The following is a 72089-nucleotide window of genomic DNA, read 5'->3' on the forward strand; positions in this document are numbered from 1 at the left end:
ATCCTCTGTCTCTGCAAATCCCGCTCAGCTGTGAAATTGGAATTGCAAACAGAAATATTACATTTCCACTCAGCAGTCGCTGGCGGAAAAGTGCTTCTTTGACCTGCGGGGAAAAACACAGTGACAGGAGAAGCTTCTGCTGCTCGTTACAGCTGCAGCAGTGCTGCCCCAAAACTGGGGGGCTAACCCGCAGGGCCATCTTAAGAACGTTTGGGGACCGGGGCATGGACACCTTTGGGGCTTCCCTCCACCGAACCAAATGAATTAAGGGATTCAAAATATCTCGTTGCGCCCTCCCGGTCCTCATCATGATTACAACCCATAGGTTGATATGCTGCCTCACAGAATTCAAAATAAGCACGGCTGCTCCCTTTTAGTCCCCTTACTCTCTGCATTCTTGCTGTAATCGGAATCATAAACATGCAATGTTTCAAGGGCAACATTCGCAGTCCACCAAAAGGGGACCTGTGTTCTAGTATAGGTACAGGACACTTCATCCATAGCAGCCAGGAGGAAGGAACACCGACCATAGTATACAGGTCACAGGTCACATGATCCAGGATAGGCAGATGGCTCAGAGCTCAGATTGGCTGCCTCACAGAATGCAAAAGTACTCAAGCATGGACCCAGGAGACCCATCGGAAGCAAGAAGAAAGCATAGGTGTAAGATGAACATTAGAAGATACCAGGGAGGTGCCCGTATCCTGACAGGCAGAGTGGAAGAGGCACAAGGTTTTCAAGTAGTGTTGCCATTAGAGAGCAAAGGAACAATTGGCTGTGATTTGCAATTTATCAATGCTCGCTAATATTACAGAGGAAGCAACACTGTATCCAGTGAAGCCATGAATGAGGCTTTTTGAAGATCATACCCTGAAAATGAAATCCCTCTTAAGGGTGAACACTATGAAAGGTTTAAGCACTGGCAATTATGAGAAGTTAGGTAATACAAGATTAAATTAGATGCCCAGAATGACACATTGGTCAAAAGGGGGCACAGGGATGTGCACCCACTGTGCAATTTCTGTACTTTACAACTTTCTTGTCGAGTTCGTGCCATCCTATTTATTTATAGAACTGATCTGGAAATTACACAAATAATGTAACCCACTGTGGCAATTTTAAAAACAAAATGTTATAGAAGCGTGTTGTGCAAAGTTGGAAGAAGCTTCCATCATCAAGGGAAGTATATAAGTAACAGCATACTAGTTGCCATGCTCTTAATAGGTTTATCTGGATTTCTCTTTTGTACTTTAAAGCTTTAAATATGCCTCAAACACAGGCTTGTGAAATTGTTATTTATAAACGTGGCGAAAAATATCTGAAAAAAGCAGTTTTTTTTTCAAATGAGTAGACCTTAAAATATGTTTGCCAGAGGCCTACTATATCTGTCCCGCTTCCATCTGTCTGGAACCCCTTCAACTCAAATGACCTACGTAATAAGAAAGATCAAGTAATGGCCTAACCGATGCAACCAGCATGCGAGAAGGCAAACAGTCACAGAAGACAGCACAGTCATGCCAGTGACATGATGATTTGTCCAGGATCACTTTATCGTCTTCTGGCAAAACCATGATACAAGTATGAAGGCTTTGGTTCCACTGTCTGGAATTTGGATACTAATCAACTTTATGGACTAACAATTTATGCTCATCATTGGAGGTGAATGCCTAGGTTTTGCGCTGTGTGTTACAGTGTGCTGTGATGCACACTGTATGAGGGTTTGATTGAGCTTGGAGTTACAGGTGGAGAAGTTTCTACGTGGGAACTCTGTCTACTCTTTCCACTACTACTGACTGAAGCCCGCCTTCAAAACCCCTTACTATCCATGAGCATGCGGTGTGCGCTGTGTGTTACAGTGTACTGCGCTACCAGAGGGTTTGATTGAGCTTGGAGCTACTGCTGGAGAGTTGCTACGTGGGAACTCTAGCTACACTTTCCACTACCACTGACTGAAGCCCACCTTCAAAACCTCTTACTATTGCAAAGCACACGGTGTGCGCTGTGTGTTACAGTGTGCTGTGCTGCCAGATGGTTTGATTGAGCTTGGAGCTACTGGTGGAGAAGCTGCTACGTGGGAAGCCTGTCTACGCTTTCCACTTCTACTGACTGAAGCCCGCCTTCAAAACCTCTCAGAGGTCGGCGTGCGAGGTGTGCGCTGTGATTTACAGTGTTTCAGTGGGACAGTTGACAGCTGAAAGTTGCCATTCTGAACCACATACGTGAGTAACAGGTGTCTTTTAGACTTGGCATTTATTGGTAGTTGGATGCCTGTGGGTGGTAAACCTTTGAATTCTTACTCTGACTGCAGAAGCGCAAATATTATAGGAAAGTGATTGTGGGCCTAGTGCCTTTGAACCTCCCAGTGGAAGAGTGGGATCATTGTTTGCACTCAATCTTGTATGGAGCGACGTGGGCACCAGGCGCCTGTCAAAACTGATATTAAGTGACTTTGGTGGCGGTGAGCCTCTTATCCCTTGTCCTGCCAGTATACTAGCACTAATAAAACAGGAAGGCAACTGTGGGCCTAGTGCCTTTGAGCCTTCCTGTTGAAGAGCAAGACCCTCTTTGTACCCGAATTTGAAATTGACACACTTGGGCAGCAGGCGTCATTTGGAATTGAGATTCACTGACATTTGGCTCTCTCCTTTTAAAACCTTCTGATTTCATTGTATTACAACCTCAAATATGCAGAGTTCTTGTTTTTTTCTTCAGTGTTGATTTTACTGAAAGCTACCTCACAAACAATCATACAAGTGTCATATTTCATGATTATTAAATGTATCTGAGGAGAGGGGCAAAAATTGCTCTAAAACTATTATCCATTGAACTGGATGCGCCAGCAGAATTTACCTATGCCATGGAATTGCCATTACCTGATTCACCCACGCATGCGTCTCTTGGGTCGGCTTTGGCTTTGCCTCAACCTCATTTGGGGTTGCAGGTTGTGGGGGATGGGGTCCTCGGAGTCACACTAAAAAATAAAATCAAGGTTTTAAACTCTATAAAATCATATTTCTCTACATTACAAAAGAACAATGGATTGGTCTCTCAGATTCCATCTACATCAGTGGTTAAGAGAGAACAAATCACTACGTCTTCAGACTTGGGTCAACAGACTGAACCTGTGAATGATATTGTCCTCTTGAGTATTAAGGAGGTAGAGGATGAGGAACAGGAAACGGGCAGAGATTTTTTCCTGAATACCCCATTATATTTTCAGAAGCGCCTGAGACAGATATGGATCCTGAATCCTCAATAATGTCTTACGAGTCTACCGGCACGAGCAAAAAACAAAGAAGGCTTTCCTCGTCTATTAAAACTATAGAACACTCTGCATTGGGGATGTCAGACCCCATTCTGTTGGAATTAAACCATGTCCTGAGCCCATTATTAACATTGTTTGAGAACGGGATTTCAAATCTCACGCTGCCTTGCTCGATCTAATATGGGGTAAACTGCAACATATTTGTGTGGCAATACTACAAAAAAGGCCCCTTTAGGAGGACTTGAGTTGGCTTCTGACAAGCTACCAACGGTCCTCGATAATACTGTTGGTAAAGCTGATGCCCAATAATGACAGCCCAAGAAGTATATATAGTGGAGTCAAGGAAGGTTGATGCATGAGTGTGTCCAGTGATGATACAGCCCCCTTTTAAACGTGTGGTTAAAATAAGGGGAAAACACCTAAAACAACCTAAGAACCTTGAGCCACTTTAGAACCATAATTCCAGTGCAAAGGCTTTCTTTAAGTCTGTGACTGTCCCAACGGGGAAGCCACATACTAGAATACCTGATGGAAAACATGTTAGTATCTCGACCCAAATGGGGGAGGTTCAGTCCAAATAGATACCCCAGTCATTAACAAAAACCACAGATATTAAGCCTGTTCTGGTTAACAGCGTAAGGGTGAGCTATATGGACTCAGCAGTGCAAACCTCCTCCCAAATGGAGACACAAATACAGTGTGATCTACCACCTATTTCGTTTATTAGATTGTAATTTGGCAGAGAGTCTGCGAGACCTAATCAAAAGCCCTTGGCGGGACTTATAGGAACTGTCCCCGGTACTCCAAACCTAAATAATATCCACCTATGTGAAGGTTCGGAGGGAGAGGGATGTGGTAAAGGAAAGTAGTATAGTTCACAGGGGCTAGGGTGGCATGATAGATATAACCATCTAGAATCTTTAGCTACTCGATTGGGGCATTCCTTGTATCACCCTTCTGACTCTTCTATTAACCTTGGGGCAGGGGAGGTGATAGAAACTGCTCCTCTCGATCTTCCCCATGGTGCCCTTCGAAGCAGTCTGAGAGGAGAGTTTGAGATGATGGGTCCACCTCCTCCCCGGCTCATTCATATAATCAGCAAGAAGGGGAGAAAAACATTGTCAGAAATGTATTGATTATAATAACTGGACAAGTATTAAGTTCAAAGTGGCATATATATATCACGATAAAAGATTTGTTGTACTGAGTCACATGGGAATTCTGAAGTTGCTTTCACAGGTTCTGAGCCTGCGGGCTATATCCTCTAAAGACATCAAAAGAGTTGAATTTCCCTTCTAGAGTGAGAACTGATGTAGCACTGATTACTATTGTCTCTAAAATAGTCTTCAATCTAATAATGAGTGAAATGGGCCCCTTGCGCCATTTGGGTTTTGCTTTTCTCCAAGATGATCCCTACAAAAGGAATATTCCCGAAAGAGTATGTGGTCATTATGGGTCAATTGGTATGAATGACAGAGCTCCCCTTAGGGCAGAGAAAAATGGATACTAAGCTCACCCAGACCCAAGGAAGAGGGGCCCCCTCAAAGTTCACTGAGAGGAATGAACGAACTTGGGTACCTGAAGCTGGTACTGAATGTCAATGCTCGAGGCATTGGTAAACCTACAAGTAAACTAATTATTTTATCTTGAAATAGCTGTGGCCACACTCATCTCTACACTAATCCGAATTTGGGGAAACTTTTACATGAAAATGTCATAATATTTATTCAGGAAACTTGGTTAACAGAGGCACCGGTAGCGGATGGGTATGTAACAATGTTTTCTGCTCTGAGGAAAGGTCCTAAGGGCAGACCATTGGGAGGTCTTGTAACCCTGATAAATGAAAGCTCTCGGGTGGTGATATATCACCAAGTTACAGTAAATGAGAGCCTCCTTGGAGTCCAGAAAACTAGCATGATGGGAGAGGGGGAGAAAACAAAAGATATTTTTGTTGAATATTTACTGGCATAGTGTAGTCAGTCTGCCATATAGAACCTATTTTAGATGAGGTGGTGGAACTCATCTCTAATTGGTTCTAAAGCTGGACGAGGGTTTCGTAACTTTGGGAGGAAATCTAAATGAATTTTGTTTTTCTACTGTGACCTCTTGTATAGGGGTTAAACAGACCCCCTCAGGGCATAACCTCAAAAATGGTAAGAGATTGCGGAGAAAGCCTTAAATCCCTTGGTCTCTCCCGATTTAATATGTCTGTCCGGCGTGATCTGCTGTGCCACAATACCTGCGCAAGAGGACTGAGTCAACCAATACTTGAGTACATCTTTGTGGATGGGGGCCTCTTTCCTATGTGCTCATGCTTTAAAGTGCTCCCGTGTGAGTGGAGTGATCATAAGATGATCACCGCTGAGTTTGATGTGCCCTTAGATAGGGGTTCAGGGTGCCCATTCCAGCAGTTACTGTAAACCAAGGGTTAACTAGAATAACATGGAACCATCATGAGACCTCTTCGGTTATTAGGATGGTGGGGGAGTTATTGGTTTCTACTTCCTTGGATTGGAAGATAGATACTTTTAACACAAATCATTTGACTCTTTCTTGAGGAAACTCCTTGACAAGGTGGAATGTAAAAGGAAGACCAGTACTGTGAAACATCTCCATCAGTTTGACTGTATACTGTGGGGGAAAAAAGAGAGTTGAATGAAAGTATCGAATTAGTTAAGAGTAAACATCATGATGATCTAATGACTCAGATGAAGGAGGATAAAAGGGCAAAACAGACCTATTGTAGGTGGTATAGATCGTACAAAGGACAACTTTTGCAAAAGGATGCAGAATGCATGATGAATTATTTGTGCCAATCCAATACCACCACATTCTGGCATCTCATTAATCACCTGGGAAGAAACCAGGATGACCTACAGTTAAATTCTATAAGGGAAGATCAGTGGATATCCTACTATGAGGCTACGTTCGGGTGGAATCCTTTGCTGGATGTTCCTTCGCTCAAACTTGTAGATAGTGTAGGGGACAACTGGAGTTTGTCGATGAATTTGAGGAAGTGCTGAGCATTATAAAAGCCATTAGTAATTCTAGGGCTCCTGGCCAGATAGGCTCTCCGATCTGCTATTTAAGAATAACCCTGTATTATGGTCAATTATATTGACCATATATTTTTGACAAATCCTAAAAGAACAACTTCTTTCTATAAGTTGGCAAACCACCCTTATCTTACCGATTTTCAAGAGAGGGGACTGGAATAATCCTTGTAATTACAGGCCAATCTCTGTCCTCGACTCAGACAGCAACGTTTTTGTGTCTGTGCTCTTGAAACATCTGGCGGCCTGGTTGGTTCAATCGACGCGCATCAAAACATGGCAGATAGGTTTCCGGAAAAACTATAGCTCTAACCCCAACGGTCTGCTGTTAAAATATGTGCACAGTTTTACTCTTAAAGGTAAAGTCAATACCACCTATGTGGCAAGTATAGATTTGACATCAGAATTCGATACAATGAATAGAACACTTTTTTGAAAAGCTTGCAAGCAGGAACATACCAACCGGATTGCTAAGACTTCTAATAGCACTTCATGATAGCTCTAAGATCAGAGTCAGACTGAATATGATGGGTGAAACAACCGCCCCTACTCATACTATTTCCGCAGTCAGACAGGGATGCATTCTGGCTCCCCGTCTTTTCAATTTATATATGTCTGATGTGGGAGAGAGTCTGGAGAAAAGTGCTTTTGCACAATTAAGTTTGAATAGCCAGCGGCTAACGTGGATTTCATATGCGGACGATTTTCTATTTTTTCGATTTAACTCCACGCGGTGTGCAGACATTGATAGATGCATTTGCCACTTATGCTAAGTCTAATGACCAGGTTATTAATTCCACTAAAACAAAGGTCATTGTATTCACAGGGAAAAGGAAGGAAATCCTAAATTCTTGGTAGGTAGATGATAAAAAAGTGGAGACAGTAGACTCTCTTGTTTACCTTGGATTTTATATTGAGGCCAAACCCACAAAGGCAGATTTCAGGGCATATTTAGCCCAGAAAACCATTGTCCTATTAAACTAACTTAAAATGGTTGATGGTAAATACGGGACATTTTCAATATAGCCTGCATTGAAGTTCTACCAAAGCAAAATTATTCCCAAACTACTTTATTTATTATTTTAATGTTTTTACTTTTTTTTAAAAACATCTTTTTATTGGCATTTGTTAAACATCGTAACAATCGTTTGAAATCACATTACCTGCGCCTGCATGGCTATGAGAAGTTTTCTTTAAGCGCGTAGCGAGTTTGAGTTCGGATGAGTCCTTCATTCTTTGCACATTGCCCGTTCTGTGATCTCCTCCCTCTACCCTTCCTTCCGAATTGATCCCATTACCCCCGTCCTTTCAACCTCAGTAACAACTTTCCCCAACATACTGACCCTCCCCCTAGCTGAGTTGCTTTCATGGTGTACTAGTAAGTCCGCCATGTTATAGTGTTGAAGGTCGAAATGCAAGTGCTCATGCGACTAAGCGGGTATACCCCCTCCGTGGTCAATGCCTTCACATGCTGCTGATGTTGCCCTCACCCGCCCTTCCTCTTCTAGATATATGGTTCTGCTAGCTCCCTAAATTTCAAAGCCCTCGTAGGGTTGTGTGTCTGAAATTGTGCTAAGGCCGCTGTTTCCATTCTGCAGGTTTGGGCGAAAAAGTGCGGAACATGCTGCCGGGGGTGGGGAGTCTTCACTTTCCAGTGGGTGATAAGGAGCTTGCGTGCTGTGAACAGTATTATGTTTATGAGTTTGCGTGTGAGCCCCTCCTCGTGTAGTTCATTGGCACCGGCCCTGAGAAGCATCACTTCGGTTGTGAATACGACTGTGGCCCCTGCAATGTCATTCAGCTGTTTATGTACTCCAATATGGGGTGACCTTAGGGCAGTGCCAAAGTATGTGACCGAAAGTGCCTGTGGCGCCACATTCCCACCAGAATTTGTCTGTGTGGTTTTTCCCCATTCGGTGTAATCTGGTGGGGGTGAGATACAGACTCTGTAATATTTTATACTGGACCTCCCTATTCCTTTGGTTTATCGAGACTAGTGGTATGCCTGCGAAGTATTCCATGAGATCCGCTTTATTGATATGGGTTCCTAGGTCATCGGACCAGATGCGTGCCAGCGTGTGCTTTCTGTCTTGATTTTGTGGGGCTGCCATTAGGTAGACTGTGCGGAGGTGTGGGAAAGTTCCAACGTGTCTCCCCATCTCAGTCTCACAAGGAGCTGGTGGGGTGAGTGAGTGGGGTTTAGTCGCGTGTTGCTGTATTGTGGCACAAATCGTGTGATAGGTTAGCCAGTCGCCTTCGCTCAGGCCACGTATTGTGCGCATGTCTTGAAACACCTGCGTTATTCCCCCTTCGCATATATCCATGACTCTTATGTGGGCCCAAAGGTGGTCCTGGTTTTGGTGGATTTTATGTTTAGTGCCATAGGACAGTACCGCCTGGATGCTGGCCCAGGGTGGTGTGTACTTGGTGTGGATCCCTTGCGGTGATCTGAGCTTGTGCCATTGAGCGATTGTGGGCCCTAGTCTGGGGTGTTTCTTAATACTACCTGGGAGCATGCCGGGGGGAGTGGCCATGATCTCAATTAGGTTGAGAGGTTGCATCAGGTCGATCTCCATTGCTCTCCAGCTGGATTCGTTGGTTGTGTCCAACCATCATTTGATCCAACACTGCTGAGCCGCTTGGTGGTAAGCCTTAAGAGAGGGGGCTGCCAGGCCCCCATTTGCCTTAGAGGCCTGAAGGACTGATAGGCGGATTTTGGCTTTCTTCCCCTTCCAGATAAACTTGAAGATTGCTTTATCCAGGTCTTTCATGGACTCAGATGTGGGGCTGGTTGGGATCATCATGGCGACATATGTAAACTTGGGGAACGCATTCATCTTCAGGGCATGAATGCGCCCGGTGAGTGATAGGATTTAGTTGTCCCATCTTTTTAGGTCCTGGCAGATACCCACTATCATATGAGGGTAATTGAGGTCTCTGATGTTGTCTAGCGAGGTGCTGATGTTAATGCCTAGGTATTTTGTGTGATGCGTTGGCAGGTGGAATGGCGCTACCCCACCCGGGTCCCACGGGATACCTGGGCGCAGTGGCATAACCTCGGACTTGCTCCAGTTTATAATGTACCCCGCCATCGGGTCTGTATCAAGTAAGAGTGCCCGAATGTGCGGTAGAGCTGTGGGGCCATTGCTAATGTAAAGGAGCATGTAGTCGGCATAGAGGCATACCTGGTGCTCCCCCCCACCTGCATGATGCCTGCCCACCCCTTATCTGCCTGAAGCTTGACCGCTATTGGTTCGATGGAGAGGGCATTTAATAGTGGTGAGTGCGGGCACCCTTGAGGCGTGCCTGATTGAAGCTCAAACGCTGGGGAGGTGGTGCCGTTGGTTAGTATGGCCGCGGTGGGGCCCGTATAGAGTAGTTCAATTAGTTGGACTAGGTATGGGGCGAAGCCATATCTTGGGAGGACTTTGAATATAAATTCCCATTTTACCTTGTCAAATGCCTTTCCGGCGTCAATTGCTAGTATTAGATCCTCCGGTTCCCTGTCCCCTGCTACAATATGAAGAAGCCTTCTGATGTTATCATTAGAGTGTCTGTTCCGAATGAAGCCTGTTTGGTCTTTGTGGATAATGCTCGGTAGGCTGTTTTCGATTCGTTTGGCCAGGCATTTAGCTAGGATTTTTGCATCTGCATTTATTAACGATATGGGCCTGTAGGAGTCGCACAATTCTGTGTCCCTCCCTGCCTTATGGAAGACTATTATATTTGCACTGAGCATGGATTGGAGTAGTCGTCCGCCTGATGCTGCCTCTTTAAACACCTCATCTAGTCGTGGTGCTATTCCCTCTTCTAGCTCTTTATACTGGATTGGGAGCCCATCGGGTCCTGCCGCTTTCCCCGCTGACAGTACAGCTGTAGCGTTTGATATTTCTGCGGCAGTGATTTGGGCCTCTAGGGCGGCCCTATGATCAGGGGGGATTTTGGGGATCTATATGGAGTTAAGGAACTGCTCGATGTCTTGGGTTGTGGAGGTGTCTGATGCTGTGTACAGTTCTTTATAAAATTCTGCGAATCGTGCGTTAATGTGGGTGTCCCCCTCCAAGATCTCCCCATTTTTGTTTTTGATGGAGGTTATTGTCTGCGCCGCTTGCCTTTGGTTCAGGGCCAGGGCCATTGGCTGAGGGGTTTGTCATTTTCTGTATATTATGTTTGGGATCAGCTAGTGTATGATTTCTGGGCTCTGACAGCTGTCAGTTGGCCGATTTTGGCACGCAGTCTATTCAATTGCGGTCAGAGAAGTTTGTTTCTGGATTTTTTATGAGCTTTCTCTACCTTTTCCAGTTCAGTCGTTAAGCGTGCGGCTTCTTCCCCCCATGTTTTGTGTTTGTGCGCCCAACATGAAATGCATTGTCCCCTCATAAAGGCCTTGAATGAGTCCCAGCACCTATGGGCTGTATAGTCTTGGCCTAAGATTTCCTCCCAAAAACGATGTGAGTCCTCTACAAGGTGTTCCACCAGGTCGGGGGTAGTGGAGCATCCACAAGTTTAGTCTCCGGGGGGGGGCTTGCGTGCTGTGTCAGGGAGGCTAATACGCAAATGGACTGGGGGCGTGATCGGAGAGGGTGGATGGGAGTATGGCACAATCGGCCACTAGGTACCGGAAGTTGGCATAAATTAACCAGTAATCTTGCCGGGAATAGCTGTCGTGGGGATGTGCGTAGAACGTGAAGTCCTGTTTTTGTCCATGCGTTACGCACCAAACGTCGATCAGTCGAATGTCATGTATTATTGATTGGAGCGCTGCCTGTTTGTTTAGTGTGTTGGGCCCATCTATTGTGTTGCCTTGGTGGTCTAGTGTCGGGTCAAAGTTCATGTTGTGGTCCCCCCTCGATGAGCACAATGTTACTCATATACTGCATGCAGTTAGTGAACATGTTGGTGAAGAAGGAGGGAGCCTCAGATGTTTGGGTGTACACGTTGATGAGCGTGATTGGATGCTGGCGTATTAGGCCTTGTGCGAGAATAAATCTGCCCTCTTTGTCTGTGATTGTATGTTTCACCTGGAATGGGACCCTTTTGTTGATAAGAATGGATACTCCCCTCTTCCCATGCTGCAGGGAGTGGAATGCAGTTCCCACCCAGCCCCGTTGTAGTTTCCCGGATTCTTTAATATCTAGGTGTGCTTCCTGGAGCAATTTGATGTCCCCTTGAGCATCGCGCATGCTGTTAAGCATTCTTCTGCGAATGATGGGGTGGCCGAGGCCTTGGATGTTAAGTGTTATTAAGTTGAGCGTGTGGGCCATTTCCGCTGTGTGGGTGTGTGTGTGAGCATGCTACCATTCCCTAGTTGTGGCTGCCATGGGGCTGTATTGAGTGGGCCCAATTTTAGACATGGGCATCGTTGCCTTCCCCGATGAGCTTGTCACTCAACTTTAAATTGGCTCCAAACTGAGCCTGTAATAACTCTAAATCGAACTGCATGAATTGAACGTTGGGAGGGGCTAACCCTTTGCCCACTCCCAACAAATGGCACTTGTGCTGAGGCATTCGGGCAGGGGGGGTGGTGCCGTCCAGTTCCCCCATCCCTTAATGCCACACCCGACTTCGGGTGTTGTGTGTCCACCTGGTGCTCCTGCCCTGGTAGCGACTGCCACAGGCGATCAGGGACGTCTTCATGTGCCTAATAGCCGTGTCATCCAGTTGCGTCGAGTATGAAGTATATGAGGTGTTAGACGCATTGACTGCATGGATCCAGAAGTAGATGTAAGTCCGGCCCATTTTAGGGCTCAGGTGAGTATTTGCTGCTCTGTTGTTTGCGTGGTCGGTTGTTGTGTCTGGGGCTTTCCGCACATGGGTTCCCAGTCTTTTGGGCATCAACTATTTTTTTGCAATTTCCACTGATGTGGGGCTTGTCTTGGTTGGGATGGGAGCGGTGTTCTGGGTGTTGGGTTTCTGAGGTGGGTCGCGCGTATTCAGTGGTGACTATTTCATGCTGTTGTAGGAAGTGCCATGCTGCTTCTGGGTCTTCGAAATTGTGCCATTGTTTTTCGTGTTGGACGCACCATGTTGCTGGATATTTTAGGCAGTGGTGCATGTCCTGGTCCTTCAATGCTTCGAATATCGGGTTGTACTCCCTGCGTCTCTTTGATACTTCCACTGAGTAGTCGTTATAGATGCGGATGTTCGTTGTACCTATTTTGATGGGACTCACTGCCCTGTGTGCCTTGAGTATCGTCATTTTGTGTTGAGGAGGTGCTTGTTTATGATCCTCGGGCGTTGTTCTGTAGGTGGTTTTGGGATTGGGGCTCTGTGCACTCTCTATGGTAAGTTCCCGGGGATTTTCGATTTTGGGGGCGTCACGCAAGAAGTCTTGGATATATGATTCTAGGTTTGCCCCTTTGGCATTCTTGGGGAGGCCCACCACTCATAGGTTGTTCCGGTGAGAGCAATTTTCTTGATCATCTATCTTTTCCCCTAGTCTCTGGACCTCCCTAATGACCCCATCCAGTTCAGTAGTTGTCTGGTTGTCTTCCACTGCACTTATCTGCTGCTCATTGTCGGTTTTGTGCCTCCTGGAGATCCCTCTTGATGTCGAGTACTGCATTGTACTTTTCTTCGGTCCTTTGTCCGATAATCCGCATCTCCGCCAGGATGGTTTGTAGCTGCATTTGTACATCCATCTCCGCCTTGTTCTGATTTGATCTCCTTGGTTGGCTAGGTGTGGCGGGTGCAGAGTGCTCTTCTGCTGTTGGGGCTAGGGTTCCTTTTTGCATGCCCTACCGACGCGTTTTGCCTTGGCCTCCTCCTGGCTTTCATTGGGTTGGCTGGTCTCGTCGTTTTGAGTCTGTGTGTAGTGTTGTTGCCCCACCCTTTTTGGGCCTTCTGGTGTGCTTTCACGCATCCGGGACACTTGTCTTGGGGCGGGGGCCTTCGAGGTCCAAACCGCATTTGTTGGCTCCTTATAGCGCTTGATGGGTCTCTCCCCGGGTGTTCCCTTTACCTTCGCGTTTCTTTTGGTCCTGAGGACGTAGCCCTTGGGGGGTCAGTGGCCCTGAGTGTGCACTCAGGGTTGCAGAATAGCTGGGTTATCGCTCCCTGGGAGGGTCTTCATTCCCTGATGGTTGAGGTGATGTGGGTTCAATGCCTGGCACGTCATGGGCCAGGGGCTATGTGTGGTGAGCAGGCCCTCTTGTCTGTTATCTTGTCGGCCTCGGTCGGTTTGCCTGCTGATTATTGGTGCCCTTGCTGGTGGGAGCTGTGGTCGGGCTCCCACCCTTAAGTTAGGGCCCACTTCGCCTGCTTGCCATGTGAGAGCGGAGGGCCCTCTCACATGTATTGGGTTATAGCCCCTGCAGCGTGGAGGCGGTTGGGGTGACCAGATAGTTGGGTGTCCCTTCATCAGGGTCTGTGTGTTTCAAGCTGGTGTGGGCACTGCGGTTGTGTCCCTTACTGAGTGCTGCACGAGTGGGGGGGAAGCCAGACCCTCAAGTGCCTGTCCGTGGTATGGGTTTATGAGGAGCCTTATCCCCCCACCTCCTTACTTGTGTAGCGGTCCGTCGGCTCCGCTCAGTTTCACTGTTTCCACCAATTCTGGATGCGGCGGCTCACTTTGCAACCAAGGGTCTCTGCTCACCCCGGCTGCCACGCCTGTTCTGGCTCATAATAGTGTTGTCTGTAGGCGGGGGGGCTGGGGCCATTGGTGGCGAGCAGCAGTGCCTGCCCGTGACCGCCACTCCTGGATCAGCGCTGCTGCAGGGTGTTGTCAGCAGTGGCTGCGACGCTTGCCCCCTTCTCCGCTGGGTGAGCGCCAGTAATGGTGATGTTGTAGGTGGGGGGGGGGGCAGGAGCGGAGCCCGTAGTGGTGGGCTGTGATTTGTGTCCCACCCAGATCGGTTTGTGGGTCGGGTCGGGGGATGCTTTGTTGCTGAGCTTGTCTGCTGGGTGCGCTGCTGTGCATGCTCTATGCCTGGAGACTGGGTGCCCGCGTCCGTTGGGGGATTATATTTTGGCAGGCTTTTGCCCGAGCTGCTGCTCCGGGGCGGACACCTCGCTGCCTCTTGGGTTTTCTTGCGCTCCAGCACTTGCGACAGAGTTCTTCTGGATCTTGATATATTCTTCTTAGTTTCCCTTGATGTTTGCCGTTGTTTCTGTCTTTTGACACTCAGTTATCCGTGCCTCCGTCCCCAACTGTTCTGGAGCTCCTCTAGTCCATGGCAATCTTATGTCACGCCACCTGGTGGATCCCCAAACTACTTTATGACATAGAAATTCGGGATTTCTCAATTCTAAATTTGCTCCCTCAGATATAGGAGTCAAAATTGAGAAAGTTGTTTAGGATCCCCAACTCCCTTCACGGGGTGTTGTTCAGGTATGAACTAGGAATACAATCGATTCGATCTAGGGGAATGTGGAATTTCCTGAATCTATACCAGAAAATGTTGATTGTAAGAGGGAAAACACACCAAAGGTCAATTTCGATTTGGCAAAGAGTGTGAAGCCCTTTTATTAGAAATTGGCTATAATCAATAGGAGCTACAACAAAGACCACAGCACACAAGAATCGCCTGAGATGATGGGACTGGATTTATACTATGGAATCATTACATGATCATTCATCTTTATCTCATTTAAGGCTTGCGCACAAGAAACAGGGGGTGGTAGCACCTTTTTTTAACTATTTATCCCAGTTGATCTGTTAGAAATGATTTTCTTCGGTTTCGTTGTAACCTTAATTTGACAAAAGAAATCCCTCTTAGACACAATATGGTTGAACAAACAGACTCGAAATGCAGGTTCTGTTGCGATGAGAAAGTGGTTGAAACTATCGGACACATCATTATGGAGTGCCCCACCCTGCAGTCTCTGCGTTTAAGGTCCTTTAACAGGTTCCTGGTTTCTGGGGATTCAATGGATGTGGAACATATCTGGAGAAGATATCTGGTGGGTTTTGTAACCTCTGATCTGATTGCCTTTGTAGAGCATGCCTTTTAAGATCACTGGCTTTGAGCTGAATTTTAGAGATATGAAATCCTGGGAGGTGACGGTTTTACAATTTAGATTTAGTAAGAGATGCATATTGTTTTACCTTGCCGCATGTATCTTTATTTGACTAGGTAACTATAATCATGAACTGTATTTAGTGATGTGTTTTATCGGGTCTTAGCATAAAATACTGTTCTTATTAAACAGTAGGTCGTTTTTTGTGTTTTAATTTTATGTTTTGTGATTTTGATTAATGGATTGTATAGTTAAAGGCTGTTTGTCAGCCGTGTAACTAAATGAAATAAAATAAAAAAAGAATGCCTAGGTTTTACAAATCCTCATCTGAACAAACCAATTTCTAGACCTTCACCACATTGATGCTATGTTTATTTGTATAGCAACCGCTAACTAGTGCAGGTATAATTGATTATAATCGCGCCAGTTGTGCCACAAAACAAAGTACGTATATATGCAGGTGTACAAACGTCAGATGTAGGAAAAGCTGAGTCGGCCTTGCTGGAATTTTGTATTGTAATATTGCATACGAAGACAGATCTCGGCAATGAGTGCTTAACAAAGTGAGCTTTCTTCTGAACCATTGCTGCATAAAATGTATCAATATGCATTTCAGTTTTGGCTACTGCACATGATCAATGTAATCCCCACAGAAAGGTGAGAATGTTACAGGAGTTGTGCCGTAGTGAACACACAAACTATGCATACCACTGTGAACACAAAATGCAATGTAGAATGAATTGATCAGAGCAGAATGTACTTGTCAACAATAGACAGGCAAAAGGTATACAGTCTCAGCAGCACACCATAATATATCCCGACGTGTGCTATGTAAGTTTGGTGAACAATGGAACTGTCTTCTTTAGCTTAGGCAGCCTTGTGGGCCCCCCTCCAAGGTGGTGCTCCGGGGCAGGGGCAGGGGCTCCTTTTGCCCTCCCATAAAGACTCCTCTGTTAAACCCCAATCACAACTTCAACATGTGCAGTTGCCCCACCTGTCTTCTTTATTGCAGCCAGGGGTGAACTAGGAACCAAAAGAGACCATGGAAATAGTTTTCAAAGTGGCTGCATATTTTACATTTTCTGCAAGCCCATTTCTTTTCCTATGAGAAAATGAGCAAATAACATAGGTTACCAGACAAAAGAGTCCCAGGGTGCACATGCCTACCAGGAACTCTCCAGAGTTCCCTATAGGTCAGTCCAGCCCTGATTGCAGCCACTCTCGGTTTTAATCAGTGTAACTATTTCACAACTCCCTCCGCTCCTTTTCTCTCTCCTCTGCTCCTCCTTTCTTCCACAGACCCCAGTCTGGGCACCCAGGCCATGGTCGCAATACGCCAGGGGAAAGCTTTTAGTGCCGTAAGACCACTAAAATGGTGATGGGTGCAGTATGGATTGTTTTTAACATAACATGCCATAACGATGCAACTGTGACATTTTTTCTTTTGGGTGAATCCCCTGTCCCCCGCTCCCATTAGAGAGTCAACCGTCGAAAATAGAAATAGTTGTTAAAAACGATGGACCAGGAAGAGGATATGGATCTCTGCGAAGTTTAAAGTTAGCCAACTTTTATTATCCTCCCAAATCACACATATTAAAATGTAATAAGTGTAGTGCAAGAAAACACGAAAAGGCATTTGTTTTAAGAAAAGTGGAACAGTGCCAAGATATAGCTAGTTTGAATTTTTTGGGCCAATAGCAGCTGCATGGGCCTCATTACAGAACATGTGCACCAACGCAATAGACACATTGCCTAGTGCAAACAATATGTTTTTGCACGAGGGTAATGTTTTTCGTAATGCTAAAAGGGCACAATATTGCCAATTACACCAGGGCAAACATTGCCCTGGTATAAAAATGCTTTGAATGAATCAGTATTTGCACTATAGCTATTTGTGAACTTGTGCTAATACTGTGCAAAATCGAACTTGCACTTGTACAATGTTTCTTCCATCCGGTCCAACAGAGACTCGGATGACACTTTTCATCCCTCTACCTTGTTCTTGTGATGGCCTACAATTTTAAAGTGAAGAATATTAAGGGTACACTTGGAAGGACGTGGAAAGCGAGGACGCGGGGTTAGGTATACAGGCCAGGGAGGGAAATGCAAACCCAGTCTCGTTTCATTTGTTGGTGTGCTCCCGCTGGATCTCTATTCCTGTGGGTTTCACATGGTCTGACCTTCTGAATTGCACTGTTGATCATCCATTTTCTTTGCTATGCGAGAGGGAGCAACGTCTGTCCCCTTTCACTCCTCCGCCAGGACACTCCAAAAGTCACAAGTCAAAAATCCACTCTACCTACATTTATCCTTCTTTTTTCTATCTCAATACCCCCGAGAAGCCCCCAAAGGCGGACAGTCATTAAGCAGCTCCCCCCTCATATTCCCACCTTACTCTATGTGGGGTTTACCTGCTTCAGAAAACAGTTCAGAATCCACACCTCTGATTATTGTCACTTACCTTGATTTTCAATCTCTTTTGGGGCGGACATACACATCTTTCATTGAAGCACCTACCGCTCCACAGTTGTGTTTGAAATGCAACAAAAACAGTTGAAACACCCATGCGAAAATGCACGCCCCAGAGAGGCTTCATAACATGAGAACGGACTCCCTACATCTGATAAGGCCACATCTGCTTTAGCATTCTTGTAAGTCTTGCACTCGTATTTCCTAGTCACCATTGCCTTGGGATAACCATCTGTCACCCCACTCAGTCTACACAATTTTATCTTCAGTCTGGTCGGTCACAATAGCAACCTAAAGACCTTGAAAGCTGTGCATTAAGTTTTGCATGTGCCAGACTTCCTGAATGATTTTGTATGCTGCTCACAAAAAAATACTTTGTTCACGCCCATTGTCAACAAGGACATTCAATCACAATGATGGAGGAATTGAAACTTTTACTGAGTGATACCTGGATGCTGGTCCCTATCCAGCAGCTAAGTCTGTAGTCCTTACACGGGCCTCTTCTGCATCTTTGCAAGTTTCAAACTCACAGTAGGGACTCCGTTTTTATATTTTCTGAGGGTGATAAATTCAGTAACTTTAAATGGGATGATATGATGTAAGCTCTTGCTATGGTGCTTAAAAGCGGTAGGAATCAGGAATGAATTGCTCTGCTGCAACTTATTTTTTTATTATTTGTTTATGAAAAGCTGAACAAACCTGAACTGCATTCGGTTCCATTAATTATTATTACATGTAGATTATTACTGACCGCTTCTTAGCCAATCGTTATGCTTAGAGTGCAAGCAATAACTACAGGTATTGACTGCATTCTGAACATTCTTTCTTCAAAGGCAGACAGGGAAACAGCAATGCAATTTCCAGGCAAGATTTCTCTCAAGAAGACACTTCCTCCCTGGAAAGGCCGTTTTTTTGCTGTGGCGTTCTGTTCAACACATGAAAGAGAAAGCTAAACATGGGAAAATCCTCTCACTTTCTTATGGAGAAACTGTTCACTTGTACATCACACCTAAAGCATGCTGAACATGTATCAGTTGAACCAAGCTTGCAATTAAAATGCTTAATTTATGAAGACAATCATGCTTCTTAAATACTACAAAAAATGCACCTCTAACTCAGTTTATTTGCTACTAAAGTAAACATTTTTATTTCACCACCAAAACCACAAAACATGTATTGTTCTACGACTATGGGCCTTAGGCTATTGGGTGGGGAGAATGACTTTTATCCAACTTATGGAAGTAGAAAAGAAGCAATTGGCCAAAAAGAGCAAAGCAACACCAACTCCAAAAGCCACACTCTAGGCCCTCACTTTCAACCCCTCTCGCCTCCACTGACCATTAGGAGAATTTTCCCTGAACCACACGCTTCTCCTCCACCCCCCTCTCGTTGGGGAACCCCATTGTTCTGAGAGGTGAAGATCACATGCAAGTCCCCTCCCTCAGACACTGCACTCTGCCTGCGTGAAAGGAAAAGATGAATCGTAGAAATCTGAAGACTTCTAAGTTGATCCGCAACCTGCAACTCAGAGCACTTCAGGGTTTTCATTCGGAAGAAACAATCTTCTCATAAATAGTTTCAGTTCCAAATTGCAGTGGAAAGATAATCTATTTTCCTTCACTGAATATCATTTTGTTGGACATGTATATATTTTACAGGTCCTGCGATAGCGACCCTGTAGTTATGGTTAAGTTGCTCAACTCATATAAAGAACACTTTTTGGGCAGCTTATAACTTTGCCCCCCGCCTGACGAATCCTCACCAAATTTTGCTAAAAGTATATGACCCCTCAGAATGTTTTTGCGAAGTGTGGTGTGGTTTTGTCCAGGGGGTTCCCAAAATTTGTGGAAATCCTCATAGATGCAATGGAAAAAAATGCTCGCCCCTACAGCCCAAACCGCTGGATGGATTTTCACCAGATTTGTGACAGGGGTGGTATCTTGGGCCCGAAAGCGTGCTTTTGTAAATTTGGTGTAAATCCATCCAGTATAATTTTTAAAAACTTGGTTAAAATAAATGTGTAATATCTGGGTCCGATTCACTGTCTCATTTCCTGATTCACATTCCGCAAATCCCCCTGGACCAATCAGAGGCCCGTGTGACATCCGCGGACACCAAAAATAGACTCTAGCCGGATGTTAAAAAATGTGAGGTGCATCAGATTTTTTTAAACGTTCGCCATGTTGGATCCGCAGACAACGCTGCTGATCACGGACACTGGGGTGAGCAAAAAGTCTGGAAAACATATTTAGGGTTAGTTTGTGTCTGAAAGAGGGTCTGAAAGGGTCGTGGAGTGGAAAAAGTTGATAGGGAGCTGTTTTTATAGGTGAATAGAAGCATTGCAGGTGCCGCCGAGTCCACAGTCATCTTTACTGTCTACAGACTACGTTACGAGTGGGGTGGTTCAGGGTGAGTCTTGTTATTTGAAGGTGTATTTTACATATTTGTTATATGGTTTAATTGTATTGTGGTGGTTGTGGCCAATGTAGGTAGAAGGGCTGCCCTGTGTGCCGGTGTCCGTGGACACCGTGGTCATCCACATATTTGCAGGTGCCATCCGGGCCTTTTAAGGATGTCTGGCACTTGAAAGAGGACATTGGGGGACTAGTCAATCAGGTTTTGTGGGTCGGGAGGAGGAGATGAATTGTACAGGAGTACAGGGAAGGAAGTGTTTTCTTTATTGTGTGTAGCAAAGATGGCTATGGTTATGGCTATGAAGAAGCAGAGTGTGTGGATGGTGGGAGATTCTTGGATCCATTCATTAAATGTTTATACTGAATCTCGTGGCATCTCTGTGGTAATGTTGGATTTGGTGAAGTGGAAGTTTCGTGTTATACAGATTGTGGCTTAAAGTGGGTAACTTTATTACCATTGTAAGAGTATGGCTCCTTTTAAACGTCCAGATATTATTATTGCTCATTGTGGAGGCAACAGTTTGGGCTATGTGACTGCAGGATCTTTGCAGTTTGCTATGAAGGATATGTTCAGAAGCCTAATGGAACTGTTTCCAACTGCGATTATTTTTTCAGAAATCAATCAAACACAAATATGAAGACACCCACACTTTTCTGTCCTCAAATGGAAGTAGCTAGACAGCATGTTAATAAAGGTATATGTGCTTTTGTATATGCTTTAGGAATGGTATCTTTTGACAATGATTTTATCAAGTTGGATGGCATAAGTTTTTTTTGAGGACATGGAGTGCATTTGGCAGTCAGAAATCAGAATTTTCTTTTGAATATCCAAAATGTACCCAAACAATTTTTGTGAACTCTTGAAATATGTTGTGAAGTATCTTTTTAGTAGTGCTAGTAAATAAAAAACAAAAACAGAAAAAAGTTAGAAGCAGTTTTTGTGAAAGTTACAAAGAATAATGAAGTTCAGTAGAACATTTGATAGTTTAGTGTATAACCCCCCCATCAAAAAGGTTATTTTAAGAGCCACCATTTTTGAACAAAAACAAGTTAATTGATTTTGATCCCCGCACCCCATGCATGGAATTTTCCAGGTGTCTGTGGACATGTGTACTGTCCGCTGACTATGCAGACCGCAAAAGGTCCTGTTATTTTTATTTTTAGTTCAAGTTTTTAACTGTGAAAGGTGTGTCCCAAAGGAATCTCTTTTTTGTCTTTCTGGCTTTTATATATTTTGGGGATTTTGTTTTTTGTAGGAGAGGTTAGAAGGTAAGGTGGGGAGGGAAGGGGCACCAATCACAGATACAGAGGGGAAGATGTTGGGCGTGCCATAAATCTAAGGTCAGTGGCAGTGTTTCTCGTGCTCCTTGACTGCAGCCTCGAAAGTACTCCCCCCTGAGGAGTGGTGTGCCATAGTGCAAACAGTGTATTTTGACTCTCGAAAGGTAAGGGTCAACAGCATTCCGGATGGCCTGTGATGCAGCCAGTAGGATACTCTGCTACACAGGAGTAGCCTGTGTGGTGGCAGGAGCGGTTGAGGAAGATGGGGTAGAGGAAGATAACCTACTTCTCCCTGAGAATGCAAAAGCCTTTCTCAGAACACCCGGGTGGTTGGAGCAAGTGTGGCGTCGCATGGAGGTGGTCCCAAATGAATACTGTCTAGGTTGTCTGCGAGTGAGTACGACCCCGCACTCAATGCATTGAACCATGGCAGCCTGAGCTTTTGGTACATCCCTAACGGTTTTAAAGACCTGCCACACCCATGACTCTGTCTGGGTGCTCGAGGTAGGAACTTCCTTTACCTCATCTTCTTGTTCCTCGTCATCTTCCTCCCCATCATCACTTCTGTTCCTCTGTCCATGCCCTCCATGTGGAGATGATAGTGCCGCTGGGAAGGTGGGATGGCCATGACAGATGACATTCTTAAACTACTAGAAGTCTCCTGGAAGTAGCTGTCAAAAGATGTTCTCTCCTGGCGTGCCGCATTGAGAATGACTTAAAGTAATGGGTCGATCCCTTCAGAGGAACTGTCCATGGACTACCGTGCTGAAAATAGGCCTTGTAAAGTTTAAAAAGTTGACAGATCATCAACGAATGGGTCTAGGAGCTCTGGAAGGGTACACTTTCAACTTGAAACACTGTAGATTGGCCAAAATGCAGACACGCTGTCATGCCGCTTAGGTACGGTCACAAGATGATGTCCGGTGGCGTCTGCGGTGGAGGCAGACGGAGGCGGACCTCGTCAAGCAGAAGACTCAGGGCGTATGTGCATGTATGTCCGCAAATGGGAGCATTGCCCGCAGAGTAATTAAAAGTGCGTCATGCAAAACAGGACATGCTCAGCTAGGACGCGATGTCCGCAGATGCCCCATTGAGTAAATGGACCCTCCAAACAGTTGTGATGTCCACAGACTATTTTAATTAGGGTTTTAAAACAAAAAGTAATTTATTACACAATAATATTTATCGTAGAAAAAATAAATGTGTTTATGAAAGGGATGGGGTATTAGAATGGGAAATATAAATGGGAGGGTTTGGAATTTCAATAAAGTCATCATCTTTTAAGGGAGGGAGAGAAGTTTCATCAAATCCTCTTTCATTTATGTTTTGTGAATTTGATTGGGGTGATTGCTATGGGAAGGGGAGAGGTACAAGCAGGAGAGTGATAATCAACATTTCTAGTAACATACTTTTTAGCATAATTTAAAAGTTCTTTAAAGTAATTGCTAAGTTCTTCCAATTTTGAAGACAAGGTCATTATTTCATTCTGTACAGTTGGGGTTGCTATTGTATTTCTGATTGTTGGGATTCTGCATAATTAACCTGTGGTGTAGTTTCTTCATGTAAACTATGTGCTATAAGAAAATAAGAAATGATTATGTCAATTAGCTCTTCATAAATGACATGATTTGTTTATATTGAAAGATGTATTGTTTACCATTAGGGATTTCATCTTCACTCATTTCTTCTTTGGAAAAGTTTTCTTCTAGACACTGACGTGTGTTTGCCAGTTCTGTTAAAATAAGAAATGGTGATAATTACTTATGAATATGTTTATATAATGAATGGTAATAATATCATTGGTTAAATTGCTTAACTTATACAAATAATACTTTTTGGGCAGCTTATAAGTTTTGAGCCGTTTGACAAATGGTCGCCGCACTTTGCAGAGAGGCACATGCTGATTGGATATTTGAAAACGTGAGGTGTGTCATAATTTTAGAAACCGTCGGCATATTGGATGGGTGGTGTAAAGACTGGAGGGGGTGTCTTTACTTCTGCTCTCTATGTGGTAGAGGAGAGGCACAGAGGACCCCAGCCAAGATTCTCTATTATTGGTATGTGGTCAAGCAATCAAGGCCTAGCGTCTCAGGAGGTTATGCAGGCTGGTTCTTAAGTACAGTGTAGTCCCCAAGCCCCCACAAAGGAATGTCCACACACTGGGCCTCATTCCGACCCTGGCGTTAACCAAGGTGCTATTAGCGCCTTGGTTGACGCCGTTATCTTTCCGACTCCGCCATGGTGAATGGCGGAATTACCGCCCCATTCCAAGGTTGGCGGGGTCGGTAATTCCCCATTCACCAAGGGCCCTTCCCCATTCCCATTTTTGCCCCATAGGGCTCAATGGGAATGGGGAAGGCGCTAATTACGGCACCGTAAATTACGGTGCCGTAATTAGCTCCTAGGTCCCTTTGCGGGTTGGTTTTTTAACGCCTGCAAAAAGCAGGCGTTAAGTACCAACCCGCAAAGGGAACTCGGAGTAGGGCGGTAAGGGTTTAACGGCACCGGTCTCGTTAACGGTGACTGTTAACCCTTACCGCCCGACTCGGAATGACCCCCACTGTATTGGTTGAAACACAGTCTTTATATAATTAATATTCAAGGTTATGTACACTATCACAATAACTCATTTGGTGCTCAGAAAATCAACAATGGTAAATATATACAGTTCTAAAGTGGTACCATAAATATTATCAGATCTCAATAAAGTGCATCAACTATACTGTCAGAATATCACACAGATCAAATAAAGAGGAAACCAGCAGTAGAGAGAGGAAGGGAAGCAAGATGGTTGAAACAATAGGCAGAATACTGGTCTCTACCGTTAAGCACTGTAAGAGGATTCAATTCAGCACTACAGCTAAGTTAACGCCTAGTCTAGAATACTGAATGAAAACCCTTATTGATATATCTTTAGGTCCAGTTCATGCGTTCTGGATGACTACCCCTATATAACACCCCTCTCTTGGAATCCCCCTGACCCCACTGAGCCAAGAAGTAATTCTGTTTTGCAAGTTTAAAAGGTTTATTTGATAAATTAAAATATATATCACACTTTTTAATAAATTAATAATTGAATATCACACTTAATCTGATATGGTAAATATTAACAACGGAGAATCTGGCACTAGCACACTTCTTTAATCACTAATGAGTTGACATGAAATGGATAAGGTAGCACACTGGTAAATAGGAACAAAAGTATAATGTGGTAGAGGATGCTTTATGTAGGCTCAGGTGGATGCAATATTCAATGAATGCAGTACAGAAAATACGCAATATGATTTCAACCAAACAATGTAATCACTTTTCTCTGGCTACTCCCCTCCCCCCCTTGATGCAAGGCAAGGAAATGGAAGGAAAACACACAGTTCTCAGAAATGCAATCAACTGTAATTCAGTTCAATCCAGCAAGCTTAAACAGAAGTTTGAAAACACAGGCAAATGCTTTGATAGGTGCTAGCAATGAATGAGAAATATGCTGGAAACGCTCTTAATTCCCTTTTAGAGGTTCAGGATGAGTGGTATCTAGTTAATATTAGTCCAGGCTCACACTAGCAATGATGCAGGGATAGTTAGCAGGTTAAACGAATTTCTGGCAAATGAAATCAGGCAGCAGCAGTTTTTTTACATGTGAAGAAATTGCAAATCGCGGCAAAATTCGCGGATGCGCCGAGCGCTATTACAAAGGAACCGCAAGGACTATCTCTACCGTTTTGGGGATCTCAGCTTCCAAATGAAAGTTATTGCAAGTCTCTAGCCCAAACGGTTGCGGAGATATGAGTAATTTAGTAAAGGTCGTTTTTGGTTTTGTAAATTTTAAACGCACACTTTTTCAAAATGACAAATTTTACTAGAAATGACAGGTGACAGATAGGAGGCAGTTCTACTTAGGTTAAATAGATTGAATTAGATGAATTTAAACTAAGAGATGTGTTCTGAGTTTTGCTAAGTACTCACAAGAGATTTTGAACAGGAAAGCGACTTGGTCACGATCTTCAGTCTGGTCAGGTCTTTCCGGATTCTGCTCACAGCGCCTGGTCTGGTCTCGGCTAGGCACAGCACTGCTTTCTCTCTGGTCTGGTCTCTGCTAGGCACAGCACTGCTTTCTCTCTGGTCTGGTCTCTGCTCTGGATAGATTGAAGTCTCTAGTTTGGCTTTCTGGAGTTTGATGGAGGTAAGTATGGATTTTTCCGGCAGGGCTTCCAGCGGCAGATGAAATTGAATGTCTCTATGTGTCCTGACTCTCTGCTTTTATCTGTTTCTTGAGAATGGGTGTGTGTGTTGCATCACTAGACTTGCCCCTCTCATTCGTCATTGGTCAGGCTTCCATTCCTCCGCTTGATTGGCAAACTGAACTGTGAGTCAGATTGATGTCATGTTATGATCTCTTGAAACAACCTCCCTTATCATCTGTGCACCCAAATATATATATGATCAAAATCCATACTTCAGAGTTACACAGTTGTTTGAAATTACATATACATGGTGTGGCTGAATTTAGCCATGTCTATGTCCAAATCTGCTCATTCTCGGAGCTTGCATTCAAAGAGTGTACATAATTGACTTTTTAACTGCTTTTTCAATTTCCGACATGGACCCAACTTTACATACATGTGTGCAGGGGGTAGGGACATTAACTGATGAAGTTTCAGATTTTTAACATGCACACATTTAGAGTAATATCCACTTTTCCGCTAAAACCCCCCTGAACATACCACCGGTTCCTACCACGTCTTAAACTGTGGGCAGAAAAATCACAAGAATTATGGTATCATTTATAAAATTTTCACATGTCCGCACTATGAATTATCCCCCTTTTTATAAAACCATATCCTTGCTGCAGGGGTGTGTCTTTTCAGGTCACATGGTACAGAAACCAGTCTTTCCAGTTTCTGCCAAGCCAGCTTGCTTCTCACAGGCAGTGCCCCTCCCAGCTTCTCCAGGAGGAAGCCACTTTTTACGACGTCTGTAATAAAAACCTTTGCCTGAGTGGAGAGGGCTTTGTTCACTCTCTGGCAGAGCACAGGAAATTCCATTATCAGATAGATGGCATATCCTTAGTGTGGGCAGCAAAAGGAACATTGGCCTGGGAACATAGTTGTGACTCAAGTTTCACTCCTGATGGGATCCGTTGCTAGGCAAAATCAAGTTCCTTAAGCCAGACCTTCAGCTAACTTTTTGTTGCTTTTAAAATAACTTGTAATTTTACACATGCAGCTAGAATGCTGATTCTAAGTGCAAAACTATGACATTTCAACAGTTACAAAGGCATGTGACACCAAACATAGGTCACTCATTTAATTTAACATTTTCGATTTTGGTGGTTTTAAATCCAGTTGCAGTTAGGCTTAAGCTGCTGACTCCATAGCATTTTTGTTATAAGCATTGTTTTTGGGCTCTTCATTTCCCAGATTTTGTAGGCACACAAAACTCCATTCTGCCAAATGTCTGCTGGTGTTCAGTGAATATTTTGCACATGTTGCAAGGTTTGAAATAGGCATTTTGCTTGCCTTCAGAAAAACACACAGTGGGTTTTAAAACGCCGGCTTTTGGATAGTGGTGAGTACTGGTACTGCACCCATTTTTGGGATTTTCTTGGATTAATGCATTCTAAACAGGAATGGTTCTTACATGGTAGTAAATCCTTGCTTAACATTGTTTTGATGGGGCTCCTTACAGTAAGATGGTTATGTGGAACCCCACAAAAAGGGTTGAATCTTTAAAGTGGTCCAATGAGTCACGATTTCAGCAACTTTTTGACATCAGTAAAAGTGGATTTTGTTAACAAAGACCTTTCTTTACCCTGGTGGGTGGCAAGTTAGGTAACCATTTTGGTGTGCGCACAACTGCGCACCTTTCCTGGATTTCGGCGCACATGTGGGTTTTCCGCCATCTTGAATTTCCTAAGCCCACAGCACCAAATGTTGTAGCAGGGTAGCTTAAACGTGGGTCAGGACACCCTACAAGCCCCCCCACGTGACTGCACTTTGAGTTTGGGTCGATGGGGAGTCGCGTGCCCAAGGGTTTTGACCCACGCACCGGTCTGTCCGCATAATCTTCTTCCTCTTCTGTAGATGGCACAGTTCAGCATCTTCTTCTCCATCCGGTCAGATCGATCAGTTCTCCTCGCCGGTCCTGATGGGAAGATTGGGCGGTACCCCGGGCCCGTTGTGTCTTTGCTCCCGGTCTCCGGATCGTCCTTCTTGGTCATCCTTCATGGTTTCATCTCTCCTAGGATGATAAAGGAAGAGCGGCAATATCTACTCATAGACGATTTTTTTTTTCCACCACTGTTGAGATAGTGGGGCAGCATATGCATTTCATCGTAACGAAATATTACATTCTTATTTTGAAAAAAAAAAACAGCATCACTAGAGACAGTTTCATGTAAATCACAATATTTTAGAGACTAGATGTGGTAGGTTTTATGATTGGAACTGAATTAGTCTGATACAGTACCCGCTAGGATTCCAGAGGATTCCTCCAGTTGTTGCAGAGTGTGCCTGGGATGGCAACATTTCAACTGGTTTATGTGGACCCACTTGTCTTCCCCCTCTGCCGAACCACCTTTGGGGATGCGGATCTTGTAGGCCACAGGGGAGATCTTATCGACGATCTCAAAGGGTCCCTTCCATGTAGGCAAAAATTTGCGCTGCTTGGCCTGGTTCCTTTGGAAGTTGTATAGATAGACCCGGTCTCCCACCTGATATTCCTTCCTGGAAGTTTTCAGGTCATAATGGGTCTTCATGCTATTAGTCGATCTTTCTAGATTCCGCTGAGCATAAGCAAAAGCATGTTGGAGGTGTTTCCTTAAATTCTCTACATACTCATGAGTAGTGGAGGCATTTATCAGTGTCTGCTCTTGGGTCCTGTAGAGCAAATGCTGCGGAAGCACCATCTTGCGCCCAGTCATCAACTCAAATGGTGACATTTTGGTTGCAGATGAAGGGGTAGATCTGATGGCCATTAGGACCAGAGGTAATCGGATATCCCAACTTGGCCCAGAATCTGCCACAAACTTCTTTAATATGCTCACAATTGTCCGGTTATATCTCTCTACTGCCCCAGAAGAAGCTGGTCTATAAGCAATATGCAGCTTTCTCTTGACCCCCAGTATCTCCCACATCTTTGTCATTACTTCACTGGTGAAGTGGCTACCTCTGTCTGACTCAATCCTTTGAGGTAGGCCAAAACGGGAAAAGATGTGGTTAATCATCAAGGCAGCTGCAGTTTCTGCCTTGCAATTTGGGGCTGGGAGACATTCCACCCACTTGGTAAACAAGCATGTCACAGTCAACATGTACTTATTCCCCCTAGCCGAGCGAATCACAGGGCCTACAAAGTCGATTTGTAAATCTGACCATGGCAGTGTCATTCCCCTCTTTTGTAGAGGCGCACGGTGTGTGAGGGATGTCGGCTGAAATTGTGCACACACAAGGCAACCCTTCAGGTACTGGTCGAGGTCCTGCCCCATGTGTGGCCAGTATGCAACCTCTCTTAAGATTTCCAATGTTGTGTGAAACCCCCTATGACCGGCAGTGGCCGCATCATGGGCGTGACTTAACATCAGGCTTCGGAATGAGGTAGGAACCACCCACTGATCGTGGCCAGCTTTGGATTTCCTTACCAACAAACCGTCTTGGATCCGGAACATTTTGGGACATTTCATCAACACTCTTAGGTCCTCTTTCCCAATGTAATCGGTATCCGTCAGGGGAAAGTTCTCAGGGTCCTCAAGGTGCTGGTAAAATTTACCAATTATTGGATCCCCCTTCTGAGCAGTAATCAAATCAGCATCAGGGGTCTCCTTACTCCATTGGGCAATTGAGAGGTCGTTGTGAGCATTTGTCTGGGACCTAGTGATGGCAGTGACCTGGATTTCCCCCAACAGGGACTCAATCTCAATTAGATCCCCTTGGATGGCCCCGGTTTTGGCCAGCTGATCAGCTAAGTCATTTCCAGTTTTGTCTGGTCCCTCTACTTTGGAATGACCCTTGATCTTCTTCCAATAGATGGTCATCCCATTCGAGGTGACCAGATCATCAATGTTTTGGATCAACTTCCCATGTTTCAAGGGTTTGTTGTTAGCACATACCATGCCTCTGGTCTTCCAATTAACCAGGTGCTCCACGAACCCGTTCCGTACATAATCCGAATCTGTGATTATGACCAGTTCGTGGAGTTGATGCTGGACAGCAGTGAGGATGGCATGATGCACAGCCATCAATTCTGCCACCTGACTACTTCGGGGACCAATTTTGTATCCAGCGGAGGGTTCTGGGGACTCATTCACCCATGCATTCCCTACGCCAGCCACCAGTTCTTTCTCCCCGTCGTTGTCAACATGGTAAGAGCATCCATCCACATAGACAGTGGGCATTCCCGCACACTTGTCCTCTTCAAAGACTTTGTGGGGGGAATTAAGGTATGCCTCCATGTTGTCCTTGATTTTTAGACTTTCGTCCTCGAGACAGTTTTCTCTGGCACAATCATGCAAGTCAGCCAGACCTTACGCGAGGGGACTCTTCTTGTTTTGGCCATATCTGACCTCCACAGGAAAGCCTTGCATTGACAGAATCCAGGAAGTAATTCGGGAATTACTCACATTTCCGGCCCGGATTCTGTCACTTTGGAGATATTGCAGAGGCTGGTGTGGAGTCTCCACTATGATGTGTTCCCCCTGGATAAACGGGCGGTAATTCTTCAATGCCCACACCGTTGCCAGGAGTGCCTTCTCACAATCATTGAATTTTTCCTCCACAGAGGATAAAGTTTTGCTCGCATAGGAGATTACTTTATTGACCTTGTCATGCTTTTGATATAATACTGCCGTCAAGCACGTATTAGAGAACCCCGTCTCCAGGAAGAACTCCTTGTTTCTGACAGGGTAAGCTAGGCAAGGCGCTTGTGAGAGGCTTCTTTTGAGTTGTTTTACTGCCTCGGCTTGTTCTGGACCCCATTCCCACTTGACCCCCCCCTTCAGGAGATGAATCAGGGGTCTGGTGATCTCTGCGTAGCCCTCAATGAACTTTCTGCTGTAATTAGTCAGTCCAAGGAGGCTCCTTAGTTCCCGCAGAGTTGTGGGGTCTTTCAGTTTCTGAAGTGCTTCCACTTTCTTTTCCTGGGGACAGAGACCCTGAGGAGTAATCTCATGCCCCAAGAAATTAACACGGGTTCTACACCACTGTGCTTTCTGAAAGGAAAGTTTTGCTCCGGCGGCCCTCAACTGTGTCAGAACATAACGGATCTCTGCTATGTGTTCCTCCACAGATGAACTTTTGATGAGGACATCATCTACATAAGCCAGGTTACCCCTCGTACCCAGGTCGGGCATGGCCTTATGTAGGAAAATATTGAACTCATTACTGGAGTTAAGGTATCCGAAGGGAGTCCGGGTCCATGTGTACTGCTGGCCCCCAAAGGTAAAAGCCAGCTTGTATTGGTCCTCCCTACTGACAGGCACGGTCCAGTATCCATTGGTCAGGTCTATTGCAGTGAATACCTGTGACCCCTGAATCTGGGCCAGCCCTTGGTCAATGTAGGGAAGAGGCCATCGGGAAGTGTGGACCCGTTTGTTGAGCTCCCTGAGGTCAGCGCAGAGTCTCCACTGGCCGTTTGGCTTCAATATTCCCAGCACCGGATTATTGAAGGTGCTGTGGACTGGACGGATTATTCCCCGGGACTCAAGGTTCTTAATTATTTCAGTAAGGGACTCCATTGATGCGAGAGGCAAGCGATATTGCTTCACAAACACTGGAGTCATGCCAGGGTCCGTGGGGATTGTTGTGGTGTGGATGTCGGTGCGACCACAGTCATATGAGTCTACCGCAAAGAGATCTTGGAAATCCAAGAAAACTTGTTTCAACTTTTGCTTTTGTTCCAGAGTCACACAGGCATCAGCTAGGTTGACTCTCTCTTCCACCATCTGCCTGAAGCCTGGAAAGACTTCTGGTTTGGCTATCTCCGCGGCCTCCTCCAGCTGGGTGGAGAAGTCCCTGGTCAGAGTGCTGATTTGGACCGGAGGCTTCAGGTGGGAAAGGCAGCCCTCATGGACCTGGAAAATCACCTCATCCCTCCTGAAGTCACAGGTCACATCTTCCTTACCATAGGGGCAGGAAGTGTACACCAGGAAGTTCCCCCCATGCCGGGTAAAAATCCTGTCTGGTGTTGCGTTGTCATCACTGTCACTGTCAAAACAGTCCTTGGGGATGGGTCCTAACAGTTCATTTACAAGATCAATGGAGAAATGTCGGTCATCAACCGCCATTCCAATAATGGTGCCTGCGGCTAGAGTAATACTCTTTAAGTCGCTGTTATCCACCTCTATTAGAATGGGGTCATGTTCTATGTTGACTAATGGAGTCGGGTTTACCCCCAACCCTTGCTTTTGGAGAGAAGCATTTAGATGTATGTAAGCATCAGGGTTTTTCAACTCTTGTCCCCTTTTAACTTTCACTTCCAGGGAGAATTGTCGGGTCCTTTCTGGGATGGTGACTTCCTCTTTAACCTGAATTTCAACTGCATAAGGTAGCAATTGAGCTGACCTAAATGCTTTTTCTGGATCATCAAAGCCCATGGGATTATCCGCTAATCGGGACCAAGCTTTGAAGTTTATTAGGTCCAAACTAATGGCAAAGCGATTGAGAATGTCACTGCCTAAGTAAAAGGCGGCAGTGACGTCTCGCACGACCCAACAATTATGGACTATGCTCTTGTTGCCAATGGAGATTTTGAGCATACACCTGCTTGGCAGGAGATGTTTGGAGTCAGGTGCTTCCAGGTCCATTTCCCATTTGTCTATCAGTTTGAAGGTGGGAATGGCTGGATCTTTTGGGAGTTGGCGGAACATGGCTTCGCTGATGAAGCTCTTACCGTTGTTCACACACACTCGAGCGAGAACAGAGTCCTTCCCATCATTTAACTGAACAGGGATGAACAACTGCTCTCCAATTTGCTGAATATCAGCCAGGCTTTGAGCTGATTTCACATCTTTCTGGACTATAGGAGTGGGGGTTTCTGATTGTGGATTAGTATAGAATTTCAGAGTGTTTCCTTCCAGCGTGGAATACCACTTTAGACTGGAAGGAAGGTTGATTTTCAGAAATAGAGAGGACCCCCCATCACCAGTCTGTTGTCCTACTGCTATTACCGTCACGTCTGGAATTTGGTTGTTCTGGAAGTGAAATTCTACTTGGTCAGATTTTTGTTCAACCATGTGGCATGTGCCGTTTAAACTAACATGGTTGACACTCTGTTTTAATTTTATGGGTCGGCTAGTCTGAGTCCAGAGGACCTTGTTTACGCAATCTATTAGGGGTGACAACCTTCTCAGGAGGTCATTCCCTAGTAAACAAGGGGTGCCCTCTGGGGTCACAACTATGACCGGGTGTTTCAACTTATGTCGCCCGATCTTAATGTCCAAGTCTGCCGTCCCCTCGACGGGAATTTCCTTCCCGTCAAAGTTCTGCAGTTGTCCAGGAAGAGAGGTGAGAGGAATTTGGTAATTCTCTCCCCTTCCTGCATTCAGTTCGTCAAAGGCCCTTCTGGACAGAAGGGTAGCTTGAGATCCAGTGTCCACCAGTGCTGAGATTGTACCCTGCCCCTGTACTTGTACCGGGGCATAATATCTTCCCTCCTTCTCCTCAAGGGGGCACAGATAATGTACATTTTTGGACAACTGGTGGGCTAATTTTCTGGTTTTGGACATCGCTAGCGAGGAGGTTTGGGCAGAATTCTGTGGAGAGTCTTGGGAATCTGAAAGAAAAAATTTGCAACTGGAGATCAGAGCCATTGTGGGTTCCCCTGGCTCCGTTTCTGGGCCGCCCCCCCCTTTTTGGAGGCAGTCGCCAGGATGGGTTTGAACCAGGGGATTTTCTTGCTGTTGGTTCTGGGATGAGATGGTGGGCGGCGGTAGCTCAGTCTCCCCATCTCCCCAGTCTGGATTTGCATCCCTAGGGACCCATTTTTCTTTGGGAGGAGTTCCCCCCTCTCTGAAGGAGAAGATCCTTTTCCCAGGATCCTCTGAGGATCCCTCTCCCTCAAATTGGAAGATCTGTACCTCCTCCTCAAACTGAGTCTGTTTGGGTCTTTTGTTTCTCCTACCCCCCCTCTGCTCCTTAGGAGGCAGACTTTCAGGGGCAAGAGATTTTGTTTCCGGTTCCTGGGTTTCCAGGGGCTGTTTACAAGTGAGGAAGGAAGCTTCCTCCAAGGCTTTACACCCCCCTTCCCTTTGTGCCTCCTCCCTGGGAACCGGTGATTTATCGGGGTGCTGCCCCCGTCATTGTTCTGGAGCACCAGGTCCAGAGTTGGGTGCGTTCTGCGCCGGCATGCTGATCTGAGGGTTCTGCTGTGCCCTCAGTATATGACCCATATCCCGCGCCATGTTTTGAACCTGGCGCTCTAACTGGGAAACCCGCTCAGGCTGATACGGGGCCCTGTTTTCTCCCCTGGGCTGATCCCGGGAAGGGTAGCTGTCCCTCCTCTGGTAGTACCCCTGGTTGGGAAGATTTTGGTACCCCTCCACCCTTGGCCTCCCCTCTCCCGGATTCAGTGGTCTGGGCTCAGGGAATTGAGGAAAGAAGGATGGATGATTTTGGGGTTGGAAGTCGGGTGGATATCTGGGGAAAAAGTTCTGCCCTTGTCCATTCTTCGTCGGACTCAGAGGCACTGCTCCCAGAGGTTCCCGTCTGTTCTTCCAGGTTTTCCCGGATTCTGCGAGCCTGGGAATGGCTGGCAGAATGTGGGGACCTGGTCTCCTGTGTCCTGCGCAGTTCAGAGGAGTCTTCAGATTCCTCCTTGCTGTCAGGATTTGATGGGTACCCCCTCCACTGACCTAACTGGGCAGAGGTTTTCAGGATGCCCTTAATGGGCCTACTCTCCTGGGGTTCCCCACTGAACTGTATTGTACTTGGGTGCCCATACCCGGATGCCCACCCCTCCATTCCTGGATGGTACTGGCCTATGAGCCCCATGCTTCTGGCTGGATAGTAATCTGCCATCCCTGTGGCCCTGTGCTCATGTGCGCCAGGGGACATGGGGGTGGCAGAGTCCAGGGACTGAGAGGTATGAGGGCCTCTGGTACTAGGGCTCCTGAGGTTATGCTCCGGAGTTTCCATTTCCCAGCGAACCTCATCTCTATCCGCCCCTGCTCCCTGTTGCAATGCAAGAGCCTGCATTTGTGCCTTCAGTTCCTCAGTTAAGGCCTTACTCGACTCTATCAGTCTCTCCTGCATCGCTACCTGCTGTTGGAGCCTATCATTGTGTTGACAGAGGGCCTCATTTTCCCTCTGTGCTTCCTGGTTGGTCCTGGAGAACTGGGCCAGTCTTTGCTGCAGGAGGGTTACCTCCTGAGCTGTGTCCCTATTGGCCTGCTCCTTTCTTGCTAGAGCATCCTCCACCCTCCTGGTGTGCTCTAGCAAGTTCTGTTTTTTTTTTTTTTGGAGGTCACCCAGTCCCTGGTGGGCCAGGTGATTTTCTTCCATTTTCCTTTTTAAATGGCAGACTTCCTGGCCTAAGGCGTCTCTTTCCTGACTAAGAGCCTGCATTTGTGCCGCCAGGTCGTCCCTTTGCCTTTGGAAGGCACCAGCTTTCTGGCGCTCCTGATCAAACTCTGCCTGGGTATCCAGGTCTTTCAGGATCAGTTTATTGCTCTCCTCTTTCTCTCTGTCTAGTTGGATTTGCAGGGTGGCTACCTGCTCTGTGCATGCCCTGTTGAAATTGATCTGTTGCTCCAGCTTTTTCTGGCTCTGCAGTAAGGAGTCCAAACTGTCTTGGTGCTCCTTCTGCAGGGCCAGAAATCTAGTATCCTGTTCTGACTTTTCCTTTTGCAGCACATCCATATCCTCCTTTATTTTAGTAATGTACAGTCTGCTGTCATTTTCTGACTCCTGGCTCCTCTGCAGCCTCTGCTCAGAAGAGTCCAGATCAGATTGGACCTTCTGTAATGCCATCTGTTGCCTATTTGCCAGATTTTGGCTTTCAGCACATCTATCCTGCATGTCTCCCATATATAGGTACAGGTATGCTGCTATCCTGGCGATCTTATTGTGTTCCTCTTTGGCTTTAGGAGCCATATATAGTTCACTCAGGGCCACATGTAAGGGACCCTGATCTCTATATATATCTGACCCTGTTTCAGTGACCTGTTGTGTGATGGCCTGCAACCACACATCCTGGCCCTGTTCGGTCCATTCACCTCTCACAAATAGCTTATGCAAGAGGTGCTCTCTGGCTATTTTCATGTCTACTAAGGTCGTCATTCTAGAGATTGGTCTCTGTCCTGACTTACAGAAGTTAGTATTTTATTTTTGCAGAACAGAACTTTTCTTGGAGTGTCCCTTTTGAGGAATGCTTCACAGCGTAATGCAGCGTGGTGATCCGACCGGGTGTATGTATCCCGTCAGTTAGCACACTGTATTAAGCTGCACAACTGGTAAATCTAACCCAACGTCTCGGCTCGAGCCCCCACTTTGTAAGAGGATTCAATTCAGCACTACAGCTAAGTTAACGCCTAGTCTAGAATACTGAATGAAAACCCTTATTGATATATCTTTAGGTCCAGTTCATGCGTTCTGGATGACTACCCCTATATAACACCCCTCTCTTGGAATCCCCCTGACCCCACTGAGCCAAGAAGTAATTCTGTTTTGCAAGTTTAAAAGGTTTATTTGATAAATTAAAATATATATCACACTTTTTAATAAATTAATAATTGAATATCACACTTAATCTGATATGGTAAATATTAACAACGGAGAATCTGGCACTAGCACACTTCTTTAATCACTAATGAGTTGACATGAAATGGATAAGGTAGCACACTGGTAAATAGGAACAAAAGTATAATGTGGTAGAGGATGCTTTATGTAGGCTCAGGTGGATGCAATATTCAATGAATGCAGTACAGAAAATACGCAATATGATTTCAACCAAACAATGTAATCACTTTTCTCTGGCTACTCCCCTCCCCCCCTTGATGCAAGGCAAGGAAATGGAAGGAAAACACACAGTTCTCAGAAATGCAATCAACTGTAATTCAGTTCAATCCAGCAAGCTTAAACAGAAGTTTGAAAACACAGGCAAATGCTTTGATAGGTGCTAGCAATGAATGAGAAATATGCTGGAAACGCTCTTAATTCCCTTTTAGAGGTTCAGGATGAGTGGTATCTAGTTAATATTAGTCCAGGCTCACACTAGCAATGATGCAGGGATAGTTAGCAGGTTAAACGAATTTCTGGCAAATGAAATCAGGCAGCAGCAGTTTTTTTACATGTGAAGAAATTGCAAATCGCGGCAAAATTCGCGGATGCGCCGAGCGCTATTACAAAGGAACCGCAAGGACTATCTCTACCGTTTTGGGGTCCTAGGAAAGCCTGGGATCTCAGCTTCCAAATGAAAGTTATTGCAAGTCTCTAGCCCAAACGGTTGCGGAGATATGAGTAATTTTTTAAAGGTCGTTTTTGGTTTTGTAAATTTTAAACGCACACTTTTTCAAAATGACAAATTTTACTAGAAATGACAGGTGACAGATAGGAGGCAGTTCTACTTAGGTTAAATAGATTCAATTAGATGAATTTAAACTAAGAGATGTGTTCTGAGTTTTGCTAAGTACTCACAAGAGATTTTGAACAGGAAAGCGACTTGGTCACGATCTTCAGTCTGGTCAGGTCTTTCCGGATTCTGCTCACAGCGCCTGGTCTGGTCTCGGCTAGGCACAGCACTGCTTTCTCTCTGGTCTGGTCTCTGCTAGGCACAGCACTGCTTTCTCTCTGGTCTGGTCTCTGCTCTGGATAGATTGAAGTCTCTAGTTTGGCTTTCTGGAGTTTGATGGAGGTAAGTATGGATTTTTCCGGCAGGGCTTCCAGCGGCAGATGAAATTGAATGTCTCTATGTGTCCTGACTCTCTGCTTTTATCTGTTTCTTGAGAATGGGTGTGTGTGTTGCATCACTAGACTTGCCCCTCTCATTCGTCATTGGTCAGGCTTCCATTCCTCCGCTTGATTGGCAAACTGAACTGTGAGTCAGATTGATGTCATGTTATGATCTCTTGAAACAACCTCCCTTATCATCTGTGCACCCAAATATATATATGATCAAAATCCATACTTCAGAGTTACACAGTTGTTTGAAATTACATATACATGGTGTGGCTGAATTTAGCCATGTCTATGTCCAAATCTGCTCATTCTCGGAGCTTGCATTCAAAGAGTGTACATAATTGACTTTTTAACTGCTTTTTCAATTTCCGACATGGACCCAACTTTACATACATGTGTGCAGGGGGTAGGGACATTAACTGATGAAGTTTCAGATTTTTAACATGCACACATTTAGAGTAATATCCACTTTTCCGCTAAAACCCCCCTGAACATACCACCGGTTCCTACCACGTCTTAAACTGTGGGCAGAAAAGTCACAAGAATTATGGTATCATTTATAAAATTTTCACATGTCCGCACTATGAATTATCCCCCTTTTTATAAAACCATATCCTTGCTGCAGGGGTGTGTCTTTTCAGGTCACATGGTACAGAAACCAGTCTTTCCAGTTTCTGCCAAGCCAGCTTGCTTCTCACAGGCAGTGCCCCTCCCAGCTTCTCCAGGAGGAAGCCACTTTTTACGACGTCTGTAATAAAAACCTTTGCCTGAGTGGAGAGGGCTTTGTTCACTCTCTGGCAGAGCACAGGAAATTCCATTATCAGATAGATGGCATATCCTTAGTGTGGGCAGCAAAAGGAACATTGGCCTGGGAACATAGTTGTGACTCAAGTTTCACTCCTGATGGGATCCGTTGCTAGGCAAAATCAAGTTCCTTAAGCCAGACCTTCAGCTAACTTTTTGTTGCTTTTAAAATAACTTGTAATTTTACACATGCAGCTAGAATGCTGATTCTAAGTGCAAAACTATGACATTTCAACAGTTACAAAGGCATGTGACACCAAACATAGGTCACTCATTTAATTTAACATTTTCGATTTTGGTGGTTTTAAATCCAGTTGCAGTTAGGCTTAAGCTGCTGACTCCATAGCATTTTTGTTATAAGCATTGTTTTTGGGCTCTTCATTTCCCAGATTTTGTAGGCACACAAAACTCCATTCTGCCAAATGTCTGCTGGTGTTCAGTGAATATTTTGCACATGTTGCAAGGTTTGAAATAGGCATTTTGCTTGCCTTCAGAAAAACACACAGTGGGTTTTAAAACGCCGGCTTTTGGATAGTGGTGAGTACTGGTACTGCACCCATTTTTGGGATTTTCTTGGATTAATGCATTCTAAACAGGAATGGTTCTTACATGGTAGTAAATCCTTGCTTAACATTGTTTTGATGGGGCTCCTTACAGTAAGATGGTTATGTGGAACCCCACAAAAAGGGTTGAATCTTTAAAGTGGTCCAATGAGTCACGATTTCAGCAACTTTTTGACATCAGTAAAAGTGGATTTTGTTAACAAAGACCTTTCTTTACCCTGGTGGGTGGCAAGTTAGGTAACCATTTTGGTGTGCGCACAACTGCGCACCTTTCCTGGATTTCGGCGCACATGTGGGTTTTCCGCCATCTTGAATTTCCTAAGCCCACAGCACCAAATGTTGTAGCAGGGTAGCTTAAACGTGGGTCAGGACACCCTACAGCACAGTTCTGTGTGGAGATCCCCCCACCAGATAAAGATATAGCACAAGCCCAGACCATATATTGTTTTATGAGTCTTATTTCCTTCTACAATAGCTCTACAGCCCCAATGTACCTGGATTTGTAGCGTTCATCGACGGGAAATCGACTCCCCTTCTTGAGTGCCCTCCCTGTAAGGCAGGAGCCACGGGTCGTCGAACGTCCGATGGAGAACAGGGTGAACTACGGCGGGGAAGTGGCAGCTTCGTTCCTAGTGGTGCTCGTCGACAACGGAGCGTTGGCGTCCTGCAAGGAAGAGGCGTGCGGGGCACCTCGGTGACGATAGTTCTGGATCGCAAAGAGATGATGAAGAACTGTGGCCCAGCAAGGGCGTCTCTGTGGTCTTTAGGTGGCGGGAAACCCACCAGCGGATGCTCCTCGGCGTGTCGACGGTTGGGCCTTCTCCAGCGGGATAAAGCGGGCGGCGATGCAGGCGAGAGCGTCCTTGGATCAAATGAAATTATTAGGCAAATGGGAGCACGGCGGCTCCAGTCGGCGACGGTAGTCGTCGACAGAGGCGGACAACAGTCTGGGCACTCCTCTTTGGGATTCCGCAGCAGTCCCCGTCTCCGGTTGGCAGCCTGTCGTAGGTCTGTCTACCAGGGAGCTTTGGCATAGATCAGCTGGTGCACGATGGTCCCTCGTAGCTCGGGAAGAGGGCGCCTTACCAGGTCTTCTCTGGGTCAATCCTTGGAGACACAGCAGCTTTCAGATCGATGAAGTGGAGCAGCAGCATGACTTCTCTTCCAGCAGGGCTTCAAGGTCAAGCTTCAAGTTTACTCCAGTTACTCTTCGTAGTGGACTTCAGCCTCTAAACACGATTCCTAGCAGTGAGAGATCCCCAGATATACTGTTGATCTCCCATTCATTCTGCTGGGTCACACTCAGGCAACCAATCGGTCAGAAGGGCATTCATGCAGGCAGGCATCCAATCAGGTGCATAGTGCATTCAGGCCATTCACTCCTCTCCAGACATTCACAACAAGTTATGTGTATTGGGACAAGTACCCAGCCATTCAACACTCCACACTGCATTCATACCAGTTTCGGGCAGGGCTGTCTCAGTCATTGTGTCAAACACCAGATACTAGACACCCACAACACAGAATGCGTATTCGTCACACGCTCCATTCACCCAAGTCCCACCCACAGGCATACCCACAACATACAGTCATTGGGAAAGCTCCAGCCAGTCTGGTCAGCACTTCACAACAACACCATATCTGGAACTTCCACCCAACAGCCGGTCATGGGGAAGGGACAGAGTCAGGGCTTCCCAGGACTTTGGGAAAACAAGGTAACAGGCAATAGAAAGCAAGAGGCCACAGGGGCCATCTTGTTTCCTATCAGGAATCAACTGATTTCAATGGCAGGGCCTGGGTATCCCAAAATGGAGGATACTCAGAGCACCTTTCAAATGAAGCATGGAGCTGCCACCAGCCCATACCCTGCTCTGTGGGCCACACACAGGTGACCAAAAACATGCACTAGGGGCACAGGGTTGTACCCCCCACCCATGGGTGCCATAAGGGTATCCCATGGGTCTGTACACCAAACCAAAAGAGAGAGCTGCACCGCCAGGAGTCCCACATGGACTCCTGTGCAGAAAACATGACAATACACCCGATAAAAAGCAATTAAGGACAAGGATATGGAGGCCCTGTCCCTCCAATACATTTCCAGCATCACAGGTGGTTCACGGCCTTTGTCTGCGAACAGCGCAGTGAGGAAAAGAAGTCTAGAAAATAAATTTGGGTATTATTTTATAGGGTTATTTTGTGGACAAAAGAGGGCTTCGAAAGGGTGGGGGACTGGAGAAAATATATATATAGGTGAAAAAAAGCTGTGCATGTGCTGCCATGTGTGTGATTCATTCTTCTGTGTGCGGATGTTATTGGGATTGGGGCGTTGATGGGTCTGGCTGAATCTTCTTATTTGAAGGTGTATTGTTCATACTTGTTATATGGTTTAATTATATTATGGTGGTTAGGGCCAGTGGCCAGATTCTTGGGGGCATGGACGTAGGCCGTTCCCCCAAGAATCTGCCCTCTGGCTACATACACTATAGTAATATGTGTATAGTTATTATAGGTACTATGGGGGTGTATACTGTGTTTGTAATATGGTGTAATGATATGACTGACGTGTTATGCCAATGACACACATGTTTCCTTGAAACTTCCCTGTACTACTTTCTGCTCCCCCTCTTTCATCGTCAATTATGTGACTGCAATCCAGGCATTGTGTGTAGCTAACAATCTCTGTCTCAATGACAGTAAGATGGAAAGCCTTCTTATTGGGACACATGTGCTCTTTTTCCTTCCTACCCTCTGGCCGCCCTCCTTGGGCCCTCTACCCTCACCATCTTGTGAGGCCAAAAACCTTGGGGTCATCTTTGACTCTTCTATCTCCTTCACTCCTTACATCGTGGACCTTGTTAAGAAGTCGCACTTTCAGCTTCACCTCTTCATATGCATTCCACCTTTCCTCAGCTTCCCACAGAAGCTCAACGTCTGTACATCCCTGTTCCTGTCTAGCCTGGACTGTGAAAACAAAATCAAAATATCGAGGCTGAGTACCCCAAAAGGAAATACACCGAAAACGGGTTACAAAGAAACATACAAAGTACTTTATTTTATACTGAATCCAGTTACAAAAACAGCAAAATCAGATAGCTATCGGCCCTCAGTACAACACAACGAACTCCAGCGTGGTTCAATGTGTTCAGTGAGAGACGCTGTACATTAGAATGCATTCACTTTTTATACACTTTGTGGGCACGATGTCCAGCCCCACTTCGGGTTAATATTCCACTTAATACATCACCGATCTAGGGTTCATGCCAAGTCTCGAACAACAGCAAATAACTGGTTTGCCTTTAATCATGTATCAACAAGCCTATGCAATAACTGTCTGATCTGGTATTTTCCATGCAGGTCTTCTTAAACATTAATACAATGCGGTTAAACAAGTGTTCTATGTTCAGTATTTGAATACATTGTTTTTATAGTATACTTGTGGATTAGTTTCTTTACATGAGTAATCCCTTACACACAAGTCAATGAAGGACAAGGTCTCAGTTCAGGACCTCAACAAGTGGCCTGCAGGCAAGTTACATATTAGCTATGTACAGAGGTCAAGACGGCCATGTTGTATTTTGGAATGACATCGTCCACCATTTTAACTAATAGGGTGACTTTTACAAAGCGAATCCTACAATGGCGGATTAACCTAAAATGGCGGCTTACATTGATTTTAAGGTCAGGACCTTGCAACACGGATTCTTTCGCAAGCGACTTTCGAGCAGCTTGGCGTAGGCCAATATACATATATTTATTGCAATAGGAGGCACAATATAATTTTCTCTTTTGACAGGACTACTACAATAGTCTCTTTCTCAACCTCCCCTTTTGTTCTCTACACCCCCTTCTGCTAATCCAGACTAGGGCTGCAAGAGGTATCCTTGGCCTCAAGCCCAGGGATCGTACCTCTGGAGCCCTAGAATCTCTACACTGGCTCCTGGTGGCTGCAAGGATGACATTGAAGACACTCTGTATTATTGACAAGGCTTTCTGGGACCTGACACCATGCTATCTCCAGCTTTCTCTATGTAAATACTCCCCTGCTAGAGCCCTCCGCTCCCCTAACTCCAATTCTCACATTATCAAACAGAGAGCAGGAGGCAGGTTTCTCTCTTCGGCTGGTGCCTCTCTTTGGATCAGCCTTCCTGCTCCTTTCCTTCTTGAATTCATGTACTTCTCTCCCTGCACAATGCATTTGTACTTTTATAGCAGCACTTTGTACAGTTTATTTGTAAAAGTAAGGGAAATGGAGATACAAAAGATTTTGAGAATATTGTTAAGTGGAAGTTGGTGTGTGGAAGTTTAATATGTTGATAGGGTTACATGTAGAGTTTTTGGAAGTGATTGGTGGATGAATGTGTGACTCTTTGAAAGGAGGCAATGAGGGAGAGTTACAAACATAAAAATAAAAAGGATAGAAGGGCTGTCCTGTGAGAAGGTGTGCATGTGTCATCTGGGTCTTTTAATGACGCCTTGCCTGGAAAGGGGACTGCAGTGAATATGGATAGTCATGAAGGTCCATGGATTATAGTCCTTATTGTATGTTAGAGAAAAGTATTTGTGACAGAAAATTGTTTCTGTCCTTTTTTGTTTTTCTCTAGTATACAATTATCCATTACTTCCACTAGCATAGTACAACATGCTAATGGAAGTGTTGGAGAATCATATTGAGTCTAACTACATTATTGAGAAATGTAAAGCCGATGGAATCTATAAGATTCATTTATTTAGTTATTTTTTAACGGTGAAAGGTGGCCCCAAAAGCAACCTTGTTTTGGTGTTTTTTTATTTTGTATTTTTATTTTGCAGGAGAGTCCAGGAAGTAAGGTGGGGAGGGAAATTAGGGTAGGGGCACCAACCACAGATACAGAGGGGCAGGTGGACAAGGAAAGATTTGGCCTGCTTTAAAATTAAGGTAGGAGTGGTGTGTTGCAGTATATACAGAGCACTTTTGTCTTGGAAAGATATGGATCACCAGCCTCTTTTATGTCTTGCAAGGTGGCTGCTGGGATCTTCTACCCCACAGGAATAGCCTGTGTGGTGGCAGTAGCTGTTAAGGAAGATGAGTTAGAGGAAGTCAGCCTACTACTTCATGAGAAAGGAACAGCCTTTCTCAGAGTACCTGTGTGGTATGAGTGGGTGTGGCAGCCCATGGGTGTGGTACCAAAAGAGTATGGCCCATGCTGTCCGTGACTGAGTATGATACCACACTGAATGCATTCAACATAGATAACCCAAGCCTTTGTTACCCCTTGTACGGTTTTAAAGATGTGCCACACCCATGATTCTCTCTGGGTGCTGCAGGTAGGCATTTCCGCTATCTCATCTTCCTGGTCCTCTTGATCCTCCTCAGTATCATTGCGCCTTTTCCCTTGTCCAGGCCTTTTAGGTAAAAAAAAAACTTTGTTAAAGGGACGTTATTATTAAGTTGCACCAATAAAAACCTATGAAATTCAGTGAAAACACTTTGTTAAAGGGAAGTTATGGTTACAAGTACAATCGAAAACCCCCAGAAATTCGACAGTTATGGTAAGCTAAGCAACCATAACTCGTGTCATCACTATGCACCTTTAAGACTAACACCCAGGACATCAAAGATGACATCACAAATGCCATTGTCACTGATGACATCACATATCTAGGCCAGTTGATTTTGTTCACTGACAGTGCGGATTTTACAATTGAAGAGCTGCTTTATATTATGGCCCCCTCAGGTCATGTTGCTCTAAGTGGTCTTGTAACTTTGTCTCATTTGTTAGGTACACTGGACTGAGGGGTCTGGCCTTTTCCTGACCTGTTCCTCATTTGTAGCTAAACAGAGTCAGTCCTGGTTACTGCATGGATGGGAGACGTGGGTCACTAGTGATATTTAACCCTGAATGTCACTGTAGCTATACAAATATAATTTCTTCTAATTATATATAAAACATGGCAGGCATGACCCCAACTACCCGCATTTAAGCCGCACAGAAGGCGGTAAAAAATGATCAGCGTCAACAATAACATTTGCCCACGTACTTTTGCCCCCATAGCGAAAATCAAAAGCTGGCACACAGGGCATCCAAAAGATTGGACCTAAATGACACTCCATTTTGGGTGACCATGTGACTGTCACCATGGCTACCATTAGGTTTACATTAGCAGCGGCTATCCCGCCACTGCCTTGACATTCCCTTGAGCGGAGCTGCAGGATTCATACACGAGATTAGAACACGCTATACGGAATAGCGGTAAGTAGGGTTCAAAGCATACTATTTAATTGGCATCATGCTAGAATGGAACTTCTGACTGTTTGAGAATATTTTTGCAGAATCTGAGCAGAACGCCGATCTGCTCTGCTGAGCGAAGACATTTCTGTTAACACAATATGGGATCTTCACTTAGTGAGCACCCATCCCGCGTTGAGAGCATGGGGAGACTTATAGAACACAAAAGTTTCACTATGATATGATATGATATGATATGCCTCCGGGCTTGGCACGCTATGCCATAATAAATAAATAAATAAATAAATAAATAAATAAATATGCCATTTATAACGCGCCTGTACACATGTGTTTCTATGTGCAGCGCGACAAGACAAGGAGGGCGAAACAGAGAGAGGACAACACAGCGATCTTACTAGGCCTTGTGTCAATCAGATCGCGCAAGTGCAGAGAAGTGGAAGGGGAGAAGTGCCAGGGGGGAGGTTGAAGTGCAGGTAGTCAAAATGTGCAGCCAGCGGGTGGCTCAGTGCAGGTAATTTAGAAAGTGTGTCCAATGAGTGACTCATAAGTGCAGAGAGAAGGGACTGTAGGGTTACAGATACAGACCACAAGTGCTGGGGAGCCAAGAGGCAGTGCAAGATGCAACTGGACATGCAGGGACATGTGCCCAAGTTCTGAGGGTGGCAAGGTGACCAGTGTATGGAGCAGATGGGTCATCAGCAGGGGACAGGAAGAGAGAACGCGGAAGCAAAGATGAAGGTCTTGAGTTGCTTCCGGAACCAGAGGTGGTTCTGCTCAAGTTTGAGAGAGGCAGGGAGGCTGTTCCAGAAGGAGGCCCCAGTTTAAGATAGAAAACTGCCCCCACCTTTCTGCTTGGAAAATCGACTGACCCTCTGAGAGTTGGAGGTGAATGAGCAGAGAGATTGAGAAGGGAGATGTTTAGGAAGAGAGAGATGGAGGTAGTGCAGTCCCAGGCCCCAGAAAGCCTTGTGGATGATGCAGAGGGTCTTGAACCTGATCATTGCCACCACTGGAAGCCAGTGAAGAGATTTCAGAGCTGGAGAGATACGATCCCTGGGCTTGAGGTCAAGGGCAAGTCTCGCTGTCCTGTTCTGGATAAGTTGTAGAGGACGGAGAGTAGAGGCAGGAAGATTTAGAAAGAGGTTGTTGCAATAGTCCAGCCTAGAGAGGACCAGAGCTCTGGAGACAGTGAGCTTCTGGGGGAAAGTGAGGAAAGGAAGAATACCTCTGAGGAGGTACAGCTGATAGTTTGACTTCTTAGAGACGTCAGAGATGTGAGGAGAGAAGGAGAGGGTGGAGTCGGAGATGACCCCAGGGTTGTTAGCCTCACAGGCAGGAGCAAGAAGAGGGCCCAGAGTGTGCGTTCAGAGAGAGAGGAAAGGAGGGAGCTGGTGTTCCAATGAGGAGGATCTCTGTCTTACTGGCATAAAGGCAGAGATCATTGGCTGCACACCACTCCTGAATTGCGGACAGACAGTCTGGAATGAGAGAAGGAGTAGAGGCAGTCGAGGGGAGCCTGAAGGAATGCTGGGTGTCATCCGCATAACACTGAAAGTTGGAGCAGAGAGCAACGATGCAGTGGGCAAGCGGTGCAAGGTATTGGTTGAACAGCCAGGGAGAAAGGTTAGACCCCTGGGGAACACCACAGGTAGAGAGAGAGAGAGAGAGAGAGAGATAAGAGAGGAAGGACCCCAGCTAGACCTGAGAGGGTTGATCAGCGAAAAAGGATGGCAGCCAGGCCTGTTCCTGATCAGTGATACCCAGGTTATCGCGGAGGTAATTGAGCAGATGGCATGGTTAACTGTATAAAAATCAGAAGAAAGATTGAGGAGAATGAGGACAGAAGGAATGATAGAGTCAAGGTTAGAAAGCAGGTCTTCACGGATGTTCAGGAGAGCAGTTTTCGTGCTTCTGGCTGCTCTGAAGCCCGACTGGTGGTCATGGAGAAAATCAACAGATTCAGTGTGAATATGAAGCTGGTAGATGGCCAGTATTTCCAAGAGTTTGCCCAGGAAAGGAGTGATGGAATTCGGATTAGCCGGAGACGAAGGATCGGCAGAGGGCTTCTTTAGGAGGGGGTGCACAACAGAGTGCTTAAGGGGAGGGGAAGGTTCCAGTGGCAAAAGAGTGATATCAGAAATCGGCCAATGCTGGAGCAAGGGTGCCGATGTGGTCCTTGATGCTTCTGGATGAACAGGGAAGAACCTGTTTTGACAAGACTTTCATAGATTCGACTTGTCTAGAAACATTGTCAGGGGTGAACAAGGGAAAGGAAGAGAAGGAATGAGGAGAGGCAGCCACAGGCAGGCCAGGAGAGGAGGAGGAGGCAGAAGAGGAACTGAGGGTGGACAGGCTGTCCTAAGTTTTAGTGATGAAATGAGAAGCCATCGGAAGAGGGCTTCTTTAGGAGGGGTGCACAAGGCAGTGCTTAAGGGCAGTGGCGTCGCCAGGAATCAAATTTAGGAGGGGCACAGAGGGGGCCAAAGACAAAAGTAGGGGGGCACAGACAAAAGTAAGGGGAGAACATGGTCACTGCTCGTCTTAGGTAGGGGGGCACATGGGGGGCACAGGGTTTCACAGGGGGGCCCTGGCCCCCCCATACCCCCCAGCGACACCGCTGCTTAAGGGGGACACAATTGTAATGATATGAAATATACACAGTGCCTTGTTCTAATGAAATTTCAATACATATTAATGCACCATGGAATATTGCATATATAACCACATTTTGAAATACATGTGTGACGCTGTGGTAATTGTGATCGATACCTTATGTGGTGTATATTACACTAAACGTTGGATTCCCTTGCCTCTAATGACATACCACTTAGGCACATTGTGTTGTGGACATTATATATAATGATGAATAATATTGGGGGTTGAACTTGATGATGGCTGCATATTGCAACTAACTGTATATGGATCAGATGAGAATTATAGGCACTGGTGAAGGACTACAATTAGTCTGAAACCCATTGGCACGATTTGCATCTGCACCTAATTTTTGATAATTAAACCCTATCAAGACTTAGACATTAACAGTAGAGTTAATCATTATGTACACACATTAATTGTGTGTTTGAGGTGTGCTTATTGCCCCAAGTTCTACTGGTTCCTGCTCTTGATCCCCCTTTCACTTCCTGCACACTATGAACTCACGCAGCAAGTGATTTACTATTCAGTCCATACCTAGCCACCAGTTCTCTTGGCTCAGAAGTCCTTTGGTGGATGATATCCCCATGTGTCTGAATTGAGCTCTGTGACAGAATGCCATCTGCAAGGGTGTACAAGCTTAAGTCTTTCTTGATTTTAAAAAATAAAATGATGCAGGTACTTACGTTTCTGAAAGAGAGGTCTGCTAATCAGAGCCCTGCTTGCATAACGCTTCATGCCAAAAACAGTGTGCACCCATGTAACTTTGCTGTTATCATCTCCTTACATCACCAGGGCCTGCCATGCAGTTGCAACAGGGTAGTTTTAAGTGTAAAGTGCCTTCCCGAACAGCTGCTAGCACACAAAGGTCCTGTGTTTCAAATTCAATTGTGCACCACAGCAGCCTAGTGGCATGTAATATCTAAATATAAGCCATGTCTGGTTATGAGATGGTGGCTACTGAGATTGCACAATTGTCTGACCTGGGTGTATGCATAACAAACAACCATATTGGTCCCCACCCGGGACGCTTCTCTTTGATTCTCCTCATAGAGGTTGTCGCATTCTTCTAGGAGACAGGAAACATCTCTGGGAGGTCCTCTTGGGTCGAGTGCTTCAAAAAAAGCTCTGGCATGAAAGTGACCCTCTCACTCCAGGGTGTTGGTTACTGCAGTCCTTTTGAAGTAGTCAGACAAAGGAAGAGGTTGGAGTTAGAGTAGCAGAAGAGCGGTTTAGTCCAGAGAGGTGTTCCAACATCTTGGATTCTGCTGGGGCTCCCTAAATGCCCTGCCTCCCCCCACTTCCAGAAGACAGAGCACTCTGGGTATGACATCAGAAGGGACAGGAACCCCTTCCCCTCATGACATTGTCTTTGTAAGAGGTTACCCCAGGACAGAGGTTTGCATGGTTCTTTTAGTCCACTGCATTTCTTGCACAACAGTCTCCCAACAACAAACCACTGCTACGCCAGTTTGCAGTGTCTCCTTGAGTACCTTGTTGGACCTTGGAGAAGACAAAGCAATCTGGGTATGACATCAGAAGGGACAGGACACTTATTACAGCAGCTGAGATTGGACCACTGACAACAGGCTTGCTTTGGACCAATCTACTGTAGCTTTTCCTTTATAAGGGTGGGTGGAAGTTCTCTCTTAATTGATTCATCTTTGGACTTCAACACAATAAGTATCCACCTGGAACTCTGTGTAGGATATAGTCTATTCCAAAGTCCTCTGCCATAGAGGTGAAAACAGACTTCAAAACAAGAAGCATGCCCTTCTTTCTTATGGTCCCCAGGGCCGTTGTGGAATGAATAGCTGGCTGGAGAAGGCCCACTTCACCTCAGAGACTGGAACCTAGGACCCTTTTCACTGGAAGTGACAGAACCTGACAAGTACTCTCTAAAAACCTGATTTATTAAGAAGGGCAGAAGAAAGGACTCATCTTGCCCTTGACGCCCTGAACCTGGTCTCCCAGCAATGACGGAACCAGGTGAATGAACCCTGCCTCCCACTTTATCTCTGAAGGGCCTCAATCCTGTTTTGTGTACCTTCATCACCACCGAAGCCAGGGAACAGTTATAGGCATCTGTGACCTTGAAGCTTGACCGCAGGTTTTGCTAAACACTGATGCCAAAGCTCTGTCGTCAATGTATCTGAGACCTCAATATCTGCCGAAAGTCAGTTTCTACTTTTCCACATCTGAGGCTGCTGAGCCTTCCATTGCTGCTGTCCAAACACCACCTGTGGTCGTCAGTGTCTTCGACGCGCGAGCCGGTGCAGTTGCCAAACAGTACTGCATCCATGGAAACTGTTACTGCTGATCCTTGCCTTGACCCCTGTTTGGCGTGAAAAGCCTGGCTCAATGCTGTTGAACCCCAAAGACTAGAACATAATGTTTTTGAAGAGGTCCTGTCCCCCTGGTCTGCCTTAAATAGCCATGGTGCCTTTTGAACCCACCTTCTGAACTAGACATTTTGCTGCTGAAATCTTTAGCCTGAGTACCCCTACAAATACTCTACAAACTCAGCGTGCCCCTTTATTTTAAAACCTTTGTTTCCCCTTACAGGTGTGGGCCAGTCACGATTTTATTATTTGTGTGCATTTTTGTTTGTTTAATTAAAGATCCTATGTGTTTGTACTACCTTGGTTGGATATATTTTTATTTTGGTACAGCCGGATTATTGTTGTTTGTGTTGCATCTGTGCCAGCTCACATTCCTCCTGAAGAGTATAGCCTGCCCGCAGCCCAGGCTACCAAAGGAGGCGTAGGAAGTACACCTGTCGGGCTGTTGCTGTTTCACCCTAGGATCACTTCTGGTCAGTTATCTCAGTGGAATAAGTTCTTACTGATGTAATCTTTCTATGATCGGCAGATCGCAGGTTTGAATCCTGGCAAGTTCAACTCACCCTTTTATCCTTCCAAGGTACATAAAGTGAGTACCAATTTCAATGGGCAGTAATAATTACATATAAAAATGTTCCATGGGAAGCGCCCGGGATAAAAGTGCTATATACAATAAAGTTTGTATTGTTTTTAGTAGTAGTATGTTGAGGGGTAGAGGCTTTAGCCACTACTCATCCCTGTACACCTGCATAGCAGTAGTCATTTCTTTCAACGCTCACACTGCTAAATGTCTGCTAAATGTCTGCAGTCGCCTAGAGAAGAAACAGCTTTTTCACCCATATAAACTGGCATCAATTCACTGCATGCTCTTCTTGGATCTGGTGGCAGGGACACAGCTCAGAGGCCTATCAATAACATACAACTGCAACTTTTACTCTAATCCAGGATCTCATCAGTCCCAAGCTACATGCTCACCCCTCTTTAACACAGAGTAAGAGGCATGTCTGACCCAGTGGAGCCATCTTTGCCTAGTGCTCATCCTGGTTACCTCATCATAGCTAATCTCTGAGATTATGCATCTCCTTCAGCTCATCAGGATTTCTCATTCCACCTATTTCTATTCCCAGCACTGCTTCAACACCAGATACCACCAATCTAAGTCATTTGCATGCTTGGCTGCTTTTGTGGCTCTTCTTCATCTGATTTCAGTTCCTGCTTGTCCCACACACCATGGATACATTACTTTCTGATTCACACGCACACCTAACCTGTGACCGACCTGCCCCTAACAACCTATCTAAGTACCTTCAGTGATGATTTCCCTGTAAATTCTCTCCCAGAAATAATACCTCATTTCCTGTCTGGCCCTAAATTCTTTGGCTGACTGAGCATCCTGCTTAATAAATGTTTTACAGGCTTGCGGCTTCAGCAGCTCCTTTCCTCTGACCTCAGTGCCTCTTCCTGCCTGTCCCCGCCCAAAACAGCTCCAGATGGGACCTCTTTGAGCTCGCTTTAATCAATCCTTATCATCAAACTGTGCAATTGAAGTACCTGCAGTGTTTTTTCAAAGCAGTATTCCCAGAGTTAATAACTTAATTGAAGTTGTAAACCAACTATTGGTGTAATAAAAACAACCATGTCTGCCTTTACTTTAGCCACTTGATGTATAAGCACTCTGCATGTCCTTTACTGAAGTCCTGTCAAAAACAAGCATTGGCAGAGCCAACAGTTTTGGCTTGTGTATAAGCATTAGGCATTTGCCAGGCACTGCTGTGGGGGTATTTTCATCCCCATGATACACATGAACTGCATCTGGCTAAGTCACATCCAAAGGTGCAGGAATATGGAAAGTGCACTGTTGGTTAACAGAGAAAAGGCCAACATTAAACTCTCAAATACCAAACATCCTAATATTGCTTCCAGAAAAAGGAACATACGAACTAATTGTGCCCTTTGTTCGAGTGACAAGGCGGAAAGCCTGAGTCCTACTTCCCACTACAGGTGAAAGGTGCACTAAAGAGCAGATTTGCTAAAACAGAGAATTGCCATGGAGAAGGCTGTGCATCCTGAAACTTTGATGGAACAAGTACCATATCAAAAAGAAAACTCCAGTGCCTGAGGTGATTCAAAGGCACACTTTAATAAAGGTTGCAACTCTGTTAACCTGTGAAAAATAGTCACATAAGCAGCACAAGGGAAAATTAACAGAAACGTGTTGTATTTAATGCGAGATGTGAAAACAGTCCTAAAAGAAAAGCACCATTTCTGTTCATCAGAGCTGACTTAAAACCTGTGTTTAAGCAAGGGAAAAGCTTCCCCCATCAGATTCAAAGGTCAAACACTCCTTCACCTTTTAATTTGGTCAACCTCTTTGAACCTCAGCAAAGCAAGGAAGGGACAGAGCTTGTGCATGGGAGGAGGTTTAGTGAGGTGGAATGATGATCACTGAGTAAACGAAAGTGCAGCCCATGGGTTTTGACCCTTCCAAAATACGCCAAATTGAATTCAATTTTGTGGTGGGGTCCTGGGCTTACTGGCAGTTGATATGCAACAGGCAAATGTGAGGGGGTGTAGTTATACCCCCTTTCTCAAGGAGATAAGGAAACACATGTTCAGGTCCTAGCCTTGAAAGAATGTTAAGTGGTTTTATTGCAGACTTGGTCAACATAAGCCAGATGGCAAAGGGCTACATACAGGTTTTGGGAACAGAAAGGGTTATTAATTAAGTGAAAAAGTATGCATGTATTTAGAAGGGTCTCATATGGTTATATGGGAGTCATATTTTGCTCATAAACTGGGGAACGTAATAGATACAGGGTTGGTTGAAATGTCTTTGGAAAACACATGAAAAGCACTATTTGTTGACTGCAATGCCCTTATCATTCATTCTTGAAAACCATAGTTATAACGTAAAATATGATTGTAGCTTCCCAGAAATAGTTACAGACCGGAGAGTCAGGAATATGGTAACCTATTGAATCAGATACCTGTCTGTAAAAGATCAAGATTTTAACTGTCATCCGTTCTGGGAAAATCACAAAAATCTGTCATTTGCGCAGTCACCTGCCAACACCAGACATGGTTCATTGTGATCGGCATGATTAGACCAATTTAGAAATATATGGGTTGTGACCCTTATTTGCAAATTGGAGAAACGGGTTATGTTGATGATTTTTTTAATTCATAGCTGAGTTGTTCAGAAATGCAATTCAGATGGGTGGAGGAAGAACTCCCAGAAATGGGGCCTGGAGACCTAAGGACCAATTAGAGGGAACGGGCTAGTCCTTGTTAAGGGGGAATATTTCTTTAATTGTTTTGGTTAAGTTTATAACCTTTGCAAAATGAATTTGATTAAAACTTAGAGATAAAAATATGAGAGAATTACATAATACTTTACAAAGGGTAACAAAGATTAAAACATAATCGTACAATACAATTAATTCATAGATTCGACACATTTATAACACAGAATGCAGATAATATTCATGCCCACTTATGAAGACTAGTCCTCAATCAATAATAGAATTCACACATTCAAACTTCGGAAGAAAAAGTTGCAAACATTTTAAACAGAAGTTACCTATTCCACAATAACTTATTAGCACAAATTACAGTAGTTTACAGTAGTTTACACACCTCTGTTAAAAACCTTAACAGAGCACTTTGGAGGGACACAGAACCATTTTGCAACATCTCCCACCAAAGCAGATCCAAATCAACTCTTTCAGTGTTCCTCACATGTTTGATAAAGAAGTATATTCGTGCTTGTCTTAACGCATTACAGTCTATTAGTAGATGTCTAAGTATTTTGGTACAGTCGGTAAAATGACAAAATCTACACTTGGAGAGTGGCGCACCCAGCCCATTTCTTATGTCTCTTAACTCCCCTGTGATAAGGACATTAAAGCGAAACCGCATGAAATCATTGTGTTGCATTTTATCTAGGAATTGTACAAGATAGGATTCAGGGCTGCCCAATTCTTTATAATGAGAGACTAGCTGAGGAAATAGCTTGGTGTTAAGCAACTCCTATGCAGTCTTAGCCAAGTCATTATTCTTTATGAACTTTTTAACTGTCAATGGGCTACCAATGAGCAAATTCAGAGTGAGTCCCAATCTGTCTAAAAAGATTAAGGGGGAGTAACAATGGAGGCCCAATCAGGATATTCAACCAATGAGCTGGTACATTTTAATTTAAACATGCTTGGGTGTTGTTAGGACATTTTAAAACTGGACACACAATGGAACAGGGAGAGAACTAAAATTTGAAGGAAGAAAATAGGACCTAAAATGAGTAGGGAAGCAGCAGAGCTGGGGGCTGGAGATCTGGGGAAGGGCTGATGCTGGAGTGGCTTCAGACCAGATACTATGAGGGGCATACAGCAGGATTGAGTCTGGAGTGCCCTCCCTAACTGAGGCCACACTGGAAGGGAGTCCACCCAGGTCCTATTGCTTCCAAGAAGCTGCCTCCCTGATGACGGCACCTGTGCACAAACCCAGAGAGATATAAAGTGAGTACATTTGTCCAACAGAATAAACCAATGTGGGGATCTATTTGAATGAATCCCTCCCCTCTATGTAATTATTAATTGGGTGGGCACTCAGAGAAAGATCACTGGCATTTCCTTACTAAATAATAATTTAATGAATTCCCACATAGTCAACCCAATTACTAATAAAGATAGTCTTTTAAAGTAATTGAGTATCACCTACATTTTTGTTGCCAACACCAACTATCCCCTAAAGAGGAGGGGTGAATTTAAAAAAGAAATTCCAAACTGTTCAACATTCCCCAGAGCCTGCCTTAAAGCATAGGGGTTCCCAATTGTAAACTGAATCTCTGGATCTGTGCTGTGTAGAAAAGTGTCTTCATGGTTAAGCCAAGTGAACATAGCTGTTTTAAAAGCACAGATATAGAGGGAACTAGGAACTCCAAATTGAAATGGGGCATCCTCAAAATCTAGCAACAATAGAAATATGGTCAGTATAGTGTTTTATTAAATGTCTGTTATGCTAGAATGTTGTTGTGATGAAAGTGTATCGGAATGTCAGAAATAAGGAGCGATGTTCATGTCACATTCCAATATTACATGATAAAGTTCAATTTTCATGTCATGTTCTAGGGTGCGCCATTGATTATCTTTACATTATGGGTATTCTTGAGAGGGAACCAATTATCTGAAGTAGTCCCTAGATCTGTGTTTCGCTTTACATGTGAACAGGTGGGGCTAGAAACAAGAAATTAAAACTGTATATGTTGTTGTGTTTTAGAGATTCTGTGATTTTTCATTTTGAAAAAACAAATTGGCGTCAGTAAGGAAAAGCTTTGTGCCACATAGTGAAGTGGCTTGCCTCTTGATAATCACTGTGTAAATATGAACATTGTCCATTAATTACAAGAAAATTAATTCTATTGTTTCTGCACACTGGTCTGGTTCTTGGCTTACCTATTGCAAAAGGGGTGAGGGATTGCTGTGGTGATATATGTTTTCAAGGCAGAGTTAGCCATTTTGCTTCTGCTGAGGAGTTTGCCAACGTGATAACAAGGGCTTGACCATTTTGTAGCCTTAAAAAGTAAAAGAGTTTCCACACTGTCAGGGAAGAAATCCCATACAGGGACAAAATGGGGTACTTTTGTAGTACTCCAACTGTGCTTTGTTGGGTCAAATTGCTTTGGCGAAGACTGACGGATGGTAACAGGTAGATGTGTCCCATCTCAAGTTGTTACTGTACAGGTGCTAAAGGCATCCTTGGTTGGTAGTTCTGCTAAATAGATTCCCGGAAGGTAGTTCTGCTAAATAAATTCCCAGATAGTTGAAATTAGCAGGGAATAGGGGCTAGATTGTCTTCAGTATATAGTTCTTCTCAGAGATTTCCAGATGTGTAGGATTAGTAAGCAAGGGCATTTCCTGGACTGAAGAGTTGTGCATATTTGCATGGCAGTGATCAGGTTCATAAGTGCCTTTGGTACTAGGGTTGGTAGTTATAGTTATGCTGGATGGATTCCCAGTAGGTAGCTCTGCTAAATACATTCCCAGATAGGTGGGATTAGCAAAATAAGTGCTAGACGGCCCCCAGTATCTAGTTCTGCTCATGGGTTCCCAGATGAGTAGGGTTAGCAAGCATGTGCGTTTCTTGGACTGATAGCATAGTGTATATTGCATGGCATTGAACAAGTTCATAAGTGCTATTAGTGCTTGGGTTATGGGTCTAGCACAATTGGTACAGATTATTGGAGATACATTTCTCTAGGCCTCAGGGCTTACGGTAATCTGGGTGGAAGAAGGCGATGATTCAATATCATCATGTACATAGGAGCTACTACGATTTGGGTTTTAAGTCTAGGGCAAAAACTCCAGATAAGGGGGTAGATATCATCTGTCCTGAGAGTCTATAAAAGAAAGGGCCCGTATTGATCAGGTTACCATGCCATTACTTGGTAGAGTGGACAGAGTGTTCGTTGTGTGTTTTTACGCAAAGAGCCAGGTGTTAAGTGTCTTCCAGAAAGCGATGTAGTCTTCCCTGGGTCTAATGCATGGAGGTAGTGAGTTCCACAAGGTTGCCACCAAGGTTAAGCAGGCGGAACCTCCGATCCTAGCCGAATTGGAGGTGGGGACAACTAGGAGGAGGGCAGTGCTTGACCTTAGAGTGGGGGTTGGGTGATAAGGAGTCATTTTTTCTTGTAGGAATTTAGGGCCTGCTTTGTGCACCGCTCGGTGAGTGATACATAGGAATTTGAAGGTGTCCCTGCATCCAATTGGAAGCCGGTGTAGGGTGCAGAGAGGAGGTGAGATGTGGTTCCTTCATGCCAATGTGAGAAGCCGCCTGATAGCCGAGGTTTCTACTCTTTGGGGTTTGTTTAGCTGGTAGGCCGGTGCACCCAGGTAGAGGGAGTTTGCATAATCGCATCTGGACATGACAATGGACAAAATTGCTGCCAGTTGGGGTAGGTGAGGTAAGGGAAGATACGTTTCAAGGAGCCTAAGGTGGAAATGACAGAATTAGGATGCATTGTTGAAGTGGTGAGACAGAGTTAGGTCTGAGTCCATTCTGCAGCCAAGGTTTTTGACAGTGGTGGTGGTTGGGCGAGGGGGAGTGATGGTGGCCAGGGAGTCAGTTGGGGAAGTAGAGCAGTTTTGCTGCATACCATGATCTCTGTTTTGCCTGGTTTCAGAAGGAGATGGTTAGTCATCATCTATCAGGAAATGTCAGTGAGACATGTTGCTAGGTCAGGGCGGGGGCAGGCGGTTGATTTAGGAATTGTCAAGATGATTTGTCTGTCATCCGCATAGTTATAGCAGGTGATATTGTGTGTGCAAATGATCATGAGCTGGGCGGTCAAGCAAAGGTTGAAGAGAAGTGGAGAGTGGCAGGCTTCTTGGGGTACCCCAGTGTTCACTGGGTGTGCGGAGGAGATAAACAGGTGCTGGGGTGGTTGATTTGCCCTCTGCTTGTGAGGAATGAGGCAATCCAGGTGAGCGCTGTATCTCCTATTCCTAGGGAGTGCAGTTTGTCAAGGAGGATCATGTGGTTAATGGTGTCAAACACTACCGAGAGGTCAAGAAGAACAAGTGCTGTGCATCCTTGAGAGTCTGCTGTGACTTTGAGGCCATCCCAGATAGAGATCCACGTGGTTTCTGTTCTGTGGCGCGGACGGAAACCTGGTTGCATGGGATCTAGGAGATTGTTCGATTCCACTAAACCATTGACCTGTGAGCATGCAGTGGGGTCGATGAGTTTTGGCAGAATCGGGTGTTGGAGATGGACCTGTAGTTAATTGGTTGAAGAGGGTCGAGGGATGCTTTTTTAAGCAGTGGTTTGACATGCACCGTTTTGAAGGATTCTGGGAAGTTGCCTGAGGTGAAGAATAGACCTCGCCAGTTCACTGCGCAAGTGGAGGTGAAGATTTCTTTGAGGAGAGAGTTGGGACAAGGGTCGAGAGGGAGCCGAAAGGTCAGTTGTCGGTTAGTAGTTGAGGAACTCCTCGCTCGAAATACGATTAAAGGAGCAGAACTAAGTGTTCTTGGGGGTTGGGGAGGATGGTTGTTTCTTGAAGAGCGGGAGTTGGGCGGGCTGACAGGATGGGGAGCTTGGTGTTGAGCGTCGCCGTCCTGTCTAGGGCAGTTTTGTGAAAACTTTCTGAGAGGGAGTTGCAGAGCATTTGTAATGAGTCAGTCAGGGTTGTGGTGTAGAAAGGGTTTAAGACTTCTGTGGTGATCCTGTGCAGTTCTTTTCTGCTACGGTTACTCAAGATTCTTTTATTATTAGTTATGAAGTATATATGGCAGCCGACATCACGTCTGGAGTGGACAGGTGGCATGGTTCAGTGAAGAGGAGTCAACAATACAGTCTTATTAGGCACCCTGTAGAAAAGGTTTCTGATGCAGCTGACGACGGAATGAAAATCTATCTGATGAGGAATTTGCAGGAGAAAGCAATCCATTGAAAGATGCTTCTTTTGTAAATTAGCAAGCATCACCGAAAGGACACCGATCTGGCGAGCCTTTGCAAGTCTGGAGACACTGCTCTATCTGACTGTCGCGTCTTATAGACACGATTTACTGTGCTCTTGTAAAACAAATATGCTTTACCCTCGAGTCAATGCATAGGACGCAATTTTCAGAGTATGCACCCCTCTAAACCTTCTTTGATCTTGAATTTAGATGATGCTACGATGTTATGCTCTATATTAAAGGGGTTGAGAGATAAAAAGCAGGTAGATGGTTTATTGGTTTATGTAAGATCTAAGATTACAATGTCACTGAGAAATGAAGGTGTTTTATAAAGGTAAACACAATTCGATATGTATAAAACTACATATTTTTCAAGGGTTTCTTAGATAAAATGTATTTGCAGGATACATTAGTGGCATAAATGAAATGTGCCATTACATTTACGACGTGAATTATGGAATTGTGGAATGTATATATTGTGTATTTTGTTTGCCTGGTTTTTAAAACCTCTTATCATTTTAAATGAATACAAACACACACGTTTAAAATATGGCTCGACAGGAGGCAGAACCTTTTTGGCGCAGGCTCCTGGATGCTGGGATATTCTGCTGGAGGAGAGGCAAAAGACCCTGAATCTTCTACCCTTGATTGGATTGGATTTATTTAGTTTAGTTGTGACTACTCACCCACAGAGGTCCAAGGCACTACTGTTCTGGGAGAAAAGAAAATGACTCTTTGAATATTCAAAAGCATATCTAAACTTGAAACTCACTTCTCAGCACCAGGGTGCCTTCTGGGGGTGGTCACGCTCTATACATGCTCACACACAAGCACCTGCTTGCATGGATAGAAATGGAACTACTATTTTGAATTCTGTAACACTGCACCTGATTGGTGTTATTCATGCAGGCTTTGCACAATGTTACTGAATCCTTCACGAACATGAACGATGCATTCTGTCCTTACTGAATTTTCGGAATGCATTAAAGCAGTGGTCTGCAAACTGGGACACAAATGATGTTCGGGGGTGCGAGGGGCGTGGAGGGGAGCAGGCATTTAAAAATAAAATATAGCAGTTTTTCTAATGCTTATATTTTCTGTTAAAATCAGTCACCTTAATCCTTTTTAAGGAGCCTGTCCACCCCCCCACCCCCTCCAAGCACCAACGGACATCCTTTGGGTTGTCGAGGGGGCCAAGCCCTAGGTGGGGGGACTCAGAAACAATATATTTACTCAAGCGGGGACTGGTTATGAAATAGTTTGAATACCACTGCATTAAAGTGTGTAATACAGCCACACTAAAGCCGGTCCAAGCTACTGAGCCCTGATCTATACGCCTGGTGATAGCCCTCTGTGTACTTCTTGTGATAGCAGAAAGAAATCATTTTAGGGAACAGTATGTCCTAAGTTTCCTAAGTATGTCTCCATGACCTTTGTCAGCATATGCTGGGCGGCCCTTCTGTTCTCTGAAGTCCTAAGTCCTCTATCTATGGCTGTAATGAAAGCAGACAGGAGTAAAAGGCTGTTTCAATTTCAAGGGTGGCCAATTCTTCCTGGGTTTGCTCGGAGATGTCAGCCACGATATGCAATAAGAATTGTGTGCGTTCGCTAAGACTTTGAAATTGAAGCAGAGGGCTGACATTTGTTTTGTGACAAGCTCCTCTGTGGCTCTTTTGGGTAGCTTAACACTCACAAACAAACCCTTGCCATGCAGGGAGGATGACTTTGTGACACATGCGTAAGAAAGGAATATGCAACTATTTGATATAGTCCATTGTGTTTTATTGTATTTACCCCAACTCCATGGACTCTTTTCTCATTGAGCGAGGGCTTGCTTGTGTTGGTGGTTGTTAAATATACAGTGGGTTGACCTTCTGCCATCAGTCCAGCTGCATTGTTTGAAGACAGGATTGCTTGCTTGGGTTGTACAGACCTTGCTGCTAGGGATGTCTACTGGCAGGTGAAGTCCAGGCAGCTGCAGCTTCGGTGGGTTGCTTCAGTGACACCAACTCAAAGTAGTTTAAGCTTGATACATCATTATCATTATATATTTTATAGCACAAACCTAGCTCCGGAGCTACGGAGCGCTGTTTAGGTCATACAGCAAAGCATTGGTAGAGAGTATTTAACCAGTCTTTAAGTAAACATTATTAATTATCACATTACAATATACTGGATAAGGGTGTGAACAAGATAGCTGGAATCTAGATTAAAACAAGATTCTGGCTATCATGTTCACACACATACATTTGGTCAAGTGGCTTATCACTTCCCCTTAATTTTACTTGTGTGGCTGTGTTCAGTCACAGTAAGCCCAGACAGCATTGGTCTGCAGTGATTGTCCAGTCACATTGTGTTAAGATACTGCTAGAATACATAGTTCCATATAGTTTGGCTACCTTGGTTTGTTCACTCACGGTAAGGTATTGTTTTACCAGACACATTATTATTATTATTATTGTTCAGGCATTTATTGGGCACAGACCTATGTTCGAGAAGCGATGGATGTTTCACAATCATAGGGAGAAGAACACAGTGAAGGGAGCAGAGAAACAAGGGAGTAGGGAGCTAAAAACAAAGGAGGCGGAGGTAGGCAATTTTTCAGCAAGGGATCTACAAGAAAGCAGTGGAGGAACCAATGGGGATCAGATCACCAAGTATCAGGTACGGTGGGGAGTGGAGGTGTGTTGACCAGAGTCTTAGGCAGGAGCCATTCCTTGAAGAGGATGATCTTGGGTTCCTTCCTGAACTGTTGAAGTGAGGGGGAAAGTCTGATGTTGACGTAGAGGAGGTTCCAGAGTCTTGGGATATAGATAGAAAAGGCATGTATTTTGCTTCTTTCCTTCCTGCACCAGCAGAGTTCAAGTCTGCACATGTCCCTACTTTCGGTGGTTCATAGGCCTCCAGAGATGCTACATTTTTCAGTGAGGTAGTTTGGTGACTTCAGCGTTACAGCCTTGTAGATTATGCAGCAGGATTTGAAGATGATACAGGCTTGCAGCGTTAGCCAGAGCAGTTTGATGAGGGTTGGGGCAACGTGGTAGAATTTGCAGAGTTCTTTCATGAGTCATGCTGCAGCATGCATGAGACATCATAGGTGAGCCAAGGTAGTCACAGGAAGCCATTTTAAAAGGGCATTGCTATGATCTGGGCGTGAGAGGACCAGGGCATGGACAGCAGATATGTAGTTTTCTGGGATGAAGGGCTTAATCTTATGCATGAGAGAAAGTTGGTACCAAGCTGCTTGCGTCTTCCTAGCTATGTGCTGCTTGAAGCCCTCGAGATGCATATCAGAGAGCCATCTCTGGATGTCATCGTGTGCGTTGTTGATGGTCAGGAGTAGGAATTCTTGGTGAGATTCAGCTTCAGGTAAGCACTGGGCATCCATGACTGGAACAATGAGAGGCCATCCTTGAGCCTGGGGATGTCTTCTATGGAGGATATCTAGAGGAATCGGCATATTGTTGCATGTGGAAGTTGTGTGGAGCGAGAAGGGTTCCAAGTAGTTCCACGCAAAGATTGAAGATCATGGGAAGAAGATCGAGCCTTGTGGAACTCCATAGGTGATGGGTAGAGTTGGTGAACTGGAGGAATCCATTTGTACAAACGGCTGGTGATTAGCACCTTGATGCCTAAGAGCCTTTGTGCGCTCTATAAATAACATAAATAAATAAATAGCAAGGTACGATTTGAACCGGCTGAGGACAATCTTGCTGATCCCCATGCAGTGATCGTTCGTGGGTTTCTGGTGGTCTACTGTGTCAAATGCTGCCGAGAGGTCAAGGAGAAACAGGAGGTAACAATGTCCATCATCTAGGCTACCATCAATGTGATCATCTATTACCTTGATGGTAGCAGTTTCTGTGCTGTACATGGCACTGAAACCAGATTGATAGGACTGAAGGAGGTTGTGGCTTCAATGTGTTGGAGGAGTTGCATGGCTAATGGCTACTGCTTTCTCAAGGATCTTACCTAGGAATGGAAGATGAGTGATGGGGCGGTAGTTGAGGAGATCATCAGCGTTCAGTGTTGGTTACTTGAGAGGTGGGAGGATTTGTCCAATCTTGAGGCTCGAGGGGAAGGTGCCCAGAGTTAGGGAGCTTTCGATGAATGTCAGGTAAAGGGCAAGTACTTCAGTAGGAATGGCTTGAGTACAGAGGTAGGGAGGATGCTGTTCATGTACAATGTGGTCTTGAGGGATGCTAGTGTGGCAGTGAGGTCTTCCATAGTGAGTGTCTTGAAAGTTGTCCAGGTAGTTGTGGTTTTGTGAGATGCAATGTTTAGTGTGCTGTCAGTTATAGCTTTGGTGTCTATGTGTTGGTGGATCATGCTGATATTGTTAATGAAGAAAGAGTTGATGGCTGGGAATTTCTCAATGGAGTGCGGTAGGGGTGGCTCAGGCAGAAGGTTGATGCAGTGCTTGATGGCTTTGACGAGTGCTCTGCTTTCATTGTTCGCCTTGGTTATGATGTTTTGGTAGTAGTTGGCCTTGGCAGTGATGACCAGTCGACTGCATGTGGCACAGAGTTCCTTGAGAAGAGCAAGATCCAATGCGCTGCAGCATTTTTACCAAGTCTTTGCATGTTTTCTGATGGTTCGATTGTTGAAGTTCAGTTTCAGAGCGTACCAAAGTGTAGAAGGTCTAGGCTTGACGGTGCGTTGTTTCACTGGGGTATGACGGTCCATGTTGGTTGTGAAGGTGGTGTTCAGTTCTTGGAAAAGTGAGTCACAGTCCTGGTTCATCAGAGGTAGATCAGCCCATGTGAAGTGGAGTTTGGAGAGATCTTCTGCGAGAGCCTCCACTGGGAAGATCTTGAATGATCTGAAGGGTTATTTCCTGGGTTTACAATGGGATTGCTTGAATGGTGTAGGTTGACTAATGTAAAAGGGGATTGAAAGATGGTGTGACCAGTCTAGCGGGATAGAGAGTTGTGTAGAGGGTGAGCAGGGCAGTGATGATGAGGTCGAGGATACTACCATTCCTGTGATTTGGTTCTTTTGTGTGCTTTGTGAAATACAGAGTGTCGAGTAGGCAGCAGAGATCTTCATTGACTTGGTTGCTGGGTTGACAGGGATGTTGGAGTTGCAGAGGAAGATGTGGTTGCCATGCGTGAGAGACATGGTGATGGCCAAGTCTGTGAAGTCTTTGATGAAGGAGGTGTTGCGCTTGGGTGTTCTGCAGATAAGGTGAAAAGTAACCGTGTCAGTTAGGGAGAGCAGGAAGTGCCAGGAAAGGTTTTTAAAAGAGCCAATGGTGGCAATATACAGTTGAGTGCATGGTCATAATTCCTTGTGAATGATGGCGAGGCCTCCGCCCATCTTGTTTGGCAGTCTTATTGTAGAATTCTGTAGACTTTGGGATGAGGACACCTAATAAATGTGTGTGTACGTGGATGCCATCCAGGTCTCTGTAATAAAGATGACATGCAAGTCATGTGTGGTGATGAGGTCGGCGACCTCAGTTGCATGGCTCTTTGCTGAATGGACGTTAGCCAGTCTCAGTTTTCATATAGTGGTAGAGGATTGAGTGCTGATTGGGTCTATGGTGACATGGGTGAGATTGTTGCGATGCAGTGTCATGATGGTTCTGGTGAACGGCATGGTTGGCGATGAGTGGTGATGGTAGGATGGGCTTTTGGGAGAGAGGGGTGAAATACATATCCAAAGGAGCTTACCCGATGATAGAAGAGCAGAGGTTCTGGACCTGGGTTCTCCCGATCAAAGCAGGTCCAAACAGGAATTGCTCTTTTCTTCATCTGCTCTTTGGACACCTGGGTGAGGGATGTCCTTGATCTAAGAGTTAAACACAGAAAGGAACTGGCGGAGCTAAGCAGGTGAGTGGGGCTTAGGTCATGTGACCAAGATCCACTAGCACTACTGTCCATCTGCAAGGGAAAAACGGTTGGCTGGTGGTGGGCGGAGCAACTGAGTGCCAGCACCTGATCATGTGACCAGCAGCCTCCTCAGTGCTGTCTGCATGGATCTGGCCAGGAGTACTTAAGTATCTGCCTTGAAAGCACACAGAATTGTGGTGGGTGGAGCAATTGAGTGGTAGGGCCTGGTCATGTGATCAGCAGCCTCCACAATGTTGACTTTACATAATGGTGGATTGCTTTAGTTTGACCAGTGGAGCCGAGCCCTGATAGTGGTGATGTGCGTTGATTGGTATGCTGGCACCGAGCCCAGATACAATTAGCTTTGTTGGGTATTTCTAATCAGATTAAGCTCAGATAGTGTTTGCTTGCTTTGTCCAGTAAAACTGAATCTAGAGAGCCATACATCACTTATGTTAACCCAGGCACAATATGGCTACACTGTGTTGGGTTGGTCCAGTCATACTAAGTGCACACAGTTTTGTTTTACTTATGATGATCTCATAATGAGGCTGGATGGTATTGAGTTGCTTGTGTTCATCTAGTATCACTTTGCCCCAGGTAGCATGGGATTGCTAAATGTCACACAAGGTCCAGAATGATCTGGCTTTCTTAGACTGATCTGGTCATATTGAACCTGGACAATGCTGGTTTGCTTTGGATGATCCAGTACGCCAGATCACAGGCAGCATTGGCTTGGTTAATCCAAGTCTAAGTTGTGTTGCCTGTGTGCACTAGTGTGTTTGTGTGAATACGAAATTGTTGGATGACGTAGGCTGGTCTACTCATGATGAGTGTTGATGAAGTAATGTTGCTTGGTTTGGTGTACCCACCAGGTGTCCAAACAGTGTTGACTTGCTGGGGGTGGTCTTACCACAGTGAGTCCAGACAGTAGTGCATTACTTGCATTTCTCCAGTTCCGACAGTGCGCCTTTTCAAGGCTTGTCTAATCACAGTAACTCCTGGGAATGTTGACTTGCTAGCGTTAGTCCAGTCACATTATTTCAAAACAATGTTGGCTAGTTTGGTTGGCCAAGTCACAAAGTGTGGATATGTCTTTTTGCTTAGGGGGACTATTCAAATTAAGTACAGAAGTTGTTGGATTGCCCGTGATAGACACGTCACGCAGAGACCATTGAGTGTTGACTTCATTGGTTGAATATGTATTACATATGTGTTAACTTGCTTGGGTTAGTCCAACCATATTGAGCCCACACACTGCTGGTGTGTTAGCGTTGAGCAGTCAAAAGGAGTAGTCTAGACTACGTTAGCTTGTTAGCATTGGTCCAGTTACACCAAGTACAGAGAGAATCGACTTTCTTGGGTGAACCCATTTACATTAAGTCTGGATGGTGTTGTCTTAGTTGAGATGACTCAATACCACTAAGACTAGGCAGTGATGGCTTCTTCTGGTTGGTCCACTCACGCCATGATCAAGCAGCTTTGCGATGCACGATCCAGCCTATTTTATGTCTGGAAAGTGTTGGCTTGGTTGGGATGATCCACTTCAACTGAGTACAGACAATGCAGCCTTGTTATATTTCGTGTACAGACAGTTTTTGTTTGCTGCTATGTTTATACTCCAAGTGAATAACAACAGGATTTGCTTAAGGCAGTTAGGTGTGTCCTGCTGGTCAATTAACTTTATTTGAATAATAGAAGTATCCATCAAAGTACATAGCATGAGCACTGTTAGGAAAGATTTTCTTTTTTGCAACTTTCTCTCCTCCATAGTTTCCTATGGAATCCCATTCTTTTTGCTCTGCTTTTGATCCTTTCCTGACTTTTTGAAAGGGAGAGAGAAAGAGAGAGAGAGAGAGAGAGAGGGTGAGAGAGAGAGAGAGAGAGAGAGAGTACTTTATTTCGGCCGCAGCCATTAACAATAACAATACATGCACCATACATTCACATTATTCAATAGTTTACAATCCCTATTTTAGACAAATTAAAAGAACATTTTTCAGCAATTAAAAATGCATATTATTCCTATTTCTATGCATATCCATTTATTATATATAATCACACCCCAATACATTAAATAAAACCTTCATTTTATATCCCAACTTAGTGCTGCTTCGACAAATGTGCAGACATCATTTTGTTTTAAAACTTTTATTTTAACATTTTATAGTGTTACACAATTTATAGACAGCGTCATTGTATAGACAAATAGGTATCCCTTAAAAAAAAACACACAATTTTCTGCTGACAATATTTCCCAACAGTACAGACATGAAGGCAGACAGCCCTAGGGGTACTCTCAATTTAAGTTAGCTCATTGCTGAGCCCACCCTGGAATGAAGACACCCATCGTCATCAGTATCGCAATTATTGTTTTAATTACGAGGGGGTGTACACGAAGCTTACAATTCCCTAAAATAGCTTCTGTATAGTAAACAAATACAGTGCAGCCATTGTGGTATCCACACAGTGCTGCCCACAGCATCAATACACATTTTAAGATATGCCACTGCCTCGTAAATTCGAGTTAAGTGCAGGCTAATAGTCTACTGGACGTGATGCAGAAGCAACTAGCACTATGTATGTGTCTTCTTGCTTGCTCATTAAACCACACCAGATCTCTTACTCAGCGTTGCACTGTGGGGATATGCATCGACCACCACAACATTGCTGTATGTTTCTTGGCAATTAGTAAGGCTAGGCCCAAAAACCTATGGCGTCGTTGCCTTGTCTCGTAAGTTATACCTAGCAAAAACATTTCAGGGCTGATTGGCACATTCCAGCCAGTTATTTCACTTAGTGTGCACATTTGTGGCCCATCGTCCGCAACCCTCAGGGAGTTCCATGCCAAATGCAAAAAATCTTCATCTAATGTCTTGCACCTTGGCCATGCTCACTGTGAAGTCGGGTCACATTTTCTGACTTATATCAGGGTAATGGAAGCCTGATGTATACTTTTAAAATGTAGAAATGCATGTTTTTAATTCACAGAGACAAGTCTAGATTGCACACAAGCATAGGTCCAATCTTCATCAGCAATGTCTTCGTCTAAGTCTTGCATTCAATGATTTCCCTTTTCACCAGCTCTGTACAACAGAGGGTAGTTTGGATATTATGTGTCGCGTCTCCTCATGATTCCTGAGAAATGATACCACTTCAGATAGCAGAGGGAGTTGCGGAAAGGTATCCAGCAGTGCCTTCAGCTCTCCTTTAACCCTATGATAATGCAAGTCTTGCTTAAGAGTCGTACCTCCATATCTCTGTAGTCAGCCAAGGAGATAGATTTCCCCCGCACAAAACCAATAACTAAGCTTACATATCCAATTACAGCCTGCGCCCTACAGAGTCCAGTGTCAAAAGTACTGTCTAGCCCTTCAATTTCATAAAACACAATTGGGCCTCATTATAAGTTTGCTGATCCGGGAACTACGGTACCGGTAAGCTTGCCGGTACCATAGTTCCCGGACCGGCAAACTACGAGTTGTCGGACCTGGCGGGCAGAGCGGCACCCACAAATACATCATGTTGGATGCACTCAGACCTATGGGGCGGAATGGGAATGGGGAGCATCTTTTTTCCGGTGCCCACAAATGGACAATTACCGGGTCCTGCAGGGCCGTCATGACCCGGTAATTGCCCATTTGCGGGCACCGGAAATTAGGCACCATGTCTGTTAGTACAGGGCTTGGCCAATCACTCTGCGGCTATAGATGTATGTACCATGTTTACCTTATGTTGCTGTATGCGCTATTTACCTCACAAACCCACGTTGAGTCTATACAGGGAAACAATGGCTCTTTCCAATGCAACCTGCTGCGCATGTGAGGCTGCAACGTACCAATATTTTATATGACTTGTATGGAATACCTGGTAATAAGTTTCAGAATCTGGTTCCCGGTAGCCCTCCCTCCTCAAATGGCTAAGTAATGTCCTCCCATGCAACTCTTGCTTGCTTATGCACCCAAATGAACCCACTTATCATTGTGTGTACTCTGTGGAAAAAATACTTTTCGGTGGTTTACTCAGGACATTGAGGAATATGTACTGGAATTTCTGGGAGAATCACCATCTTTATGATGGATACACGAACAATGAGAGGAAATGGAAGAGTGCTCCAATGGGTTGTATACGAATTGTTCGTTTTACAACTGCTCGAATGACAATTGACCTTTTCACAATTGACCGAATTGTGAAGGTCAATTGTACCATATGTGGGGGGAACCCCCACAACCTCCCACCCAACGCCAAACCCCCCAAAACCAATATATATATATATATATATATATATATATATATATATATATATATATATATATATATATATATATATATATATTTATATTCGGTCAATTGTGAAAAGGTCAATTGTGACCCTTTAAATTCGGTCAATTGTTCATTCGAACAATTGTAAACAAACAATTTGGGTAATACCCTCCAATGAGCCTGCTAAGCTTCAGCAGATTCAACTGCAGCCAAGTAATGACAAGTGCATAGTTTATGAACATTAGTGGAGACACGTATGCCCAAGTACATGACCACATCTGGGCACCCTCTAAAACCCCAGCTAGTTTGGACATGAATCGTCAAAGGTGTTAGGGGGAGAAATTCTGACTTCATCCAATTAATTCAGAACCCTGAATATTCACCGAATTCCAAAATTGCATAGAATAGTGTCAGTATTAACACCTGGGTCCAAGACGTCGACCAGAACCTGGTCTGCATATAGTGAGACTAGGATTTGCTGCGTGTAGAATCCAAGTACCCTCTGAATATGGACCATGCAAAGCATGCAGGCCAAAGGTACGACCGCTAGTGCAAATAGAAGGTGAGACAGGGGGCAGCCCCGTCTCACACATCTATATATTTCAAAAGTAGGGGACAGCATACTGTGTATGAGGAGCTTAGTCATGGGTTTAATGTATAGTAACTTTATCAAGCAGATCAAATAAGCACCTACACCCATACGTCTGAGTTATGTGAACAAAAAGGATGAACACATGGAGTCAAATGCTTTCTCCGCATCTAACGGTATTGCAGCAGCCCGCAGTCCGTGCCTCACCTGAGAGAGGACAGCAAACAGCCGTCTGAGATTATGTTGTATGGATCTCCCTGGGACGAATCTGCACTTATCCCGAAGGACCAATTTACACATGAAAGGGGAGAGTATATTAGCCAGCAGCTTATGCAGATGCAGATGCCTCTGGGCCAGGTGCCCAATACAAATAAATAAACTAAACTAAGTTAAAATGTTATTGTCCAGGTTATGATATGATAGGTTATTTACAATGTGCTTAATACCCAGAGGTTTCTAAGCGCGGACCCAGGGATCAAACCTGTGTTGCTCCGAGTTGTCTTGCTTCCAAGGCGAGCACGTTGCCCCTGAGTTATCCCCTCATGTTCGATAAGGAGAGCGGCCTATACAAGGAGCAAAGCTGCTTATCTTTCCCCAGTTTAAGGATTAACATAGTTATCGCATCTCTAGCAGTCAGGGGTAAAGTTTGTCTGTCCAAGACTTCCTGATATACCTCCAATAGTAAGAGGGCTAGTATTCCCACATGTTCCTTATAATATTCAACCGATACGCCGTCAGGACCAGGAGCTTTGCTGCATGGAAGTTCCTTAATAGCTTTTCCAATCTCACCAACTCTAATAGGGGCATTTAGTGGTTCCTGATGTTCATCCACGACCTAAGCTAGTTTTATACTATCCAAATATTGGAGCAAAGTATCATCAGTGTTTTTGAGAGGTTTATTATATAGCGCAGTGTAGTAGCGAACAAATGCATTCATTAAAGATTCCTGATCCTTTAACGTAGCCCCATTGTCTTCTATATCAGTAATCAAAGTTGTGGATTAACTGTACAGATGGTCCATGAGAGCAGTTTACCCGACCTATCTCCTTCCCCATATCTTCTAGCAGGTACTTTACACTTCATACATTTTATTACAGTGTTTGTAGTTTCACTAAACTCACATAACTTGCTTCTAATCTCTATCAATATATTATGGGAATGGTTGACTGCATATTGCACCGCTAGTCTCTTTAAGGCCAGCTCCGTTCTGTAAAGTGCTGAGAAAACCCTGCTTTCCTTGAAAATGCAGGCCCCACAGAGGTAAACCTTATATGTTTCCCACAACATTGCCCCGTCCGTGACAGTTCCTCTATTTATCTCCAAGAACACAAACATCTCAGACGACAAATCAGCGTTGAAAGCTACATCATGAAGAGACTAAGGCTTAAGTCTCCATGTCCTGGTGCAACATTCCATTTATCGTTGGGAATAGTCATCTCCGGGGTAACCGGTGAGTGGTCTGATAGCATACGGGGTAGAATTTCACATCGCTTCACCCATAGCCCCAACCTCTCCAAGAGTAGCCACGTATCTATGCGGGAACAGGAGTCATGTACTGATGAGTAGTATGTGTATTCACATTGTGACGTATGCATCCCGCTCCATGCATCACATAAGCCATATTTATCACAAAGGGCACTTACTGCTCTTTGCGCACAACTCAATGGGCACACTTTTTTTGTGGCTCTATCCACTGTGCATCAGTGACAGTGTTCAAATCCCCAGCCATCATCACACCATAATCAATAAATTCCTACAGTCTGACTGAGATGTTAATACACAAATTAGGATAATCTATATTTGGAGTGTATGCATTCACCAGTACCATTTGGTCACCTGATATACTCCCAGCAAGAAAAACATACCTCCCTTCAGTTCTAGTATCACTTTGTGTTGTTGGAATCTCAAAGAGCTTATCACAAGTATTACAGTCCCACGGGAATAGGTGGGGTACGCAGAGTACCATTTCAAGAGCGATTTGGACCACCAAAACCGTTCATGCCCAGGCTGCGTGAGATGAGTCTCCTGCAAGAAAACTATATCACAGCGGTGCCGCTTGAGGTGAGCAATTATTTCACACTGCTTGCTAATATATTAAGCCCCTCAGATTCCATGCTAAAAGCATCAATTTGGTTGCAAGACCCATTTGAGTATGGGTCTTATTAGGGTGTGAAGACACCCATGGTCACCCTACAAATACCACCTGTATTCTGTTGTAATGTATATAGCATGTGCACAATACGCTAACCTGACATGATCAATAGTATAGTAACACTGACATGAAAACCAAACCTTACCCAACATTTTAACTCCCGTTCTCCATCCACTGACCTCACTGGAACCACCCCAATCACAAGTGTAACCTCTCGAAATGCCCAACATAAACAATAATACCAAATAGGCATTCAACAAAAGCAAAGGGTGCGCATCTCGCAAGTGGGGTTGGGGGCGCCTAACCCACTTGTCTGACTGGTGAACATTATTCACTGGTGCGATCGAGAGGCAGTGCTTAATTCCCTGTCACATAATCTAGAAGGACGGAGCCCAATATTCTTTCATGAGTCAGGGACGCTGAGGCATGGTATGGAATGAACAAAGTTCGAAGCGTCAGCCGGGGATGCCAAAAAAGAATGACTTGCCCCCATGTATCACTTTCAATTTAGCAGGGAAGAGCATCTGATGTTTCACATCCTTAAGCCTCAAGCGATGCTTGACATGAAAAAATGTCCTCCTGTCTTCCTGCTCCACAACACTAAAATCTGGATACATAGAAATATGTGTTTTGTCACATTTTAATTCCCCTTTCTCGCTGGAAGCATTGAGTATCAGGTCTCTGGTACTGTCATTTAATACTCTGGCAAAGACAGTACACGGAGGACATCGAGGAGCAGGTCGAGGCCCAGGAGTTCGGTGAGCTCTCTCGAAAAGAAAATGCCCAGAGAACACAGGGTGTCCAAGCATGATCGGTAACTGTTTTTCCAGAGACATCTCCAGGGGGCCCTTTGCAGCTGTCTCAGGGAGGCCTACTATTCGAACGTTATGAC

This window comes from Ambystoma mexicanum, chromosome 11 (assembly GCF_040938575.1).
Source record: "Ambystoma mexicanum isolate Mex_15411 chromosome 11, UKY_AmexF1_1, whole genome shotgun sequence".
Classification (NCBI taxonomy): domain Eukaryota; kingdom Metazoa; phylum Chordata; class Amphibia; order Caudata; family Ambystomatidae; genus Ambystoma; species Ambystoma mexicanum.